Source organism: Gavia stellata, chromosome 20, assembly GCF_030936135.1.
Source record: "Gavia stellata isolate bGavSte3 chromosome 20, bGavSte3.hap2, whole genome shotgun sequence".
Lineage (NCBI taxonomy): Eukaryota > Metazoa > Chordata > Aves > Gaviiformes > Gaviidae > Gavia > Gavia stellata.
Window position 1 is genome coordinate 3,855,647 of NC_082613.1, and position 70,767 is coordinate 3,926,413.

Genomic DNA, 70,767 nt, shown 5'->3' on the forward strand with positions numbered 1-70,767 from the left:
AAACTGCCCAGCCTCCGCACAGCGAATTGTGTCTCCCTGCCACAGTACCGGACCATGAACCGTGGCTCCCAAAAAATCTAAATCCCAGGGCATTAACGCCAAAAATCCCCAAAGCCCCGAGGCTGTCCGGGCAGAGATCTTTCAAGAGCACTCTCCTGAGGGTTCACAGCGGACTCCATGGGCAGCCGGGGGAGAATTCCTGGGCCAAGGGCCAGGTTGCACAGGGAGGGAATGGGGAAAAGTCAGAGATTAATTGATCTACGCCTGCGAGGGGCCCAGGGGGAGGCAGGGTGCCTGGGCACGGGGCAGCTGCCCGGCGGGTGCCGCTCGGTTGGCGGTGGGTGAGAGTGGCTCCGTGTTATCGCTTGCCATCGGAAGGGGAATCGGCGTTGCTGGTACCGTGACGCACCCTGCACCTTTGTTTCCAGCTGAGGGGAGATAAAGGGCTCGGCGCAGGCAGCGGGTGGGGGTTATGGACAGGGAAAGATGAGCCCTGCTTAAATCAAAACTGGGAAGCAGGTCTGCTGGAGATGGCCAGGAGAAGGATGCTTGCTCCGGCAGTCATTCCCGGTCCTCCTGCGTCAGGATCTCAGCTGCGGGCAGGACAAGCAGGCAGGAGGGCAGCCTCCCAGGCTCAGCTCACCATCGGTTCTTCACTGGGGAGCATGAAGAATTGATCTGAACTGCCAAATAATTCTTATGCCTGTGCCTGAATACGAACCTGAGAAGCCTTGGCACCTAGAACCCATCTCATTTTTGGTTACCAGCACTTTCCTGACCACTGGGAAGGGCTCAGGAGAATTTGGGTCCCAGCCCAGGACTGGCTGTGGCTGCTGTCCATCAGCGGCTCTCACCTCCGTGCTGCAGTACGAGCACGGGCTCGTGTTTGGGGAGCGGGGTGCATCACCGTTCCTCCCCTCTGCAGCCCGTGCAGAAACATCCCTGGAGTTTAACCAGACATTTCTGATGCATTATATGAAAAAAGGCATTTTTACGACAAGAGTAATGGACGATGATGGGGTTTAACATCGTTTCAAGCCTATACACACGGACACGTGAAAAGAGAACGTGAAGTATACCAGAGGGCTTCCCAAAGAGGATAAGATATGAAAGGAGAGGATAAACTGCGATGCCAAATATCCATATGGCAGCACAGTGTTTGTGTTGGAAGCAGAACCGAGCCACAAAGTTCAAAGCTCCAAGCAGAGCTCCTCCAGAGTTCAAGGTCTCTCCAACTTGATGGGATGATTTTGTCCGATATAGCTGCAAACCGTGACATGGCACTGGCACGCGTTCAGCAGGGCTGGCAATCGCTTTCCAGTTTGACCCACAACCAAGCTATAAAGTTCATATTTGAGTTGCTTCAGCGTTTTAGCGCGTCAGACTTTCTAAGCCATTTCTACGTGAGACGCGGCCGGAGTTAAAGGCATTATGATGTGGATTGGGGCTGCCAGCCTGCGCGGGGCTGAATTCCTGGTTTTCCCTAAATCATGTCATCTGCCTGAGCATCCTTCACCAGTTTCCTAACATTTCCCATCCATCTTGGCCATTGGAAACCCTTTGGATCTCCCTTTTGTTTACAATGAGTAATGGGCAGGAGTTAACAGAGGTTCCAGAGGAAAAGGTCAGTGTAGTTCAAGCAGCATTAGGAAGACACTCTCAGACCCGCTTTGATCTGCGGACGATTTAAGCGGTCAATAAGGCAGCGCGGGGAGCAGCAGCGTCGCCCAGATGCCCCCTCGGCGGAGCCGCTCCAAGGGCCCCGGTCCCGGTCCCGTCCTCACCAGGCTGCAATTCCTACCAGTCCCTTGGGGTTTATGGCCGGGGAGGGCGTGAGTCACCCGGCCCCGTGTCTGGCGGTGCCATGCACGGCTTCCCGGGCGGCCGCCTGCCGCCGCAGCCTCCCCGCGTGTTTGTAATTGCTGAGGCTGACTGTTTGCTTCTGCCACGTCCATGGCAATCCAGTAAAAGTTTACAAAGGGCTAGAGCTCAATCGTGAGCTTGTGAAAACACCGGTCCGGGCGGCCCAGCTTTGCGGTTCAAAGTCTGAAGTATGCCCCATCGATTTACACATTTATTTATTTTACGGCTGCGCCGTGGACGAGAGCCATTTCACAGAGATCACCATTCCAAGAAAATGGGGTGAAAGCCCCTGAACCAGAGGGAGTGGGTAGGACTTTTGCTTTTTAACCTTCAAACGCTTTGGGTTTATGGAGCCTGCCCGAGAACAGCCAATTAATATGACAGAGGCAGGATGATCTGCCTGGGGCAGGGCTGGATATAAGGCAGCTCCATGTCCCAGGCTGCGGGGCTCAGCGGCTGCTGGCGGGTGTAACGCTTGTTCCCAGCGAGGCTCTTTTCTCTCACATTGTTCCAGCATAAACTCTGGGGTGAATTTAAAGATGCATTTGTCATCTGAACTAACCCCACGTACGGATGCTTATTTCATATTCATTATGGTCTTTTTTCTGGTTTATCCTTTCAAAATAAAATCAGCTAAATTTGAAAAAGGTGCTGTAATTGTAGCATAGCTAGTTTCTGTACAACTTTTCAGAAATATTGCATGCGTTCACCCAGCAATAGCAGTCATGTTCGCTGTGAACAGGAGACCTGGCCCCATCCGTTGAAACACTAATGCTTTAAGTAACATTTCACCTCGCAGTGTGTGCACCAGGATTGCAATGGAAAAATTATTATCACTCAACAATTTCCTCTCCACCCCTTTACCTGCGTGTCCCTCCCTCACACTCACCTTTCTTCTGCTCCCTGCCCATGCTCAGCCCCTGTCCTCAGCCGCTGGTCCCTTTGCTGTCCTGACTTTTTTCTCTACATCTCTCCCTCTTCTCAACCCACCATCTCCGATGAACATCTCCTCCCTGCCCAGCCTCCTTCCCGTCTCTCTCCCTCCCTCCTCGGCTGTTGCATCTAGCAGCAGGATGCATTTGGAAGACAGCTTTTACTGAATAAGCCGTATAAATGAAGTCGCTCAGTATCGTACATGTCTCCTGTTGGTTCCCCAGCAGGTTTCCAGATTGGGGGGGAAGAAAAGAAATCAAAAGGAACCAGATGCTCAGGGGATTGATTATTCCTGCATGATCCTAGGGATAAATAAAGTGTTTGGAAGGTTCTTAAAACACTTTGAGATGCTGGGATCTAATTTATAAAAAGCAGAGGGCAGGAATAGATACAGGTTCAGGTTTCCCAGCTGCCAGGAAATGATTATTAGGTTGGGTTTCCTTGGTGCCATAGCAGTGGAGAAGGTCTGATGGGTGCCCACCACCCTCAGGCTGTGAGGTCTCCATGGGTGCCTCCAGGTGAACCATTTTTGGGACTGGTCCAGGGCAGGAACAGGCGGCAGCTCTTGCATTTTCTATAGGGTCCCGTACAAAGGACAGCCGCATTCTCCCCAGAGCCCGACGGGGCTTGGCAAGAAGCAGCCTCTTTACATCCTCTCTTAATCCACTCACACCCTCTCGATCTGGTTTAAATAAGTAGGTGAGTTTCTCCCAAGCCCCAAGCAGGGATGCACATGCTCCTGGGTGCGGGGGAAGCTTTGGAAATGGGGTCATGAAAGGATATGGCTGGGAGAAGCCTCTCTGCAGCCGAAACCCAGGGCTGCACGCCCGCCTGTGGCTCATATGGGATGGCTCAGCCGGAGCAGAGTGGCCGCGTTGCCGGCAGCTGCCCAGCACGTCTTCACCTCCCTCCAGGGGTCTGAAGGGGAGCGAGGGGGTCCCATGCACCCTGCAGCCCCGGGGCCAGCGGGCAAACCCCCCTGGCACCCCGCGGGGTGAGCCAGGCTGGGAGCGATGCTCTGAGCCAGGAGCGGGGACGGGACTGTGCGCATCCCAACCGGGGCTGACCCCCGCCATCCCACCGCCCAGGGCTGAGGGTCCCCAGGCAGGACCCGGCTGGGGGTGGCCGTGAATGCGAACCCAGGAGAGGCAGGAGGGTCTCCCTGCACACCCGCAGCGACACTGCGCACCCTTCCCCTGCACGGGCGCGTGTACAGCAGGGGCGAAGGCGGCGGATATAAAAGAGGCGGATCAGAGATCCAAGGGCATGGGGTTGCTGGAGGCGATAAGCACTGGAAAAGGTCATTAGCCAGAGAGGTTAGTATTTATCTGGACTTAAGACAAAACCATAAGGAAAAGACAGTAAAGCAACAAGGTAAATATTTCAAGTGGTGTTTCCATTAACTGCAAATTCCCTTTTCAGATTTTCCTTGATTTTGCTCTTGGACTCGAAGTCGTTGTTGCCTTCGGTGACTTTTCGGTTCTTATCTCAATTCTAAATGTTAAACTCCTTGAGTCAACTGATTCTAATATTTTAGAGTGTTGTTTCAGTGATTTAGCAGAGCAATACGAGCCAAAATGAGGTGTTATTTGTAGAAGTTTTTTTGAGGCACTTAAAGGAAAAAAAACATTTCCGAAAACATGAATGAGGTTATTTTTTCAAAAAAAATACCTGTATGGTATAGGAGCTGCAATGAAAGAGTGACATTTTTCTGAAGGAGTTTGACAATCAAAAGCTCTGAAATGAATAAGCTTACAGCCTTGAAACAGTATTCCTGCAAATCTTTCTATGCTATTAATAAGTAAGTGTTAGTGTTTCTATTATATACTGTTGTGCAAAATGCATTTCTGCCATCAGCACCTTCATTTATATGAACCTTTTCATTGTGCTTTCACTTTTTGATATATTTTCAAGTTATTTATTACTTGTTTATTTAAAATCACTTCTCTATGTTGCCTTTATATTTCTTGACTGCATTAAAATACATATTTAAATAGTCTGTGTCTCTAAGAGGAACGATCTTAATGATAAAACATTCTGTATTCATTCGTCTCTCTCCTAGTGACTTCTTCTGCAGGTTTTATAACCTCTTTATGCTTCCTCGCCCTCTTCTGCAAAGGCTTATTTTCCCTGTTGTATTTATGCAAGGTATAAATACCACAAAGAAGATACTGATATTATTTGTTTACAGGGCACCTAACACATTTACAGCTAGGGTCCAGAGGTTCTCCCATAGTACAACTAAGAGAAACGCAGGTTATTTTTAGTGCAAAATTCCCATATGGCTTTATAACAGAGATATTTCTGGTGTGCAATATTTGCTTTTAATGATAACGATTCCAGCTCTGATGATAAAACCCCGAATCTTGCAACAAGCATTGTTTCTTTTTTTCTTCTCCACTACTCCTGTAGTTGTGTTATTGTGCAGTTACATCAGCTTTCATTTATTGTAGTTTTTTTATACCTTATGGCTGCCAAGAAAACCTTGAAATGGCAAACCCTGATGTTCAGACATTCAAAGGTATTGAGAAGCGGGAGGTCCCGAGGCAGGGCTCACGCAGCCGAGCCACAGCACAGGGCCCCTCTCCATGATCCCAGGGAGGCGTCGGGGGTCTGCTAAGACACGGGGGGCTCCTGTCTCCAAACCGGGGAGGAATTGGCCATCGGGGTCCAGCCTCGTGCCCTGCAGGCCAGCTCTCATCCAGCTGTACCCTCCGAGTGCAGTGAGATGTCCGCTCTTACATCCAAAATTAGGGGGTTCTATCAGGACGTTGTAAGACAGAGATTTTTTTTTCTTACAATACTCCTTAGCAAGGGTTTGAGTGCCTGGGGGAGGATGCAAGATGCCCGTAACTCATGCACATGGATGGGGAAGGTGCACATATTAGGAGCAGGCAGCTACTGCTTCCCAAAGCATCCCTGCATGTTGTACGGCAAATCCATTTAAACCCCCCCAGGAGGTGTCCCCTGAGCCCCGGACGGCCCCAACGTGCTCCTGTCCCACTGTCCCCCCCAGTGCCAGCATGGGGACCCACCGTGTCCCGTCGTCTTTGCAGCGTGACCTGTCAAGAGCAGGGTCAGCCGCAGGTCAGCCCCAAAGAGAGAAAACAGCAATCGCCTGCCCGCTTATCAGTCCTTTCGGCGGGTGGAGGGACACCCGTGGGGTGGGCACGGGGAAGGGGGTTGCAAGGACGGCCCGGGAGGGTCACCCCTGGGTTACCGCCTAATAGCTGCTCTGATGGGGGAACAAGATTTCAAGGCAGATTAATCCCATTTGGTACCCACCTCCCGCATCGTTCCCTCTTTTATATAAAGCCGATATAAACTGTGCAATGGCAGGTACCTGCCCTGCTCAAAAAAGGTGGTTTTCCAGCCAGAATCATGCACGTTTCCATGCCTGACCCAGGAGAGAGTGAAGCTTTGCTGATGCACAGGATGACCCCAAACAAGGCTCTGAATATTGCCGATATTTATTCTCACATACCTTGCAGCCTGCGTCTATTTATACATTTAAGGCTTAAAAGAACGAAGCATTAATCATGTGCTTAACATCAAGGCCACCAGTAGTTCCCCTGACATTGATGAAATTATTCCCGTGCGGAGCACCGAGCACGTCACAGCCTGCTGGGGTGGGACCCAGGCAGAGCCCTTCCCAGGCCCTGCTCAGAGACATTTTGGGGTGAATGAGCACAATTTCAGGAGAAACAACCCCATCACACAATGCCCTCTGAGCAGCAAAGTCTATCACAGCCAGGGAAGTACAGAAAACTTGGTACCACCCAGAGCCGGGGTGAAGCAGCTGCCTCAAAACAATAGCCAACGCCCGGCGTTTGGGGGGGATTTCTCATTTTTCCTGGTTTCTGGTGTAATTCTCACATCTCAGACATGCTTCTGTTAATTCCCCAAGCCGGTCGGTGAGCTGTCTCCACACCACTTGCCTCTGCAAGAGGCTATGTCTTTCTAAACCTCCCCGGGTACGCGTGCCCCTCGTGCAGCGAGGCTGCGGCGCTGGCGCTCTGGCTGTCTCTATTTTTCTTTAGCCCGGCTGATCCAATCTGGGAATAAAAACAGAGGGAAACAGATGGTCCATTGTACACACTGCTCCTGCCCGCACCGGCTCCCGAGAACCCGGCGCTGGGGCCAGCTCCTGCCTCTGATTTTCCATGTTTCAGGTTAAATGCGTGTGCTAAGAGGAATTTGGGCAGGACAGCTTGTGTTCCTGAGGTGGGGGGCACCGCGGTCACCCCCATTGGGATGGTTTTCCCACTAGTCCTGAAGGAATTGGGTGGAGAAGAAGATCCCTGGGCCAAGAACCGATGTCCTGGAGCCACGAACCCCAGGCGTGCCCGCAGGTGTCCTTTTTGTCATCCCTGTTAATCGCTGGCTGACATCTCGGATGCTGCATCAGTAGGAAATCTCTTAAACATGGTATGTTGTTTGATATCAGTGGGTTATGTCTATCACAGAAAAGGGAGAGTTTTTACACCTGTGAAGAAAGGCACTTCAGGAAGTTGCTTCCAAACTCTTGCAATTTTTAATGTACTGTATAATACTTTACTGACACAACAGCAGTTTCGCTATCAAACTGTCTTCACTTAAACCAGCTCCAAGGAAGTTTCTGTTTCACTTCTGCATAGCTGTATCCAGCACAGCAAACAACAGACACATGCAGTTGGTAGGTCCTAACCCTGCTCCCATTTTCCAGGCTTTCTGCCTACCTTAGGAGACAAGCAAAAGCACAAGGCTGACCCCAAGTATGATGAATCCCTGCTGAGCTTTTTCCCATTAACTTCAGTAAAGGGTTTAATCCAGTGGTTTTCAGAAGCTGGGTGGCTGGTGGGGATTTTTGATGGAGGCAGGGGAGAGAAGACAGGGTGTTAACATGTATTTCTGATTAATTATAGTGTTCTCACGAGTAAGTGAATAATAGTACTGGTCAGAGCCAGGCATCACACGGGTCTCAGCCCTGCAGGGTAAATGGTGTCTGAATTGTGAGTAATGTTGACCTGGCAGAGGCCAGATAAGATACGGATTTTTCACGTCCAGGACTGGACAGAATTCCACATATTGATAACTAAATGCACCAAAATATAGCCAGTGCTTAGCACGCAACTCTTCCTCGCTCTCTGAAATTGTATTCAGCCGGGCTAGATAGCAGAAGTGCCGAGTAGGGCAGGTAATTGTGTATGCAAGCAATTAGCTGGGAGGTTAAACGGTTTCAATAACTTCCAGCTTTGCTCCCTATCCAGAACAAAGAGCATTTTTTCCTGCTAATCTGGGTGAGAGCTGGAGGCCAAATCCTGCAGCCTCCGGGAGGGATTTCTGCAGGGAGCCTGACAGCTACCGACCTGAATCGTGCTCCAGCGCCACCAGATATAATAGAAACTAAACAAGTGTTGGTGCTAAAGTAACCTAATGACAGAGATCTGGAGAGGATGGTGTTGTTCCTGCACCCTGGGAGCATTTGGTAGCTGAACGCTTACCATGCGTGCTAAGCCAGCACCTTTTATAAATAGCTCCTAAATTTACCGATAGCTCTCAAAGCCATCTCACTGTCCTACGTTAGAGCTGCCCTGAACAACTAAAAGTTCCCACAATCATTTTCCAAAGCATAATAATCTGCGTAAAATCACCTGTGCTTGTTCTTCAGCATCTTGAAAACATGGAGGTACCCCATCGCTCTGAAAATATGCAGGAGGAATGCAACAAAATGAATAGATTGACTCCTTCCAGTATATATTTCATATACATATCTCATATATGTGTATTTCATATATTCTTCTATCATTGACCTGTTCAGATACTTCTCAATGGAAAATGTTCATAATTTCTAGTTTATGAGCTGTTTTTGGAGGGGAGGTGACTTTTTGACATTGATTTGGAATGAAAAATGGTTTGGATACTTCAAGTTTCCTACAGAATATAAACTCCACCTTCCAGACAGGTCTGGGAATGAGGGATAATTTTCCTCCTACTCCAGGTTTTCTTACCTATTCAAAGGAAACTGATAAACGTCATGATACAGACTTGAGTCTTCTGCATTTTTGCCAGGCTAAATGGTGGATAAATTGGTTCATCCCTTCTGATGGCAGTAGTGGAGATGCTGAGAAATGAGCCTTGTTTAACTACGTCCTTATATTAGGAATCCACTAAAATCAGGGCCAAATGCAAGCAGGCATTTCTCCGGGAACAACTCTCAAACTCTTAGCACCCACAATGTGGTAGGAAACATGTCCTACGGTGTCTCCAGCAATTCTCCCTGGTGATGTGGTTGCTATTTACAGAAAGACGCATTCATGGGTGGGCAGAGTCATACCAACCTTAAATATTTTAGAAAAGCACATTCACTTCCCTTCTTTCAAGATACCAGAGTGAGACATTTCTTATAAAATGGTGATAAAAATACAAAACCAAACAGAAACTTGGGACCACCCCTCCTATTCAGCAGTGCCCTGCACCGAGCTTTGCAGATCCCCCAGCACTGCTCTGGCTTTCGAGACACATCGACAAAGCGTCCATCTGCCCGAAGCCTGGGTGTTGTAGAAGCTTTCCTGTTACCTTAACAGCTTTTGCTGCTTGGTGTTGGATGAATGGGGCAGGTCACATCTCTCCATTTCTTTTTAGACTTTGCAAAGTCAGGAAGGTTGCGTCTATTTGGTATTAAGTATTATCTCTTACAAACATGACTTAGAAGCCTGTTCAAAAAACACATGGGCTTTCCAGCCCAGTACAGCAGCGATACGCGGACCCACATCAAATGCTTCTTTTATGAATCACAAAATAGATGCCGTCTTGCTTATGAGTATGTGTAAACTGGGAGTTATGAGTAAAACCAGCATTTGAGCTCCTCGCATTCCCCATTGGATTCATCCTGGCATGCCTCATTGAAGATGCCCGTGTTCTGCGCTTTGCCTTGTCACTGGGAGATATGGCATACAGATGGAATGATCATACTGGCCTCTAAAGGAAAATATTTAACCCAGAGATGTCAATGGAATATAGAAATGATGGTTAAAATCCCAGAAGCCTGCCTTGTTTTCGTCTTTTTCCTTTCATCTAGCACTTTGGGTCATGCCATCACTTATACGCTTCAGCCCAAACAGGCAATTGCTGAGTTAAGAACCTGGAGTTCAAAGTGAACCATAAACCTTAGTCTATAAGATAAATCATACAAATTACTTTACAGAAATAAATAGAACATTTGGGAGAGAGGTTATCTTCTTGCCTTCAGTTTACATCTCTAATGACTGTAAGTTCACAAATGCATTCTGTCAAGAATATAAACATTGCTTTTATTATACCAAAGACAGATATTTATTACCAACTTTTACAGTACGGCCAGCCAGCTTAGAAGAAAACCCTGGAATCTGGGCAAGAATGTAGAAACTTTGTAATGATTATTATTAAATTTGTGGGCACCTTTTTAAGCACAATGAACGGTACTCGGAAAAACCTCACCACTTGGGTTAAACTGCAGAAATTAGGATTTTAAACTAGTGGACGGGGCTGAGCTTTGCTAAATTCTTCTTGTGTGAGTGGTGCTGCCATGCAGAAATAGGTGTTTCCACACAAACACACCCAGGTGGGATTTTTCTAAAACTTTGAACTCATCTTCCCCGCAGTTCTCAATGATTATATTATTGTAACCTTGCACAGGGCTGTGTTTCAGGGCACAATCCTTACTCTCCTGCCCTCGCTGCCAGAGGAGTTTCGTTCGGATTAATCTGTCACTCAATCCTTTTTTCTATGGCACAATAAAATAAGGGGGAAAAAGTTATTAAATTAATAAAAAGGTTTTTGCTGAAACTGGGTGTTAGAGGGGTCAGGGAGACACGGAGCCAACACCAAAGGGTGCTTGGCCCAGGATCCCAGCATGGAAACTGGCCCTAATTCCTTCCATAAAGAGCCGCCTTATCCCGCTCTGCCCAAGCCAGCACCCAGACCAGATTACAGTCCCCAACAAAAGAAAACCTTTTTCATTGCTCTTTGAAATGCTCCTCCTGCAGAGCAGGGGAACGGCTTGTGTAGGATGCAGCTCGGGTGTCTTGGCTGAGGCTCCCGGCATGCAGGAGATGGGGATAAATAACATTTTCCTCGCACGATTCCAGGAGCACCAAGGTGCCGTGATGCTCTCTGAGAATCTGGCCTCTCGTCCTTGCTCTGGTTTTAGGTAAGGCTGGGGGGAGGTTGGGACGTCGGGGACAGGAGGTCCTGCTGTGCCTGAGGAAGTCATGACATCAAATGTTTTCACTGCGTGATGGACTCGGGTGCTTCTGGGGAAATGAGAGACGAGATCCGGGTCCAAAAGGATAAGAGGAAAACCTCCCTGGGCCCCAGAGGCAGCTACGCAGAGCGGGAGAGAGCCGTTTGGGCTCTGGTCCATCTCGCCTCACTCACCCCTCCAAAACAAGTCCCCCTGAGCCCAAGCTAAGGTTAATTAGCAAAGCAAATGTGGGCACATTTCCATTCTCGATGCCTGGGCTGTTTCACATAAGCCCACCGGTATTTCTCAGCTCAGCCAAATCAGCACCTCTCAGCCCTCTTCTCTCCCAGCAAAAGCGCCTGTTTTGGAGCAAGAGAAGAGGAAAGACTCACACTAAAAGCATTACGCACTGCGTATCGCTGGGCTACATGTGTTCTGCAATTGCAACAGTCATGAATAAGGTATGAGAAATTGGACATGATATTGCATTTCCTGCTCATGCATCTGTCGGATAAGCTGTTTGGAGCCTGCTGCTCCAGCCAGAGATTGTTTCTTTCCTACATCATGGTAGTCACGGTGTCTCTGGTCGGTTGGGCTATGTTATGTCTGGTAAGGGAAGGAAGGGAAAGAAAAGAAAAAAAGGGGCACGTTGAAGACAAAAGCGTTTAAGCCTGGACACGTCTGTGAGCATGTGTGTGACACATTCATGGGCTGGTTTGTCAGAAGCAGGGATGTAAAATCTGTGCCCCCAGTCGCGCTCAGCAAATCAAAGGGTGGAAGAAAGAAGGAATTCCTCAGCTCTGGCTACGCCTGCAGATCTTGCCCAAATGTTGCTGGCGTGCCGCTTCCCCTCCCGGTGGTGGGGCTCAGAGGAACTGCGGGGAAATCTGGGGTGCAGACCAGCTCCTGCTGCGGATTGCACGTCTCCAGTGCCCCCCAAATCCGCACTGCAGGAACCCGGGGTCGGCACTGAGCGGTGGGAGGATGGGAGGGCTGCAAGTAGGTCCTCAATGGTGATGAGAGCGAATTCATGACTGGTCAGGAGAGCTCCAGGCTTCTCCCCCAGTACAGCCTGGGGCCAGGAAGCAGATGGCAGTGGAGGGGAGAGGAAGGACCGTCAGGGTTTGGGCACGGGTGAGTTTTGGGGCGAGGAGCGGGCGGGGAAGTGAGGGGGCAGTGGGGGGCAGCAGGGCTCCGTCTCCAGGACAGTGTCAGCGGGTGGTGGCAGCTCCATTGTCCCCCATGTCCCCAGTGCCACCACACCCAGATCTCCTCTCCTGGATCCATCGGGGCATGTCAGCCCCGCTATTATCTCCCCTTGTCCCTTTTTGCTTTGCATGCAGGGGCTGCAATACAGACGAGAATCTCACCTCTGCCATATAAATCCAGGGGACCGTTTAAAAACCTTTTCCCGACTCTGCTCTCTCGCAGCGATGCACCAGAGGGTGTTTTGATAAACTGATCGTATCCACAGCTCAAGTGGATGGGGGTTTCTGGAGAAAGTCCAGGGATTTTCTGCTCCATTTGACATCTCCCACACAGACTCCTCCCTTTCTTTGCAAACAGAAGTGTTATTTTACTTCTCTTTCCTTACCTTTTTTTCCAGAGGGAATCAAGATATGGGATAGGAAGGAACACAAATGAGCAAACAAACAAAAAGCCAAGAGAAATTATTTTTGCATTGAATCATGCAGAAAAAGGCCCACTCCTTTCAAATGGAACTGAACAGCCAGGAAAATTCTGAGAAAAATGGGATTTAATGGGAAAAGTGCATGGAACAAAATGGATTTTGCTTCATTGGAGAAGTTTTGCAGGAACGCCTGTGACTTCTCCAGCAGCCCCGCTCCTGTGCCGCCTGCCCCAAGCACAGGGACCACGGGCATGGCCAGAGCCCAGTCCTCATCTCCATCCTCAAGATTACCCTTCGTGGAGAACTAACCATGCCCTCACCGTAAACAGTGCATTAACCTTATATTTATATAGGGTTTGATTAATATTTCGATTTAAATGGTGTCTCTGGGCTCTTCATTACTTGACTGCTCAGTTGGAAACACCAAGAAATATTTTGTGTTTTAGCAAAGAACTGAGAGCAGGAGCATGTTAACTGCATCCCTGATACAGTGTCCGTGGTTCAGTAATCCCTGTTGCTTGGGAGACCCAGAGATATCCAGCTATTTTCCCCACAGCCCTCTCTGTTGCACTGGAGCCATCCTCTCATGGGCTCTTCTCTCACTATGGACTTCCCAGAATGATAAACTAATTACAACTTGCATTAAAACCAGTGCATCTTAATATGAGAACTGTCATAATCGTAGATGAATGAGGTATCTGGATGAACACAGTGAAAACTTCTCTTCACTGAAGCCATTTATAACACACAAGCATGCCAGGATTAGACCAGTCGTAATAAACAGGCCAGGACAACAGTGATTAGGCATCAAATTGAATGATGATAAATGTTTTAATACAATGGTTTATACAAGAAGTAGTATAAAAAAATATCTCACAAGCATGTTACCTGAATGATAAATGAAAACGGAGCCTCAAATAATAATAACAATGTAAAACAATTTGTGAAGCCTTTTCTAAGCAGCACCCTGGTTAGATTCCAAAGAAAATACATGCAAAAAATATTCAAAATCCCATGCGTTACATTGACTTTGGCCAGCTACCAGCTCTTGGGTATAAAGCTTTCTCCCAAAGTTTTGCAAGTAAAACAAGTTCTTTGAATGAGGCCCTAATCCTGCCAGCTGCTGAGCGTCCTCTGTTCTTACTGAGGTCATTGACATCTATGGTTTGTAGGATAGATCTAATGCATAGGTCAAGAAATACCATCCAATAACAAAACCCATCATAGCAAACACACAAAAAAATGAAACTTTCAGCGTCCACCCCTTAGTTGTGTACTGCTCTTTTTTTTAATGAAAAATACCAGACATTTGGCTACCTAAGTCACTGCTGGAAGCTGTTCCTGCATCTGAAAGACTGGCCATGAGGTCCGCGTAACCGGACGGCTGCTCTCAAGGTTAGGGCCAAACCCTCCTTGCTCCACTCGTGGGAGCAGCCTGATGCTTGGAAGCTGCTTCTGAAAATGCTCCTGCACATGAGCAGCCCTTTCGCCTCTGAGCACGGTGCAGGATTGGGCTCTGAGCCCTTAATCCCTGCGGTAAGAAGTGGAACACTGCACACAAGATGTAGCAACAAAACAGATTTAGTTCAAGGTTAGTCTCAAGAACCCTTATCTGATCACTGACAGTAATTTATCACGCAGAACCCATCATTAGTGTCAAGCTGTTTTATTACCCACTAACTTAACACTGTTTTACCAAGAGTCAAGTGTGATGTCACTCATGTTAAAGTAATTTACAGCTAATAGATATGAGGTAGGAGTCAATGTTGGCTTGCTGAGTTCCTTTCATACTCGGTACTAGCTCCTTTCATTTTGCCCAGTAAGCAAATGAGAGAGCAAGGAGAGGCGGTAATAAAGGGGAAACCAGCCTCACGCGTGTGTGCCCATGCACGCACGGAGGAGCTTTAAAATTTCCCAGCATCTTTTCACTTCAAATACATGAATTCATCCAAATACAAGAACTCTGATATTGCAGAGTTGAAATGGCCAGTAAGATTTAAGAGACAATAACAAAGAATCGGGTTTGTAGGACAAGGAATGTCTAACACTTTGGTCATGTGGAAGCTCCAGCACGTCAGCAGAGGGGGAATCCCTCCTGGAGTGGCATCATGTACCCCCAAAACCCACTAAATCTGTCTCACCAGGAAGAGGTAAGCTTGGGCTGATTTGTCGTTCCCTTTTCAGCAGTCTTGGTTTTCAGGGTGAGAGTTCTCTTCATGTGGAGCATGAAGAGAAGTTACAGAAACCTCGATAACGTGTTTTGTTACAAAAAATGGAGACGGTTGCATATGCACATTGTTTTCGTTCCCTGCCTTCCCCGTCTCTCCAGCCAATTCTGTTCAGTCTTAAGGTCAACCCCAGTGCAGGCTGTGTTTATAAGAGAATACATTTCCCATTTCCAAGCACTTGCCGTCTCCTCTAATGAATCCTCCTGCTGACGTCTCCAGGATCCATATTCTTAGCCCGCTAGACATTCAGAGATAATCCTGACTAATGTGTATATATTCAAAGAGGTTTATTGTGGAGAATTGTACATTTGGGACAAGGGAAAGGACATCCTATATCAGTTCACCTCTCCAATTTTATACCCATTAAAATCATTTTAAGTCACTGTATCTGCTCTTATTTCCCCTGGAAGTTCCTAAACTCTGGGCTATTTGCATGGTGATTTCAAATGGTCCAGGAGGTGTGACCCTTCGAGACACTGCAGAAAAGCCAGAGAAGGTCTCTAGGGATTAAATTTTAACAGTTCTTAGGATCTCCGGTAAATATCTTGCTCTGACAACACACCTGGACTGTAAATCATTGCAGCATCACTTTTGTCAGCCCTGTCAATAACTGTCCTGGCCTGTAAATTCTGTTTATCAAACAGCTCTTGGAAACACACAATTTCAATGGTGACCTCAGCTTCAACCCGCAGAGCCAATTGTATGCAGATTGGCCAACGTCCCCTGAAAGGAAGACCCTGACATTTGGCTGCGGGAAGGGGCCGGCTGACCAGATGTGGGGCTGAAGATTTGGAAAAGTTGGACAATGGCTGAACTCTACCTAGAGATTGGCCTGGGTACAGTCAGATGGGATATACACGCTCATGATTTTCTTCCCTTCCATGGGGAACGGAATAAAGGCTTGCCAGGACTTCTGCTTCTGCATATCTTTGCTTGCTTAAAATCATCCCAGTGGTTCCTTGTAACACATGGCTTTGCTCAGCTTGTTTCTGTGAAATCTCAGGAGCGAGCAGGAGATTGCAAGTGGCCCATTGCCGCGTCCTCCCCCGGGTGCTGCTTTGACCGCAGGACTGGTGGGTTTCCACTGTGTTGTGAGAAAGCAGCTGGGTGGTACCAGCTATGGTCCATGCCTAAAACTCACACAGCTGAGCTTCTGGCTTAACTTTGTATTTGCAAGTCTGGAGAAGTAGGTAAAAGCTCTCTCCTCCTTCTCCCCAACTCCAGAGCATTCAACCATGAAAGCCACCACATCTCTTGGGCAGTTGGGATGCCCAGAGAGAGAAAGTGCTTTGCTTCCAACTCTGGCCGAACCAGCTGCCTCTCCACCTCTCTCCCTCCATACCGCCTTTCCAACTAATTGGAGCCATGTTTTCATGCCAAAGCAGATGAAAAATGCAGCCAGTGAGGGCTGAGAGGTTGCTGAGAAGGTGAAAAATGAGGCTAGGAGAGGTCAGAGATGCAGCCAAAATGACGGAAAGAAGAGGGAAGGGGAGTTCCGTGAGGCAGAGGAGAAGATGTGCTGACCCAAACCAGGGCAGTTCGGATGTGGCAGAGAAGCTGTGAAAGGAAAGCACAGCCTGCAAATGCAGTGGGCGATGGCAGGAAAAATATTGGGCATAAGGGTATTGGAATTAAGCATAGCAAAGTAACGCAGGGAACATTAAATTTAGTTCTAGTAGGTAGGAAAGGCTGCACGATTCATCTGACACATCCTTTCAGTGCCTTGCTTACAAGAAGTCATAGTGCCGTTTCTCCCTCATGGAAGATTATTTTCAGACACATAAAATATATGAGGAGAGAGGTGCAAAATGACAATTAGCCCATAATGCAGGTAGTGTCCCACATTCATCCCTATGGCATCTGTGTTAACTTCAGTGGAAGGCTTCCACCAGAGATTAGTTCAGACCTGTATTTATAAGTGCACATCTGTGTAATGCTGGAGTTTTGAGTCAATAACTTCACACCAAGCCTGCAATGGGGAAGAGAAGTGCTTCTAGTTATAGATACCAAAGTTAAGCAGACAACGAGCATTAATATCACAGCTGACTTTGGGCAGAAATTTTATAGGATGAGAAAATCTGTCCCTGTTATTGCAGAGTTAAATGAAACTCCAGTAAGTAAAATGAGGGGGAGTCATGTTTTGGGACTGTGCCGCCTTCTGGGCCTTCAGAATCAAATCTGTGCAGTCTTCTGATTAAAAAAACAGACTTTTGCAACACTTCAGACCTTGGAAGAAGAAACCATCTTCCATGCAGCCAGATTCTCAAGTGGTTGGATTTAATAAGTGCTTAACATATTACTATTTATTTTTTAAATCCAAACTTTCTCGCCTCCATTTACTCTGTACATACATATAATGGTAAAAAAAATAGGGATCTGGATTCAGAGCAGCTATAAAAAACCCAATTGGTTTACCCCACTGCAATGCAGGTTCCTCCTGTTCTGAAGCTACATGCAGAAGAGGGCAGGCGGACCCGCTCACAGCTAACAATCCTCCAAACCCTTCCCACGCTTCCCTCCAAGCGAGGAAGCACAAAGAACCAGGAATGTCTCCAGGTGGTGAAGGGACTACAGGAACCGTGAGGACATTAACACAGGTACAGCCTTGCTGCAAAGAAGCTTGTGTAGGGGGTAAATGCTCCCAGAAGGTGTATCTCTATTCTTTGGGCAATTTTGGAAGACATACCTCCAAAAGACACCCATGTTCAGGAGCCATAAACCATCCAAAAGCTATAAACCAAACACTAGGGTGAGTGAATGCTCTCTCATTTTCCAGATACGGGTTTTAATGTTGTATTAAAAAAAAAAAGTCTTTCCACCAAGAAGGCTGGTTGGAAGAGTGTCCAGTTGGGAAAGAGGGGCAGGGCACCAGTCGGACAACAACTTCTTGGTCTCCCACTTTTCTCCCAGGTAGATGAAGTCAGTAATGCCTCCTGAAAGTCATGGTACTCCTAAAGAACAACGAATCTGAGGGTCTACATATTTTCCAACTGGATTTTTCTTTTTCGATCCTTGAGATCTCCCCATTTCGAGTTTCTCCTCGGCAGCCCACATAGCAAGGCGCTTTGTTTATGAGAACGCTGCTGTTGATATTAGATCTCATGACTCCAGAGTCTGAAGCTTTAAGGAAAAACACCCAGTATCACGGGACTTGAAACGAAAAATGAGCTCATACCCCAGAGATGTCCAGCTGGGAGATTCCACTTCATGGGAACACTCTATGAAGGTCTCTAAGCGACTTGGGCACCAGCATCCCATTCCCAACATTTAGCAGTAACGTAATGGTCCCAATTTCCTTCCCTGGCACGGGAAGAGCAAGATCCTTTGCACGTTTCTCCCAACCAAGCAACAACCAGGTTACATCATGACTTTGGTGGCCGAAGCTCCTCGCTTTCCTCCCTCCCCCACCCCAGGAACAATGGCTAACTGTTCTTTTTCCATCTATAAATTTGTCTGAGTTAACAGTTCCCAAGATCTGGCAGCAAGCTGGAGCTGGGAGTGAGCTGAGAGATAGGAGAGTGACAGTCTGAAATGAAACACAGAGCTGCTGGGCCTGCAGCCGTCAGACAGGAGCCTGGCTCCCTCCCTTAAAGATTAGCGAGACTCCTTCGCTGGAGCCCTCCGCATTCCCCAAAATCCTAGCAACAAAGTGCTGTCTCTCAGCCGCCAATGAATCATGTGAATTTAACCTTTCACCTGGCCACAAGGAGGTTAATATACCAAAATAGCCTTTTTTTTTTCTTTCTTTCCCCACTTATTGCCCATAATGGCAGTGGGGAGCATGGTGGAAACCCCGCGTAGCTGGAAAGGCTCTGGAAGTGGTTTCATACCGGAGCTCTTTGCTCCCTGGCCTCTGCCAGGACCGGGCTGGCACTGTCAGCATCAGCCCACCAGCTCAGCGCACACGGGCTCGAGTTTACTCAGGGAAATAGTTTCCATTTCACAGTACAGAAGGTTTTTGCCTTTCATTGCCTGGCCGGTGGCTCGCTGTGCCCTCCGGCTTCAACCCCACAGCATTTACACACACAAGAAATTGTATACACAAGGCGTCCCCCTGCGTGCCCACATGGCCGGAGCCTGAGTCACTCGCTGCTCCCGCCTGCTCCTGCCCATGGCGAAACCCCTGGAGAACTTCCCAGGTGCGGTCAGATTCTCACCCTCGGCGAGATGCTGAGCCCCTCCTGGGGCTGGATGTCCTGCCTGGGGTGTATGTCCTTGTCCTTTGGGCTTGGGGCAAAGTTGGAGCCCTCAGAATCCCCTGCATCAAATAAATCTGGAGACCGCAGTTTGCCCATCTGCAAAAAAAGAGGTGGTTTATCCCTCGTGGGGTACTCCCAGCAGCGGGTGCTGCCACCCCGGCCCGTGCCCACTGGCCCTGCCATCGTCAGCCTGAGGATTTCATGACTGCTCTGAAACTTGGAGCTTTCTGTTAAATCAGCCTGGAAGGAAAATGCATTTTAAACAATTGGGGACAAAATCGCACAAGCAAAGGTCACTTTTAGGAGGCGCGTGCCAAGTTACTCATCTTGGGGGGCACACATCGCAGTCTGCATTTTGTACCCTCTAAGTATTGAAGGAAGCGGAGTGATTTCTGTATCTGTTGTTGGCTCGTGCGCAGCTGGAGGAATGGCTGAGACTGAAGCATCCCCATAAAACGAGTCCGTAGGGGGACAGCAGGCAACATCAGCTCTACGGGACCTCTTTTATTTTCCATGCCAGTGAAATCCTTATGGGCTAAGGAAGAAAACAGGATCTTGGAGTAAAAGGGAGAAAGATTTTAAATACTTCCCCCCCCTCTCTCTCATAGCCCCCCTTCCTGAGAGCCACTGCCACATGCATATAACAGGAGATAAATATTTTTTGGCGGAGCCTGCTGTTTATTTAACCCTTTTGAGACACAGCCCTCTGGCATCCCCTCACTCCTCCAGGCACAAAACCCCGCTGTCCCTGCCTGCCTGGGCTGGGGCAGCCCAGTCCTTGCCCGCAGCCCCTCGCTGCCTGGGGCCTCCCCCAGCCCTGGCCGTGTCCATCACTTCTCTCTTCTCTCCCCCGCTGCCCTACGAATCACCCGCCCTCGGCCGCAGGAGGTACCTGAGCTCGGTCCCCGGGCGGGGGCCAACCCACCCCTCGGAGACGGGGTAGGAAGGGGCTGGGGGGTACGGAGGGAGGGAGGGATGCGGACCGGGGGATGGGGCCCAGGGATGCGGAGCGGGGGGCGCAGACCAGGGGATGCAGACCCCGCCGGTCCCCTCCCGTCGGTCCCCGCCGTTCAGAGCCCACCGGGCAGCGGGGGGGGAAGCAGCCCCCGGGGAGCTTGTTCTCCCCGCGGGCAGCTCGTCCTTCCCCCCCGGGGGGTTCGTTTGGGAGCCGAGGGCAGAGCCGGCCAGCGGCCCGGTGCCGCCCGCCGCGGCTGCAGCGGAGACGTACTCGATGGGTTTCCCTTCGCAGCGCGGTGCTCGCGGCGGGGCGGCTCGGAGCGGGCCCGGGGCCGGCTGCTGGGCGGGGGGGGGGCCCGGGCAGAGCCCCGCCGCGGGGCAGCGGGGCGGGCTCGGCTCTAACGTCGGAGCTCGCCCTCCCCGGCTCCCCCCGGGGCAGCGGGCTGCGAGCCGCCGCTGAGCCCCGGGGGAGGATGCTGCAGCCCGTGGGAGGCAGAGGGAGGAAAGGGGACGTGTTTAATTAATTGCCGCCCCCCGATGCACCGAGGGGGAACGCGAACCCGCGGTTCCCCGCCCAGGGAGCGCCTCGCCTCTCCCCTGCCCGGTGCAGCAGGACCGGGCACGTTTCTGCCCTCCTCCCTCCACTTTCCTTTTCTTTTTTTCTCTTGGTTTTCGCTGCGGTTGGAGGGGGGGAGCTAAAAGCCCCCCTCGGGGACCGCGCAGGACGCTCCCACGCGTCCGCCCCCGCGCAGGACTCACAAATCAGCCGGGGCGGGATTAGGGCCGAGGGGCCGGGGCGCCGGGCAGTCTGTCCCGGCCCGGGGGAGCCTCACCTGGAGGGGTCAGGGCTCCCTCGGGAGCCGTGCCGAGCCGCACCGGCCCCGCTCGGACCCAGCCGGAGCCAGGCTCCGCCTGGACGGGGGGGACGGGAAGCGGGAACCTCTTCCTAACGCCCTCCCTCCTGCAAAACGTGGCCGTATCCCTCAGGAGGAGCAGGGCCAGGTCCGACCCAGCCCGTCTAACGGACCGTGAGCCCGGTAAGGGATGTGCACCGGTGGCAAAGCTCCCGGCGGGTGCCGTCGGGGTGACACCGGGCTCTCCCGGGAGGCCTTCCCGCCTGCCCCCGCTCCGGACGGGGCTGGAAGAGAGGGTCTGTGCTCTCCTCCGGGGGGTCCGGGGATCGCCTGCCCCGGTCCTTGTGTTCGGGTTTTTGTGCCCGTCTAAGCCTCGCCGTGAGCTGGGTCCCGGGCAGAGATGACAGGCGCCCTGTGCCCGGCTGCCACGTCGGGGGTGCCCTCGGTGGGGCAGGAAGCGGCAGGGAGTCCCTGCCTGTCCCCGCGGGAGGGTGCCCGCACCGCCCATGCTCCCCCGGTCCCGCACCCCAGCGTGACTTCCCCGGGCGCAGTGCGAGGGCATCGCCGCTGGCACCGGTGCCACGCTGGCACCTTCCCTCCCCGCTTCACCTAAAGCATTGCCCACGCCGGGCCTTCCTCAAAGGAGGACCCCCGCACCCCCCCGCCTGGCCCCCGGTTACCGAGCGCACCCCAGACTTCTACAAACACCCAAACCGCAGCGATAGGGAGGCACGTTCTGAGCGCCGGGTGCGGCCCCGCCACCCGCGGGCAGCCCCACGCAGGCCTCGCGGGTGGGTGGCACCAGCGCGGGCCGGTGCCCTGACTGGGACCGCAATATGGGCCCAGTCCAACGGCGACAGCGGCGGGTGGTGCTGGAAACCCCCCGGTGTCTGAGCACCTGCCCGCAGCGCTGCTCCGCGCCCGCGGGCGCTGCCGTGCGCGGCGGCGGGAGGAGCCGTCCGTTGAACCCGCCGCCCATCGCCGCGGCCTCGGGCCGCTGCTGCCCGGTGGGGCGAGAGCCAGGCAGCCCCGGCACCGCCGGGAGCTGAGCTAACGCTGCCGCGGGGAGAAAGCGGGTTGAAAAACTGGTAGAAACCCCCCCAAACAACTGGATAGGTCTGAACAGGGACGCGCACCACGTCCACGGGCGGGTTTTCGCGCACGGCGGTTTCCTCCGGCGTGAATGTGCTCACGGGGTAAATAAATCCCTCCGGATTTCAGCAGCGCCTCGTTTCTTTCAACATTTTCACATTTATTTGAACGCCAGAAGCGATCGGAGCGGGCACTTCGCACGCATTTAAAAAAAAAAAATAAAATAGAATAAATCACAGTTAAATAACACCTTGGAATTGGAAAGCCTGGAAAGCCACGCGTCCCCACGGCTTCACCCCGCTTTTAACAACCGAACCGAAACGAAGGAAGCTCCGGCGGTGGCTCAGCCGCAGCACGGAGGGGTTGGGGCTGGTTTTCCGCGGGGACGTTTCTGCCCGTGCCGCCGCGGGGCTCGCTGAGCAGGAGCCTCCCCCGGCTGTTATTTTCTTTTTCTATCACTTTTTTCCCTTTTTTTCGCCTTTTTTTCTTTTTTCTTTTTTCCTTTTTTTTTCTTTCGCTCTGCGGGCACAGGGATACCCTACGAGCCGTAAACGGCCGCTTTCGCGAGCAAATAAATACATCTCCAGCCGGTTGCGTTGCATTATTCCGAGGGAAATAGCTGGCATTCCTGCACCAGTTTATTTTGGAGCCGAAATTTCCCACCCTTCCCGCAGCGCTGGTCCCTGCGGAGCCGGGGCTGGACGGGGTCCCCCGGGCGCCGGGACCCCACCGGCGGGCAGCGCTCAGCTGGGTTACGGGAGGGCTCCCGGGGCCGAGCAAGGGCCTGATCCTGACGGCGGAGGCCTGCAGGCGGCAAAGCTCCCTCCGCCCGTGGATGGAGCAAGCGGCGGGGGAGGCTCGCCGAGGCTTTTTTTGCCTCCGTGCTTCCGAGGAGAGAGCCGGCGCCTCGGGGCAAAGGCGCAGTAATTCCCCCGCACGCCCCGGAGGCAAAACCCGATAACGATGAAATTATTTCCTCGCTCCGGCGGCGGGCGGGGACCGGCCCCGCTGCCCGGCACCGGAGGAGAGCTACACCGGCCAAATTACCGGGGCTAAGCGGGCAGCGGGCACTAAGCGCTCCTTCCCCTCCTGCCGCGCCTTCCCGGGGTCGCGCCGACGGGGAAAAGGCTTTCGTCCCCGCCGCAAGGCCAGAGCCGCTCGGGCGGGGGGCTGCAGGGAGGAGGACCCTCTCCGCTGCTCCCCCCGGGGAACAGCAGAGCCCCCGCCAGCGGGGCAGCCCGGGGCCCGGCGGCCTCGACGGGACGGTGAGGGGCCGCAGCGCTCCTCTCCGAAGCGGCCCGGCCGGGCGGAGCCCTGAGCCCCGGGCACGGCCCGGGCAGGCTGCAAGCGTCGTCCCAGCCTCGGAGGGGCCGTGGGCCGCTTGCGAAAGGCAGGGCAGGCTGGGGGGGGCAGGCTGGTGAGACCCCCCCCCCCCCTCCCCGATAGTGTGTGTTTTATTGCAAAGCAGAGTGGGAGCAGAAAACCGCCCGGCCACGTCCTCCGCTACCCGAAACCCCCGCCGGAAAGTTCTCGCTGTGTTCCCCAGCATCTACCCGCGGCCCGGGGGGGCATCGCCGCCCGCCGGGGTGTCGGAGCGACCCTCAGAAACGCGGCGAGGCCCGCAAGGGAAGGAACCACCCCTCCCCCCTCCCGGGGGGCGGGCGGGCACCTCCATCCTTGCGGGGCGGGGCGGGGGGGGGCAGCCAGCGGGTCCGGGGCGGTGCGGGGCTCCCTCGGGGGCCGCATCCTGCCCCCGCTCCGCTCGGCGCCCGCGGCCCCGCGCCAGGGGGGAGCCGGGGGGCGCGTCCCCCCCCCGCCGGGAGCGGAGCCGGCGGGACTTATCCCGTCCCGTCCCGTCCCCCCCCCCCCCCGCCGGGAGGCGCCCAATCCTCGCCGGGACCGGGGCTACCCCGCCGGCCGTCACGTGGGCCGGGCCGCACCGGGGCCCGCCGTAAAGAGCCGCCGCCGCCTCCGCCGCCGCCACTTCCCCGCCGGGCGCAGGCAGGGACGCACCCACGGGAGACGGCGGCGGCGGGAGGGGAGGGACCGGGGGAGGGCAGCCCCTCTGCCAGGGGGTCCTGGTTGTTTTGGTTTTTTCTCCTCCCTCCCCCGCAAGCTTCATTCTATTTTTTTTAATTATTATTTTTATTTTCCTGGGATTTCCCTGGACGGTCCGAGCGCAGCTTCATGCCCACCCGGCCATGCCCGGCTCCGCTCCCGGCCCGCTGCCATGTGAGTACCTGTGCGGGGGGAGCGGCCCGGGAGGGGGGCCGGGGCGGGATGCTCTGGCGGTGCTCCGGGGCTTGAGCCCTCCGTCCGCCCGGAGAGGCCTGCCTGAGGGTTATTTTCCTTTTTATCAAGAAAGTGGCAGCGCTGGTGGATGGGGGACACCGGGGATGCTGCCCGGGGCCGCTGGGACCCCGCTCCCCCCCGGCCCGGGCGCCCGAGGGGCCGCCTCCCCGCCGGCAAGGCCCCGAGGCGCGCTCCAGGCCCGGGGCTCGGAAAAGAGACGGGAAGGGAAATACTTTCGGGGGGAAAAAAAAGAAAAAATTAAAAAAAGAAACAGCTGATTTTGTCCCGGCCCGTCGGAAGTGCCCAGGCGGGCGGTGGGGAGAAAAAGAAAAAATTAAAAAAAGAAACAGCTGATTTTGTCCCGGCCCGTCGGAAGTGCCCAGGCGGGCGGTGGGGAGAAAAAGAAAAAATTAAAAAAAGAAACAGCTGATGTTTTCCCGGCCCGTCGGAAGTGCCCAGGCGAGCGGTGCGGAGGTGCCGGCGGGGCCGCTGCGCACTGCGCGGAGGGTGTTTCTCGCCGTGGCTCGGCCGCGGCTCTCGGCCCGGCGCCGCGGGTTCCCCCCGCGGGACGAGCTGACCAGAAAAAAGTTTAAAGGAAAAAAGAATAATAATTACAAACTACAGCCCCTGCTTGAAGCAGGGAAGAGGCGCCTTCGCTGCGGGAAACGCCGGCGGGTGCGCAGGGCCCCGGGCCGGGGTCTGCCGGGGTCTCAGCCGCCGCTCTCGGCTCTCCCCCCCAGGTTCCTCTGAGTGAGCCCCTCGGCAACGTCGGGGCGCAGCCGGCCGGGCCCTGAGCAGCCGCCGCCGCCGAGGACGGAACATGTATCAGGGTCTGGCGCTCGCCCCCAACCATGGCCAGTCGGCTTATTCCCACGACTCCAGCAACTTCCTCCACTCGTCGGCCGGCTCGCCCGTCTACGTGCCCACCACCCGGGTACCCTCCGTCCTCCAGACGCTGCCCTACCTGCAAGGCTGCGAGCCGCACCAGAGCCACCTCGCCAACCCCCCGGGCTGGGGGCAGAGCGGCGGCGAGGCCGCCGCTTTCAACGCCGGCAGCCCCCACCCGCCGTCGGGCTTCTCCTACTCCCACAGCCCGCCGGGCAGCAGCCCCCCGGGCCGCGACGGCGCCTACCAGGGGCCCCTGCTGCTGGGCGGCGGGGGCCGGGAGCAGTACGGCAACGCCTTGGTGCGCTCCGTTAACGGGTCCTACTCCAGCCCCTACCCCGCCTACGTGACCCCCGAGATACCGCCTTCCTGGACGGCCGGACACTTTGAGAGCAGCGTGCTGCACAGCCTGCAGACGAGGCAGGCGGCTTTACCCGGCCGCAGGTCCACCTTCGGTAGGTCGCCGTCGCCCCTCACCGTCGCCTCGGGGCGCCGAGGGGTTTCCCGGCCCTCGGAGCCATCGCCATCCCCTCGGCGTGTCGGTGGCCCGGCCCCGGGGTGAGCTGCCCCGCTGCCATCCCCGGCGGGGACGGAGGGGGTGATTTTATCCAGGGATGGAGAGATGGTCCGGGCACGGGGGGTGTGTGGCTGACCCTGGACGGAGGTGGGGGGGTGGGTGCGTGGGGGGGGGGTGTGACACGGAGGGCAAAGAACACGTTCCAAAGGAGAGCAATTCCCCCGCAGGACAGAGGAGCAGAGGCCGTTCAGCCCCTTCCCCCCCCGCCCCGTCCCCACGATATCTCCTTCCCACAATATCGACTTTGTGCCTGTGCTTCAATACTTACCCTGTGTTTAAATTAGCGGGGCAGATTTATAGCTCCCTCCCTTTTAAGTAATTTATTGTGGTAAATTAGTTTATATTCGAACAGACTCTCGGTCTCCTAATTCGCCTTCGCCCAAACAGGTCCGCAGCTGCATCGCTCTGCGGCCTTTGGAGAGGCACTGAAACGCACTCAGGCGTTGAACCATAAACCCCACTTCCATTCGTTTGCATCCACACCGGAGGGTCCTTTCAAACCGAGCCCCGAGCAAATAAAAGTTGGGGGCTGGATTTAAAAGGGCTCTCCGTGCGCAGGGTTTATAACCCCGGGGGTATTTCACCATCCTCCTCCGGCGGTGGTTTGCAAAGTCCTTTAAAAGCCACTTCAAGATCTCAGCCGCGTTATCATCTTTACTGCGGTGAACCGAATTATCTTATCTTTACCCCAAGAACAAAGTCAACCCAGGCAGGCACCCCCTCCCCGCCGAGCGCCTCCCCGGCTCGGCTTTGCCTCCCACGCCGGAGGTGCTCGGGAGCGGTTTCTTTCCAGGATTTTCTCTTTGTCTGGGAAAATCCGTTGCGGTTGTGCGGGAAGGGATCGCCTTCCCGCAGAAGTCTCTTCTGCGCTTTGACTTCGGTGCTTTGGGATCCGGAATAGTGGCCGCCGCCCTCCCTGCCGTTTATTTTTGCTCTCGAATAGTGTAAACCGCTCTTAAGTAGCGTAAACTATTCTTTTTTCATTTAATGACTTACGGCAACCTTTTTTCTTTTTTTACTTTTTGCATTTTATTTTTATTTTCCGTTTTCCCCTTTTTAATTTTTGTTCTTTTCCCTTTTTCTTTCCCTTGGATCATTATTCATACGATCGAACATGGGGGGAAAAAAAAAAAAAAGAGCGTATTTTTTCTTCGAAAGAAAATAACATTCCAAGCGGAGGAATTTATTTCAAACAGAGAGAGAAGAGCGGCGGGAGGAAAAAGACCGACTCTCAGCCCCGGGGTCCCTGGGTTTTGCTCCGGGCTGCCCGTTTGCCGCGGAGCCGCGCTCGGGGCAGAGGCGGAGCGGGGACGGTGCTCGGGGCGGGCGGCTCCGCGGCTTCTTCCCGGGGCTTTCGTAGGGGGAGAAGAGTGAGGAGGAGCCTCGTTAGCGGGCGTGGGGGGCCGCGGGCGGGCGGTGGTGCTCTCCCGGGGAGCCCCGGGTGCCCCGCGGCCCCCAGCCCGGCCGGCGCGGGGGGAGCGGAGCCGCAGCCCGGCGGTGCTCCGCGGGCCGCCCCGAGCCCTTCCCCGGCCGGGCCGTCCCCTCCGGCCAGAGACCGACGCGCCTTGATGGAAATCAGGCAAATCGCCCCATTTTGCCCCCCTCAATTTATTTTTGCAGCCCGGGCTGCGCCCGGTGCAGGGATAACGCCGCGCTCGCCCGCTGATGGGCTCCGTGCCCGTTCCCATCCCAGGGAGACCCCAGCCGCGCTCAGCGCTTTGGGGTCTTTCGGGGAAGGGATGGGGGAATAGGCTGTCTTTGATCAAAATATTAAAAAATTAAGGTGTGGAGGGAATGAAGGGTTTTGCTCCACACCTCGTAGGGTGGAAGTAAACTCCCCCCCGGGCAGGGCTTGTCCCTCGCAGAGGAGTAGTGGGACACAGAGGATTAGGGACCCTCTCCCGCAGGGTCCCCGTGGGCAGCCTGGCCCCGGGTGGCCCTGTGCGGTGGGGATGGCTCCTGACCCCCACGCCTTGGCTGTCTCTTCCAGAGTACCTGGAGGAGTTCCCCGGGGACGGCCGGGAGTGCGTGAACTGCGGGGCCATGTCCACGCCGCTCTGGAGGAAGGACGGCACCGGGCACTACCTGTGCAACGCCTGCGGGCTCTACCACAAAATGAACGGCATCAACCGGCCGCTCAAGCCGCAGAAGAGGCTGGTAAGAGGGGGAAACCCCGCAGGGACCCCCTGCTCCACCCGGGGGGTGGCTGGAGGGCAGGAGCCGGGGGGCTGTTGCGGTGTCTGCGCTGTCGGGGTCTCTGTACTTGTGTTAGGGCCTGTTTGACCCTCGGTTGTCTCAGGAATAAAATGCCGTCAGCACCGGCAGGAGCCCCTTGTTGCGGTGCGGAGCTCGGGGCAGGAGGAGCGGAGTGAGGCCGGAGGGATTGCTGCCCCGGCACGGCTGGTGGGCAGCAGGGAGACAGGGCAGCGGGGACCGGAGGGGTCTCAGGGCTGCACGGAGGGGCTGCGCCGCAGCCGAGCGAAGGCCGATGAGCCCTGCCTGCGGTCCAGGGCTCTGTGGGCTTCCCCCGGCTCTGTTCCCGCAGTGGGCACGTTGCTTTTTATTCTATAATAATTATTGTTGTTTCCTACTTCTTCATGCAGACACACACGGTCTAGGCAGGGTAGTGGAACAGGAGACAGGGTTGATCCTAAGCTGGCCCAGGCAGGTTTGCGGCCGCTTCCGATGGGAGCAGGATGAGGCCCGGTTCTCCCGCTGCCTAAGGGGGGGATTTGGGGTTTGGTAGTTCCCGGTTTCTCTGCAGGTTAAAGCATCACTTCCCCCCCGCCAACGTGATATTGGGCTTCCTCCAATTGGGATGCCATCGTGAGAGAGGAAAGGCGCCTCCTTTTTTTTTTCTAGAGTCGCTTCGGGATGTTTAAATTCGGTGGTAACAGTTTTGGTTTCAGAGCCTGTCATCAGAAGCCGTCATTACAAACAGGATGTTTGTCGGAGCCGTGCTGGGGAACAGCTGGGAGCTCCTTTTGCTTTCACTCAGGGTGTATTCCCGCAGTTATTTTTTTGCCTTGCAAAACAAATTATTAGCAATCACCCAACAGTGACAAGTTTCTGTGTAAGAAAATCATAAATAAAATAAAAAAAGTTGGGATTGAGCAAGATGTTTCATTCTGATTCCCATCCCGGAACTGTAGCTCTGGATTTGCAAAATGAAATGAGCAGTGGCTCCATGGAAAATCACCCTGTTTTGTTCAGAGCATCAAAATCGAGGCATTTCTGTGAAACATTTTGCATTATCCGCCAGGATTTGCCTGTCTCACCAAAACCCTCCTGGTCTCCTTTAATGTAATGACATTTAATCTGCACCCCGGCAGCGGGCTCTGATCTCTGCTGTGCTGCAAATCTCAGAGTTACGCTGCTGATTTCCTCAGAGCAAATACGATCCATGCATTGAGCGATCGGTGCAAACCAGTTTAAATGCAACTCTGCATTTCGGACTGGAATTAAAATGTGGCGCTGGGTGAATTTCCAGGGTTTTTTTGAACAGCTTTTCCCCAAAGAAATTGGAGAGGTCTCGCTGCTAATCAGTATTTTATCTCGATGTGTGAGAAGGGAGCCAGCCTTGCGTTGCCTGCACCCTACCCCCATGGTGTGGGCAGCGCTCGGGGACCCCGAGCTCCCTGCCTGCTCCTCTGTCATTGCTGGCAAAGCCCCATATGTAGCACCAGGGTGGCATTTTTCGGCAAACATTTCAGCAAAGTTTTCTGGTGGAGAACGCTGGTTCACAGAATTAAGACTGTTTCCCAGGGATGAGCAAATCTTGCCGGGAATTGTCAAAGCACTTCCAAACTTTTTTATTATTATTTTAGCAATCAATACAGTAATGCTAGAGCCCAAACGAAAGAGCTGATCCTTATCCAGGGGAAACGTTTCAGTAAGGTTGAAATACTTGAGGGGATTTTGTTTTATGGATTAGAAAAGGGGCTGCAATTTTGACTTTCCATCCTGACTTTGGAATGAAACATTTCAAAATCTTGGGTTTTCCCAAGGGTTTGAAATGTCGTGATGCAACAAGTTCTGCCCCGTCGGAGGAAGGGGGATCCACTGATGACGGACGAGAGGGTGCCAGGCTTGCTCTGCAAACCCACCACCGAGGGAGCGACCTGCACCCCTGTGGCTTGGGATGTTTCTTCCCCTGCACGATTTCCATGGCGAGGGATGTCTTCCCTGCTCATAACCTCACCCGCGCGGGCTGGGTGGGAGCAGAGCAGCGAACGCGGTGACACACCGTTGCTCTAGGAACGATGAAATCGGCTGTTTCACAATGCGGTGAAATACAGACACGGGGGGGAAAAATGGTTGCTTTTGTCCTTTACGTTACGACCTTTGTTCTGTAAGTAGACGCCACGCTGGGAGTTATTCTGACTTCTGTTTTCACAAAGCAAAGTCCCGCTGAAAGCCCTGGAGAACGCAACGTGGCCCAGATAACACTGCGGGAATGACGTCCTGCAGCTCGGTAGCGCTCAGCCTGCTTGTGCGTGGGAGAGGGCGAGCAATAGTAGTGTAGTTTCCAGTTCATTTTTTGTTTCTTTTTTTGAGATAAGGGCAACATCCTCGACGCAGCAGGGGCAGCCGTTTTGCTACAGCCTGTGTCTGGATTCCAAGGGCTGTGACTTTCGGCAGAAAGGACTTATCTTTGAGGAGGATGGGAGCAGCACTTTATTTTAGGCAGTATCTTTTCTAGCCAAAGTTTCTTGGCGCGTTTCACAAGAAGATACCTTAGACCCAGTCCTAAAAGCCAAATCACTTTCACCATCCAGGAGCAGCCGGTGGAGGTGGATGGCTCCATCCTTGTGCGTGCAGTTCCCCCGTGTAGAGGCAGAGCTGCAGGGCACGGAGCAGCACAGGGGCAGACGCAGCAGCTGTCCTGTGCTCAGCAACTCCCACACCATCCGGAGTTGAAGGATTAACTCGGAGTTGAGTTGTGCTGGCTTGGCTCAGGGGGGTATTTTTCAGCCTGTCCTTTTTTACAGTTTGCAATGCGTAGTGGGTTTGGTGACATTTTTGGGGAAGGTGGGGATGGGACTGATGACGGTGGTGGAGCAACCTGGTGTGACCCTTGAGCGACGCAGCGTTCATGGTGCGTGCCTTGGCTTTCTCCTGGCTGCCAGTTCCTGCTGCTCCCTTGTCCTCCGAGGTGCGGGTGTGCCCAGAGCCACGATAGCAAAGGCAAATCTCAGACGATGCTGCTGCCTTCAGCTCTGAGCCTCGGATCTGCCCGCTTTCAGGAGCTGAGCTCGGGTATCTCAGCAGGCTTTGCTGCAACTTCTTTCCTATCGACACCATCTCCCCCCTGTCCTGCTGGCAAGGGGGACAGAGAAGCGTTGATTAAATCTCAGGGTTCAGAGGCTTCCTTTTCCTGTGAAACCCTGTGGTTTCATTTCCACTTCTGAAAAGGAGGTGAAGCAAAGTCTCTGACGGCTTTGGGCTCCCTCGGAGGGACCTGCCCTGCTGGCTCTGAATTTTTTGGGCTCTCCAGGCAGCACTCGCACACGCTTGATTTGATAGGCACCAACTCACCATTCCTTGAGCTTATCAGCAGCACTTGGCTGTCAAGCCTGGTCCGTGAAGAGTTTTTGTTTGAGTGTATGCTGCATTTGTATAAATAAACACTGGAGCACAATGTTGAAGTCAACAACTTCCTAGACAAGGTCAGAACGGTACAAAGGCAGCAGGGTGGAGGCAGGCAGAAATGCATTTTCTTTTAAGGGAACTGCTGGGAAACCAGCAATAATGTATTGTACCCTCGTCCTTCAGTGAGCAACAGTAGCCTTGACTGTCTCTTTCTTGCTAAGCTGGCAGGTTGTGGTGCAGGGTCAGGTTCTCGCGGGGTTTCTGGGGTTTCAATTGTAATATTTGGCCGTGGAGGATGGTTTCTGCTCTCCCTGGCTGTGCGAGGAGGCGGCAGCCCACAGAGTGATGTGCAGGAGATGCAGAAGGCACGCATCACTGCCCTAATGGAAAGCCCGCGAGCAGGTCGCAATGCAGGGACAGCAGGGCGGGAAGAGCTCTGGCAGGGCTGGCGTTGCCCTTGGTCCACCAGAGCCATGGGTCTTGTTGTCACTTTGTCTGCAACCTGTGGACAAAGTGTCATATGAAATAGGGAGAGCATGTCCTTCCCTCCCAGGGACCTGCAGTGGCCCAGAAATCTTGGGGCTTTCCAAAGGGCTTTGCGTTGGCCTTCGTCCATCCTCGAGTGATGACAGATCTCACCAGCCCACGCCGGGCACAGTTACCCCAGGGCTGAGTGCCTCCAAGTTCCCCTCTGCACCCCCGGCAGGAGCTGGACCTCGGAGCTCCCTGCACCCGTTGGGTCCTCAGCACCTCCCTCTGCTCCCGTCGGGGCTGAGGTCCCTCCTGCTTGCGGGGATGAACGGCACAGCCCCAGCAGCTGAAAGGCTTTAAGGAAGCTCTGTAGCTGCTCCAGAACCTTGCTGTGACACCATGTCCCATATTAGGGACAAGGATTGCTGTCCCCTCCTCTGTGCCAGGCTTGTCAGCTCACACCTCGGTGTATTATTATTTTTGCCTGGTTATTTCTTGAAAGCTAAATAATTTCCAAAGTGGTACCGTTATCTGCAAATAGTTGCTGAGACCTCTTTGAGCAACGAGTGAATCAAAGCTTGGGCATGTCACTTGTGTCTCTTGAAACTCAAAGCTGATCTTTATTTGACTGCTAACCTTGTAAAAACATTTTATTTTTATTCCTGCTCTTCCCACCTCATTCGTCATATTGCTCAGTTATGATATCAAGCAATAATGGAAGAATAAACAAACAGGGAGTTCTTTATTGCCTGCATCACCTATCGTCTGCCTTTGAGAGGAATCAAAGTGATTTTTCTCAAGGCTGAAGAACATATTCAAATACCTGAATGTGGAGAGCCTGTGATACTACTTATGCCACTAGTATCTTATACTTAGTGAAGTCTTTTATTAAAATAGTTTCAATACCTAGTGTTAAGAGCCTTTCAAATGAAATGCCTATTGAGCTAACAAGTCTGTATATAGAGACTTGTGAATTTTCCAGTGGCTTGGAGTGAAGTTGTCAGAAATTACTTTGCTGCTTCTGCCAGAATATTTTCCTTCTCCATTTGGAAGTCTTAACATTTCAGAGCCAGCAATCACTGCACTCACAAAATATGTCATTAATTAATGTTTGCACGGTGTTTCTGCAGCCTGTAAGAGAACAGATTATCTGCAAGACGTGCAAAGAATAACCTCCCTGGTGCCATCATGGGCCAGTTCAGTTTGATTCTGCTCCGACCAGCCAATTGATTCCAGTTGTCTTAAACCAGAGATTAATTGGGATGTTGCTAACTTTAGTGGTAGTTCTGAGTGCAGAAAAACAGAAGAAGAGTTCACTTGAAGCATGAGGAGTTTTATTTGTGTGCTTAAAGCCTGGCTGGCATTTTTCATCTCTTTCTCCATCTGAGTGGATCTCCTGGAGGAAAGTTCTCTCAGCTTTGTTCTCTGATCACTTCCAGCAGATTTGTTGGAAGTTTGTGAAATGAGTTGCACTGATATTTGCCAGGTTTATCAAGCTCAATTGAAAAAACACTTGCAAATTAGAGTGATCTCATTTGAATGTAATTTCTTTGATTGGCATTTGGCTATGATGTGTGTTTTACATTTTCTGGGAAATTGGTGTAATTGGAGATTTTATATGAAAGGAAACTTCCCAATTAATCATTCCTATGTGTGCATTCATGTGTGTGTTTGCTTGTTTTCAAGTCTTCATCTAGACGTGCTGGCCTATGTTGCACTAACTGCCACACAACCAATACCACCCTCTGGAGAAGGAACGCCGAAGGGGAACCCGTCTGCAATGCCTGCGGGTTGTACATGAAGCTCCACGGGGTGAGGAGCGTGTCTGCGCCGGGAGGGACCCGTTGGGTGCTGGGATCACCACCCAGCAGGTCCAGGATATCAGGTCTGGAGGGACCAGCCTCTAGACTGGACCCAGGAGAGCCATAACCCAGTCGTGTCTCCTGGAACAGTTAAAAGCCCAGTCTACTGAGGTTCTCCAGAATAAGGCTAAGGGGGTACTGGAACACTCTCAGGAGGTACCTGCGTAGAGGAGAGATTTCTGGCACTGGGTGGCTCTTAATTAGGTTGTTTGCCAAGTTACTCCCCAAAAAGAAAGCTTACCAGGCTCCGGTAGCTGGAGACCGAAGCTCCCCAAACCCAGACTGGAGATAAGGAGCATATTTCTTCTAGATGTGGTAATTAAGAATGTGTGAAGGATGCTAAGGAGTCCACATGGAGGCTGGCTGATAACATATATCCACAGAGGATGGGAACTGTTGGTAGCATGTCCATCGGCCAAAGAGAAGACTTCATCCCTCCATACAGGCCTCTTCAAACTTCTGCCGTAAAGGTTAAAGTCTCTTTATCCCATGACCATTCCCTCCGAGCCATGTAGGCTCTCCGTCTGTCAGTGTAATTTAATAGGGCCCTGTCATAAAGGTCACTAATAAATCAGGAAAAGGAAAATAGGAAATAAAGGAAAAAACAGTTTGTGGGAAAACCTTAGCTGTTAGCCTTATTCATCTTCCAGCCAAGGCCTGTTCCAGAGAAAAATAGCACTTAGTGAAGGACAAGGACTTTAGGTGCTTTGCATGAGTTACAGCACATAAATAGGAGAGCAACACGTGTGTGGGAAGGAGCTAAGTAAAATACAATATTAATGCTTCCAATCTTTATGAATGTCAAGGTACCACGACCGCTGGCCATGAAAAAGGAAAGCATCCAGACGAGGAAAAGGAAGCCTAAAAACATTACTAAAGGCAAAACCTCAACAGGTACAGTGCTGCTATCACCCATCGCAGGGGCTTGGAGCACAATTCACCTCAACATGTCTTCTGCAAGAAATCATGATAATTAGAGAAGAATATTGTGATTTTTTCTCCCTGATGATTGCTTTAGATGTAGGGCCTGTATTAATGCAGTAGACTTCATGTGAAAGGAGGATGCTGGGTGGGAAATCTCAGTGCTGTCGTATTCCCGTGAGTTTCCTCTGCGCTGCGGGCACCCGGCTCCAGCCCCGCAGCGCTCGTGTTCAAGCAGATCTGGGCTAAGTTGAGTGATGGGAAAAAAACGGGCTGGGAATAGTGTATTAAAGAGTTGAGGGGAAGGTATCATGGTGCATTCAACGTTAGCCCATCTGGCCCGTACCAGGACCAGCACTGCCAGGCTGTGAAAGGGTGCTCCTCCTCCATCAGCATCTTGGCAGCCAAATGCAAAGCCTTACCCTGACAGAGATGCAGTGGAGGAAGAAAACAGTAGAGTTGTGCCATGAAATGTGATGGTAGCCATTAAAATATAAATTTACATAAAAGCAAATTTGTGCTATGTTGCTTCATCATCCTGTACCCATTGTCTCCTAGGGTCTACAACTTCGGCCACTAACTCCCCTTCTTCCATTACGAACTCAGACAGCACGGTCACTTTAAAGTCAGAGCCCAGCGCAACCTCGCAGTATCCCGGACAAACCATCGTGTCGGTGTCCCAGGTAAGGCACGGGGGCCCGCAGCCATCACTTGCTGGGGTGGATGCTCCACACTCCTTGGTAGTCGCTGACCTGGGCGGCCTTGATGAGGCTAAGCAATTAGTTCATTGCATTGGGGGCCACCAGCCTGATGGACTGCCTCAGACTGAGGAAAACAGGGAGCGTGAGCTAAGACGTTGTGGATCAGGAAGGGCTTCAGCTTGTTGGCTCCCCATCGGCTCTTCCATCTTGCAGTGGGAAACTGGGCGGTCCAAGCTCTGCTGCCGCAGAGATGAATGGTGGTGAACAGGCTTTGGCGCAGTACTGGGTTTAATTCCCATCTCCTGCCATGAAGTCCTGGGAGTTAAAACCCTGTTGAGTTGGTGGGATCAGCCCAGGGTGGAAACCTCTGTAGCTCCCAAGAAAAGGCTCCCTGGGCATACTTATCTGCGCTTTATAGCCCTGAGGTGCTCAGCGCTCACAGAGATGTAATGCTGTCAGAGACCCCAGATTGCAAGGCTGTGCTTCTGCCCCAAGGATTTCTTTGGGGCGGGTTGCTGTTTTGTCTTGGCGGAGGAAAAAATGGCTCTAAATCAACCCAAACATCAAAATTTTGTGACCCAGCACTATATGCTAGGTCTAAGCTCTCCCCGAGCTGGACATGTGTGTGTGGAGGGGAAGCTCAGCTCCAGCACCCAAGCACTTGACGCAGTGCCAGCTGCGCCGTATGGGAGAGGGGTTTTGTTGCTTGAAACCAATAAATCTGATTTGTGCTGTGCTCTTAAAAAATATATACACATCTAGAGATCTCCAAACTGGACATGTTTAGTCAATAAATAAATGCAAATAGGCCGTGGGATGCCTCTTCCCTGCTTGGTCCTTGTGCTTGCTGGGGATGGAGCACCCTTCCCGCCCGGCTCCAGGCTGCTCCAAAGGGCAGCTGTAGCATCAGGGATAACCCACTCCATTCATAATCCATCCTAGTCCTACCAAAGCGTTACGACAAGGGAGAGAGTGATGCATTGGCTAATAACAGGCTTTCTAATGACTTTCTGCTTCCCCCCCGGGGCAGGCACAGAGCCAGTCGGACGAGGCACTGGCCGGCGGCCACGGCGAGTTCAAATTCGAGCCCGAGGACTACACCTTCTCCCCCACCACCATGGCCCCGCAGCCCGGGCTGAGCGTGCCGCTCCGGCAGGACTCCTGGTGCGCCCTGGCGCTCGCCTAGAAACCCCCAACCTCCGGCAAAAAGCCTCGGGACCAACGTTTTTGGCTGGCCCTGCAAACGGCTGACGGGCAGGAGGACGGGCTGCCCTAGTGCTTCGGGACTGCGGGGGGTCGAGCCACGGCCGCAGGACAGGTTTCTCTCGGAGGACGCGCATGGAAAACGCTAGCTGGATGGGGCCGGGATGGCCCCGCCGTGGCACCAGCTCCCCAAAAAGCTCGTCCTTGGCTGGAGCAACCCAGGGTTGCCTCCCTGAGGCCGGAGCTGCGGGGCCGCCTCCGTTTTCCCGGGGAAAGCCTTCCTCCTTTGAGATGAAACCAGCAAATAAATGCATCCCAGAATCTATGTTTATTCGCAGTGATTTGTCCCTCCCATGACTCCTCTGTGTGCAATTTATTCCACTTTCCAATAAAGACTGTAATAACATGGCACCAAATAACTTAATTTTATTAAAATGTAAACTGTGTGGCCTCCCTTATGTTTTATTGGCCACAACAGGAAGAAAAGAGAAAAAAAAAGCAACGGTTGTTTTAAACATTTACTGTTTTATATTAAAAACGATCATCTCTATAGAGTGTTAGCTTCTGAAGCGTTTAGCATATCAACACTGAGCTGATGAGTCATACATGAAATAAACACGCTGCTCTTCCCTTTCCAGCTCCAAACAAAGATTTTTTTATTATTATTTTAGGCAAACCACATGACAAAAATGGTCAAAACCTCCCAATAATAAAAGAATACTGAAATGCTGTTTTTCTTTTGTATTTCCTGATTGCTTCTGATATTGCCAACTCTGAGCATTAGAAAATCAGAAGTTAGTCCTCCAAAAGTTAAGAGAAATGTTTGAGGGACTGAAAAGTAAAGGATGCGTTGGAGGTATATTTGTTTGCATCTAGTTTTGGGGGTGTTTTGAATGGAGGGTTTCCAGCTTTCAGCCATGCAGGGCAGAGATTCCTTTTTAATTATTTTAATGAAAGCCAAGTAGAAAATAATTTCTTGGAGCTGAGCTGTAGCAAAAGATCATCAGTGATGTAAAACCAACATCACACTTCCAAAAGCTGGCAACAGCATGTTCTACAGCTTCCCGGAGCTGTCCCAGGGAGGTGGGCGATGGGGAGATATGCTCTGCTGGGGGCATGCAAGGGGGGCCTGAAGCTCCCGAGAAGGCTGGGGGTGAGGAGAAGACCATACCGAGGAGGGGAGATGGGTGGAAAATGAAGGAGCAAGGTCATGAAGTTACTTCTATGGCCTGCGTTATTTGTTAATTCTAAATAAAATCCCCAGCCTGGCTGGACGGCTATTTGTGGCCAGGAAGCTGTCAAGTAATAGTTCCTTAATATAGAATTTGACCTGTCCAGGGCTTCCTGGAGCAACTCTTCCTCTTGTCAGAAGAGATGGATCGCTTGATTTTTATTATAAACAACAGGCTGAAAATGATCAGGGAGAGTGAATCTGACATCAAATCGCGACTCAGCTGAGATGGAGGATGATGCTTTCCATCACGCAACCCTTGCTGGAGGAAAGGAGATGCTGCAGGCCCTGGGGAGCATCGGTCCCCTCCAGTGCTGCCATAATTCAGCAGCTGGTCCCTCAACGTTGCCCTGTGTGGGCATGGGGGGGTTCAAGCCACCTTTTTATCAAAGCCCATGGATGAAAATTGTCTTTGGAGGAGTATTTCCTGTGCCTCCAGAGCTTCATTAGCAGCTTGCATCATACCAAGCTCCAGTGCCGGGGCAGGGGCTGTCACGGAGGGGCATCCCTCCAGCGCTGGGCTCGGCAGTGGCACACCATGTTTGCATGGCCGGGTTCTCACTGCGGATCCACATCTCCACCATTTGTTTTTCCACTCTCTGGCCTGCCAACATCCGCAGCAGAGCCAGGCACGGCCATGCAGCAGATAAGCCAGCAGCACGGGGCTGGCAGGGTGACACCATCCCCAAATCCAGCCCAAACTGTGCCTCTGGGAGTCAGGAAAATGGGTGATGTGGCCCGGGCTCAGGCGACCTGCAGGCGCCCGAGGTGACGTGTCGGGACACGGGTGGGTAGGAGGGAGCAGGAGCCCTGGGCGTAGCGTGAGTAACGCTCCCGGGCAGCTACCCAAACACCAAGCTTTGCAGGCAAAAAAAAGGCAGTGCAATACAAGTTGTGGCAAGATGATTTCTATGGACGATGGCAGGGGGTCCTCGCTTTTTCGTCTGCGTGACCCCGAGGGGGAGAGTTATTTTAAAGGCAAACAAGAAGACCCAAACAATGCCAAGATGTTGACACCAGTGGCTCCAGCAGCTTTATTTATTGCCTGTTGGTAACTGTCGACCGGGCGTCGGGATGCTCCGGGGGCTGGTGGCTGACGAAAGGAGGCAGAGGGACAAAAAGTGAAACAACCGGGATGTGTGTAATTTTTCTTTCCTGCTCGCTCCCTGCACTCACTGGATGGCATCATCCATAAAGCTGTTTTTTCACTCCTCGGGGGTATCTTCCAAACTTTTGCTCCTGTCCCCAAGGCAGGAGCTGTCCCCGCAGACCTCTATGTCCTGGTCAGCCCTAACAGGAGAGGCAGCACCATCCGTACAGCCCTGTGAGAAAGGGGAGGCTTCCTTTCCTCCTGGTCCTTGCACCCCAGAGGAGCCAGCACCCTGGGACGCTCACCCTGTGCAGGTCCCAGCCTTGCAGCAGCCACATCCAGGGGGACCCATGCACCTTCCAGCCATTGCCTTCCCAACCTGCCATTTTGAAGACCTTCCCTAGGGGGTCCACGTCCTTTTGTACACCTCATTACATGGCAAAGAGGAGCATTTGCCCCAACAGGTGTGAACAAAAACCATGGGAATGTTTGGGTCTTCCCAGCTCATGCTACATCCTCAATCCTGCTCCTACAGCCTCCGGGTGCCTGGTTGCACAGCCCAGCTCAGCCCGCATGCTTGCAGGAGTTTGAATGGTTGGGGTGGCAGCGATGGAGGAGATCGGACCCAAAACGGAGGTCCGGGAGAACCAGACCCCCCCAGCTGATCTGGAGGTTATGGGCTTCCCACGCGGCACCCGCTGTCCTGCCCCACCTGACTCCAGCCAGCCACTGCTGCCTTCTGTGGCCAGGCTCACCCCCCCGCCCCATCCCCAAATGAGGCTGATTCGCAGACGCACTTCAGAGATCAACTTCTACTTCTCTTTCCCAAACATTTCTCAGTCCCCTTGGTGCTCTCTTCCCTTCCCAGGCATGGTGTGTATTTGCTCTCCTACAGGTCTGGTGGCTTGTGGACAACTATTATCTTTACTGTTGTTGTACAGCTGCCTCAGAGCCTTTGTTCAAAGGTCACCTGCCCAGATGATTTTACAACATGACTACAATGATCTGTTCCGTTTTGCACTTTATACTGATGCCACGGTGATTTTTACCAAGTCAGCGAGTGAGTAATGAAGCACTTGAGCCTATAAACACATGTTGTTCTTGTTTATGATCATATTAATAGCACAATAAAATCATTGCTCACCCAAGCAGTTGCTTTCAAAAAAAAAAAAAAGTTTGTTTCTTTTTGATTTCTGCATGGAAAATGGAAAGTTGTGGTTTAATTTCTGCTGGGAGCCCTGAAGCCCCAGACTCTCTAATGGGGTGTCACTTTTATGCCAGAGCACAGAGAGCCATCATTTTTTCTGCAGTGCACACAGAAGTCTTCAACACAACTTGTGTGGCAGCTCAGCTGCCGGCCGGGCTCTGCCTGAACTGCAAACACCACCCAGCTGGCAGATAGGTTTGACTCTTCCTCTGCACAAGCTTTGGGGGCACACAACCGCTCAGGTGTAGCTGTGCACCAAAGTCACTGGTTAGGCTGATTCATGCCACCTGAGGAACATGCCCATCATGGTTATAAGAGGATCGAGCTTCCCTTACTTGGTATTTAGCAAGCCTGGGAAGTATGATGGGAATCTAAGAGGTTTCTCCTAGCAAGAAGGTAGAAGCAAGGCTGAGAGCCAGGTACGCAGTGCTATAGGGGGTGTAGGGGCTCTGTTGCTGTTTTTTGATGGCTCTGGAAGTGCTTGGTGGTGCAGAGAGACAAATTCATTGTTACTCCCCAGTCCTTGTCTGCGGCTTCCCTGCTCCTCTCCAGTGCTTTTTATTGTTAAGTTGGTTGTGCACCAGCCAGGAAAATAGCTCGTGTTGCTCTCCAGGTCAATGTGTTGCAGTAATTAAGTGTCCAGGCTAGTTACTTGTGCAGCAGCTAAACCAGAGCTGAATATTCAATCTTGCCATTGTATGCATAGGAGAAGAAAACAAACAGCACTGCTCCTTTCATCACATCAGGTGGTCCTTCTCGGAGAAAGCTTTGTGGCCAGCGGTTGGTAGGAGGTGGTGTCTCTAAGAATCTCTCCTGTTCAGCATCAAATTTACATTGAATAACCTAAAAGATGCTTAATGAGGAGCAGTAACACCTCTTGCAAAGTGTTTTTATTTCAAGGAAGCTCCTCCTCAAGGGGAAGCTTGGTGAGAAGCAGCACATACCAAAAAGGGTCTTGTTAAAGGGAGTTTATGCCCATATCCTCTGAAACCCCCAGATCCCATGTTTCAGTAAAATGTCTACGCAAGAGTACCATTACAGCTAACGTATCATGGATACAGTAGGTATTGAAAGGAAAGAAGAGGAGCAGTCTTTGTGGTAAAACTTAGCAAAAAAGAAGCTTTATGTAGAGCGCTGTAATGCCACTGGGACCTTTGGCATTTACCAGCCTTTTTCCTGTGCTTGCAAGCTGTCTTTAATGTCATTAGGAAATACATTAGTATTGGAATTTAAAGAAAGATTTCTATAACAGGCGTTTCCCCAGCAATGTTAAAGGTGGCCAAGAGCAGACCTTGACTACTGTGGTGTTTGAAAATGTTGGAGTCTGAGCTGCTTCCAGAGCCAATTCCTCAGCTGGCACAAGGTAACAATGCTGAATTGGTCTCCCATATAAGCATTTAACCTCATTAATAGGATGCTATTTCCATTTCCTGATGATCCAGAAGAAAATGGGAGAAAGTGGGGAAATCTTACCATTCAAGTAGAAGAGTCTGTCTTGCCTTGGGTGCAAAACTAGCTGCTTCATGCCTGTGAAAGCTTCAGGAGCCCTCATCTCAGGGATGAGTGCCAAATAAGAGCACACATGGGGGAAAGGATGGATAGAAAAAAGTAAGAGTGCTTCTTACTATTTTTTCCCCAAACCAAGCAAATGGCTTAAAGCTAATGCTGGTGGAAACTTCTAGCCCTTGTCCCAGTCTCACCTGTGCTCACGTTCCCCCTGCTCCAGGGTAAGGCGTGGGACTGACCCTCCTGCGGGACCACCCGAAAGATTGAATGGGAGGAAAGGAGAGGTGGGCACAGACGGGATGCGGGCTGGGGCCCTAATGTTGCTGTTATTTCAGGTGTCGGTATCATTCTTCCCATCTGTTCGCTCTTTGCTTGTAATAAAGAAGAATAGCTCCAGCTTGTGAAATGAATGGAAATGACGGGCGTTTAGCAGCAGGAGCCCGCTATAACATCCGACTGGAGCGGTGCTTAAGCTGCTTTTAGTGATATGGCCTTAGCGAGCGGGGCAGGAAAATAGTGCTGGAGACACCACCCCTCCGCGTGCAAGCAGGAGGACTAAGGTGAGTGGCAAGGTGGAATCGGCAGCGTTAATCATTTACCCCGAGTGCGATGGAGGCTATAATAGACACGCTGTGTGTGTACAGGGATCTGCAAGCATAAACGTTAAATGGGGAGGCCGCTGCTCAAAGGGCACCATAAAGTGGTCTTTTGGGGAGGCAGTTTATTCAGATCCACCTTTGTTTGCTTTGTTGGGAGCACATTCTTGTGCCGTGGTGTTCTGCCACTGGCAGGGCCGTCACTGCAGGACAGAGCAGATCGGGACTGCAGGGTGATTGTCGCTCCTGAGCCTGACCTTGACATCTTTCCTCCCTGATTAATAATGCCTCAAGACCAAACAGGAGCAGAGGACTCCCATGGCACGTGGTGGCTAATGGTGAGCATTCAGAAGTAATGATGTTTGAGCCTCATTCCATGAGAATTCCCTTGGAAGGGTGTAAGCTTGCTTTTCTGCTGTCCTACAGCATTTAAAACCTATTATGTCATCATGAGTATAATATATTATTTCTATATTTAATAATAAAGATGTAATAACAAGGCAGGATTCCATTTGGTACTTACTTGGCACTTGGATGTAGCTGAACACATTGCCATCACCTTCCTTTGACTGGAACAAGTGATAAATACAGACTGTTATGCCTCCATAACCAAGTTCATCCCAGTCAACAGCAACCCAGACCTCACTGTCTTTAGCGTGGGTTGCCGGCTGCAGCAGTGCCCCAGGTCATGCCCCAAAACAGGCTTTCCCCAGGAGCAAGTCCTTCCTGTGCGTTGAAGTGCCAGAAAGATCTTGCAGTCCCACCAGAGTCTGGAGAAGTCCCTTTACTCCCATAAGAGTAAGGGGACACTGTTCCTGGACCTGTTTCTCTCTTGGCACATCCAGAGCTTGCTCCTAAATCCAGCCTTGTATCCACATAAGAGGGTCTATGAGCATGAGCCTTGTGTGCCAGCTTGACCCTGTGTTCTGCATTCAAGGTAAATGTACCTGCAGTGTCTGTGGCTCCCAGGAAAGTCCCAAAGCATGAAAGGCCACGCAGCTTCTCTTGGAGGGGGCTGAGGACCCAGCAAAGCTGCTCCAGAAGAATCTCTCCCTGCAGGAAAGCTGGTCTCATCAGTATTCCTGCAGCAGGCTTTGCTACATGCCCACGAGTGATTGGCAGTGGCTTGAGCTTTGCTTTTAAATCATGCAGCTTTGCCTCATATTAAAACATGATTAGAAAAGATTTAGCAATTTAAAATATTAATAATGGATAACTCATTTCTGAGCAGAAAGTTTTAATAACAGTGCTCCTTCTCGGACGGGCTCTGCTCTGAGGTTATTGGCTTTGACATTGCTGCTTGCCCTTACCTTTAGATAAAGATGCAGAATTTGCTCCCACGTTGCTTCATTTCCCCTACTGTGTGGGGTGCCCTGGGCACCCCCATTTCAGAACCGGCATTGCCTTTACAGTGTTAATGGCGGTAAAACTGGGGAGGGAAGACCCACATCTGCCCCATCACCTTGAAGTCGCATGATTGGGAGAGCACGAGCAGCACCCTGGGGTGCTCATGGGGAGGGAGCGCTTGGCCTGCCCTTGTCTCCTACCCCTGGAAATTTGTACCTGTGTCTAAAACAAAGTTGCAGGCAGGAAAAGCACTGGCTTGTACAATTTTGGGGGGTGACAGGGAGGGCAGATTGGAGACACCACTAGCTGGTTTGAGATGTTGGCACTTTTCCTCCTTGGAGCTCCAGGTTCCAGAAGGTCTCTGTGCTTGCACAAGGCGGTTTTTCTTAAACTTTTTGAAGCCTATGGTTGTTCTGAAATGAAGATACCTCTTGACTTTTCCTTTTCTGGCTTGCTTTTCCTTTCTGGCTTGGTTTGTGCATCACCAATCATTTTAGTTACAGCGGTGTCAATGGGGCTTGTAACATAACCGCAAAATCAGTTACATCTGGAGTGTGCTGAGCAAGGTCACCGGGGACAGAGTTTCTTTCCTTTTTTTTAAAGGCAGCCTGCATAAATGGCAACCCAGCCCTCTTGCATTTGCAAAAGGCAAAAGCCAAAAATAAAACCATAATAGCATCCATGTTTTCCAGTTAAAATAGTTGTCTTCTACTCTTGTAATTAAATTCAGTTTTGATTTTTCAAAGAAAAACAGGCTAGGGATCAGTCCGTAATTAGTAGGAAATTGGTTTGGATAGAATAAGAATCTACTTATCTCTTCATCAGAAGCCAAATCTAAACAAAACCAGAATCTGATTTGAGGTTTATAAGCTTTTTTTAACTTGGTATTTTAGTGCTTCTGAATTTCCCATTGAGATCCAAAACTAGGAGTAAGAAAAAAAAAAAAGTTGGAGAAATCCCTGCAATTCTTCAGTCCTACTCAAAACCAGGAAATTTTGGGACTTCCTAGGGAGGTTTCTTGGGAGACCAACATGGTTTGTTTTATCATTGATGCCTTTTTTGAGGTGCACAATTGGGCTGCAGAAAACACCGCAAATGTTTAGGTTATTTTCCACACTGAGTCAGGCTGCCCAATTCATTAAGTGCGCTGCATTCCTGCTAATTGCCAGCTTGGGTCTAGGCTTCAGCCAGCTCGGAGTGTATCCTCGGAGTGGAGGCTTATCTCGTGAGCTTCCTGAGTCTGCAGAATTGAATGAAAGTCTCACCAGGAAAAGTGGTTTGTTTTGCTTTTAGTTTGTTTTGTAAGAAAGCCGAGAATTTCCCTTCCCAGCCAAGTCTGAATTGACCACAGAGAAGCTCACAAGCTTCAGTGCTTCAGATCCTCAGGCTCTCCAGACTCCAGAAGTGCTAAATTCTTTTTTTTTTTTTTTTTTTAAATCTAGCTATGCATTTTTAGTCCTCCACTGAAATTGAGTATTAATTCAGTTCTAATTTGGAAAGAGGCTGTGAATGTGCTGTCCTGTTCTTAGTTGATTTCCTTCCCTTCCCCAGAGCGATTTTTGGTAAAACATTGGTAAAACATTTAATGTCTATCAGACTTTCAAGCTTGGCTCCCCGCCTTTAACCCTGCAGTAATGAGGGCACTTTCTGGTGTCATCATCATGTAAGAGGTCATCTCTCGCATCCGCACTTCGTCAGTGATGGAGCTGAGATGCAATGAGGCGAAGTGACTTGCTGAAGGCCCAACAGGAGGTCAGTGGCAGGAATGGCTCTGGTTTCTTGACTCCGGATTTTGTTATGGAATTGGAGTAAAAACAATCTATATGGTAAAGTTTGGATTGTTTGAGAAACGCAACCACTGCTGGGGTCAGCCAGTGGGCATGGGATAGTCCTGCTGATGGACCCGAATCTGCAAACCCACCCTGGAGCGGAGCTGAGCCGCTGTTGAGCGGCTCCGGCCATCCCTGCCAGCACCCCGCTGTCCTCCCCAGGGCTGGAGCGTGGCTCCCGCTGGGCTTCTGCGCTCCCCAAGCAACAGGGACCTCGTCCACCACGTAAAGGTCAGTAGGATATTTATGCCGCTGAGGTGATGCCCAAACCAAAACCTCATCTATCTATATAAAAATCCTATAAAGGTGGATGTGTAGTAAAAGAAACTATTCTCTAGTAGGTAGACTTCCAATCCTCTGTACAGTAGTCTTCCTAAAAAAGATCATTTTGAGCTGAAAGGCAACAAAGCTCCTCCATTTCAGAACAAAAAGGGATATTTTGTTGGGGGGGAAAATAGACTAAATTTGGAAAACACTTAATAACAAAGTTGCCTTAATTTAACAACAGCTTTTATTAGATTGCACTTGTCCAACGAGATTAATGGATGTTTTCCTTTGAAACTCTGGGAGTCTTTCCTAGACACTGGGAATAAGTAGGCTCCTTCAAATGTTCTGCTTCCTACAGGATTTACTGGTGAAAGATTTAATACAATTCAGCACAAACATTTTAACCTTTCCATCTAAAATGCTGAATTCAACCATTTCCTGAATGTGTATAATTTAAAGGCTTGTGTTTTCCTGTGTCATGCTCTCTGAAGCATTTTATGTCGCCTTGCTCCTATTGACTCTTTTAAGAAAACACTGTGTAAGTATACAGTCACTTTCAGATAACTCAGATGTTTACTTTATGAATGAAGGAGGAAATTGAATACTCAAATAAAGTTATGCATCTAAGTGCCAGAAGCTAACTGCCCTCTTAAATTTGCTTGTCTTCTTGAAAGAGCCTTTAAATACAATTTATGACGTAAAGAGCATTTCCGTAGTGCTGAGTAGGATCTCCACGGTCTCGGTTATAAATGGATGCTCTCAGCAGCTGTGTGTGGCTCTTGCTGAAGTCCAGGCTGGGGATGCTTGTAGGGCAGGGACAAATGTCATGCCTCCAGGAGCTCATGTGCATCCCAGCGATCTGGTGTGGGGTGCAAATAAACAGGCTGCTGCCTGTTTTCATGTAGTTATCTAGTACAGGCAGAGCTACAAGTGGGTGTAAAGCAAAAGGAGGGTTTCTAGCATCATCTAACCACTGTCATGCTAAACTTTAATATTAGGTTTAGATCTCACAACTGGGGGAAGTGGTTCGTGGCTGCCTGGGTGAGCAGTGCTGTTGGCCGTCCTGCTTCTCCCGCCCCTGGTTTGGAAAAACTTAAATCTGGTTTGGGTTTAGGGGTGTAATGCGGGTCAGTCCCTAGTTATGCTTGTCTCTGCAGTGTGTTAGCACCTGGGGTAATTGGTTTTTTCCTTAAAATAGTTGGCATGCATGATTAAATTTGCCTTGAATTAAAAAATAAAGCAATTCCCCAGTGAACTAACCTTGCAGACTCCCCAGCCTGTTTCTCCTCCCCTTTCCTTCCAGAGGGTTTCTCCCAGGTTCTCATTCCACCGCACTAATGAATCGCTGCAGTAATAGGAACATGATTGACGTGTTAAATGGCCTTCCTTGAGCCAGAGAGATTATAGGATGATAAATATGAAAAGGCACATGTGTCTGGTTTGGCTCTGCCAGGCATGGGCAGGGCTCTGCGGGAGGCTCGGCGTGTGCCGGGGTGCCAGAAGGACTCTGCTGTAGCCCTCCCCGCAGAGCAGATGGCTTTAATGCTCCTAAGCTCATCACTTGGCACAGGGCTTCTCAGGTCCAAGTACAATGCTTTGACTTATATCACTTTATTTATGAAAAGAAAGGTTTCAGAGTCCCTTTGGGTCCTGTTGGCTGGGATTTGACTGCAGGATGAGGGAACAAGGTTTACTCTCATGGGTCCCAGTTGATGTGAAAGCTTGCTGGCTTTCAGCTCCACTCTCCTGCTCAGCTCAGAGACGAAAGCCATGCTATGCTCAGAGGAGAGAGCGACCGTGAAAAGCTGCCTGCTTCTGTCCAGCATCCCTGTCCAGAAGCAGGGCCTTGGGCCAAACCCTGCTTTACGCAGTAACCTTTGGGCCAAGGACTGCTGTCACCTGCACCCTGAAGCCTGGACAGTGGTAGGGGGTGCGGGTATTACCCCTGAATGGATTATTTGGGGTGGGGAAAAAGCTTCTGCCAGAGGAAATCCACTCTGGTTGTTCCAGTTCAGTGGGTTTTTATGATTTCTTGGAATATTTGATTTTTTTTTTTTCCTTAAAGGTTCAGCTTCTGGTTTCATGCTATTACATGTGCTTTAAAAACCAGTCTGTTATCTCCAGGGGTGAGGAGGGCAGCTGGATCACCTGGGTCCAGTGACTCGAGATGGAGCCTCAGATGACTGCACTGCTGATTTAGGATGTTAGGTTTGGAGGGATGAATCTAGCTGTGGCTCAGAACTGTCCTGGAGCAGGGTGAGCTTGGGTACCTGCCTGCTGGGGACAAAGTTGCCTGGCTCCCCACGCCGCCTCCTGCCCCCAAAAAGGGGAGCAGTGGGGCTGACCTGTCTCTGCAGAGCCACTGTCCTGTGTTGTGGGGGAAGTGAGTATTAGCAGAATAAAGTGTAGGTAATAGCACTCCCACAGCTCCTGTGATTGCTGCATTGAAAAGGTGAGGTCCTTGTAAACTGGAGTAATTGAGCAAGTGTAAGATAAACAGCAGGAACCAAAATGAGTTTGTGGCCTCCAGGGCAGAGGAGAGGGTAAGATCTGGAGGACAGACCGATGGGAAGAGGCACTGATTTGCATCCAACCTCCCTTCAGCCCTGGTGTGTCTCCCCAGCATAGACACCTCCCTGTTTCCCATGGTCCTTCCTGCAGTAAACTTGGGAAGCTTTTGGGGTGTGATGGAAGCCCAGAGAGACCCAGCTATTCCTGATGGCTGGTCCCTCTTACAGAGCACTTTACAGAAGAGCAATGGCTGAAGAGGAAAGGTCCCAAACCTTCCTCTCCCCTCCCGAAGTCAAAAATACTCATGTCTGAGTGGGGACGTGCTGGGCGTTATGCAGCAGGTAAAGGCAGACCTGTGAGCCAGGCAGAGGTCACTCGCAAGGTCCAATTTCTCCCCGGCACAGGCTGTACCACCAGCAGGATCCCTATCGCACTCTAATATTGGATTATGATCGTGAGACTCCACAATGTCACACTGATAAGGGCGAGGTTTTCCCCTGTACGAGCCTGTTTCATTTTAACACGTAGGTATGTCAAGTGAAGGGAATATTTTCCTTTCTGCATCAGGCTCCAACTTCACTGAGGTCAGTCACAGGAGCGTGTGTGCAAATGTTAGGGCTGGCAAGGAGCGCAGTTATGGGGTACAGGCTTTTTCAGAGGCTGTGGGGAAGGGAAGGTGCTGGGTGGGCAGCCCCTGATGAGCGTGGGATGCTGTGGGCCAAGAGGTGGTGAAGGAAAGGCTGGTGTTCACGAGCTGTGCTGGCAGAGCTGCCTGGCTCTGCATTTCAGAGGTTACTGCAATGTTGCAAGGACAGTTAAATCATGAGGAGTTCCCAGTTTTCCCAAGCTTATCCAACTAGTGTTTCTAGTGTAGGCCAGAAGAACACCTTTCCTCTCACTTGCTCAGATCCTTCTGACATGAGCAAGAGCTTGGCATAGCCTGGGAGGGTATCTCGCATCTCCATTTACCCTGTCCATCGATGGCCGATGTGAGGTGCTTCAAAGGCAGAGTTGGTCCATGGTGGAAACAGCTTACTTTGCTAAACGAATGAGAAAGCCCTTTTGCAATCCTAGACAATTTCCACCAGAAACTGATGTTGCTGAGACAGAAATAGTCTGGGGACTGAAAAACTTCCATTTGAACATGGCTTGCTTGCAAAGTGCACCCCCAAACCAAGTCATCTTTGAGGAAGGAGAGGTGGGAGTCATTTGAAGGAAGAAAAACACGGTGGCCAAAAGCAACTTTGCATTGGGAAACTCCATTGTCCAGGACTGGTTCCCACGCAGGTGGTGCAATTGCTTTCTTACGCCCTCCAAACCCAAGGGTCCCTGGGGGAGAAGATAAATTGGTACTTGAGGAAGTGCACTGGCTTCCCTTGGGCTGAGCTCTAATTAATGAATTAAAGGCAGAAATGCATCACAGCTTGTGTTCTCTGGTCACGTCCTACTGAAAAACCCCTTCAAAACCTCTGCCAGATCCATGAGCATCCAAGTCAATACTGCACACCAAAATGTCGAAGTGGACAATAGCAACTAAAAATAGGCAAAGACAGGAATTTGCCTATAATATTTTTAAACTTAGAGGATGGCAAAGCTATATATAGCCAATACAGAAAAATGGGTTTTGTTGCTTAAATGAGGAAAACAAAAAGTGTAGCTGTTTAGCTGGATAACTGGTTTGATGTAGGTTTAATTTCAAAACCAATAAACTTCTTTGGCCACTGCACCTTCCTGCACTTACCTTGGGGATGTGCACAGTGTGGGGGCTTCCCGGGGGAGCTGGGGGGCAGGTATGGTTCATATCGTAACGGCACTGGGGGGATTTCACCCCCTTCTCCTGTTGGCTGTTTAGCCGAGTAGGGGAGAGGGATGGAGGACAGGGCTCTAATTGCAGAGGCAGTTTGGAAGCAGCCGCTGCCTGGCTCTCCGGGCCATGGAGCAACATGTAAGGTGGCTCCTGACTTCCACCTTTTGCTCTCCAGTGTGGGCTGGAAACCTGCTAGCCACATTTCTCGTTAGAGGGACAAGGAGACGTGAGCAAGTCAAGGCTGCTGCTCCCTCTGCCGACTCCGGCCGAGAGCGAGAGGCTCAGCCCGCAGCCGAGCGCGCAGCCCGGGGTGAGCTCCGGGACCCAGGTCCCGCGGGTGCCTGTGCCCGACCCCACCGCGAGCACCTCCGAGGGTGCAAACCCCCTTTCCAGAAGAGCTGCTTCGGTGCATATTCAAAAGGGCAGTTTTGCCTTACATCAGAAGTCAATGAATACACAGGAAATAGGGGATCGAGCAACTGTTTCTTCTTTTTAATGTACCGCTGTGACAAAGTATATGATTTTTACCAGAGAATATCCTGATGATAAAACATTCACTTTGGGATCCAATCTTGAATCAAAGAAAACTTTGCCATTGAATTTAATGGGAACACGTTCAAGTCTGTAATCTGCAACTAGAGCTCTCTGCTTTTTTTCCTGCAGATCCCTTTAATCCTTCAGCAACCATGTGCATTTTCTAAAGAGGTTTTCTGTATGTCCCAGGGGTATAAAATCACAATGGGAAAGAAGTGCTGCTTATAAACTGTGAGCAACTGCAATCTGCCTCCAGCTCTGTTGGTAACACCCTGTGGATATTTGCTTCTCAGAGATTAGGGGAACAAAGCAAGAAGAGAACAGCGTTCCATTATGGTAGAGCATATAATATTGTGATTATTACTCATGCCCCTCCATCTAATTAATCATTTTATGTGTTATTTGAAGACAAACAGGGCCTTTGGTTCATTATCGCTTATACATACACAGAACTGGAGTCACTTCAGTGCTGTCAGACTTGGTTAATCCCTGCCTGGGTTTTGTACATGTCTGGGTATCTGAATCATGTACATGGCAAATGATCTACTAATATGTTTGCTCCACCAGTTTGTTCATATGGAGCCAAATATATGAAAGCATTCAAACTCCGGAAAGTGCAGATATGGTCCTAATGGACTTGACAAAGGCACCTAATGTTAAAGGTTGTGAAAAAAGGGGTTGCTGATGAAATGCCTTTTTTTTCTTTTAAAGTATTTTGTTTGGATTTCTTTTATTATTTATATTTTATCCTGCTCAGTGTTTTGAACTGGGAAGCAGGAAAAGAGATCAGGAAAACTCTGAACTCTATGAAAACAGAATTAGGGGGGAAAAAATGTCAGTTTAACCTAAAGCAGAGGAAAAGAGTGATTGCTGTAGATGGGTGTTTTGTGGTATCCAAGAATGGGAGCCAGATTATGAGCTGCAGCTCGGCCAGTTACCAGAGTTACTGTGATGCTGCAGCGGTGGAATAAATCACAGCGGCCACCTGGTTATCCGGGTAGCTCCAATGCGCAGTTAGCCCGCCTGCCCCATTGGGGCAGCTGCCCTCATCCTGCCTCGCTGCATGGCAGCCTTTCTTACGCTGCCACTCTGAAAATCCGGGCCATGAATTTTAAAATTTAAAGATGCTCGGCACCCTTTTCTTCTCTGCTTATCTGTACAAGAACAGAGTCTGTTCTCAGGCTTGGAAAGCTTCACATTGACTGGAACATTTTGATTACAAGTGATATAAAATGCAGTTTGCTTTATTTCCTAATTAATGACAGTACATAAGGCAACAATAAACTCAATTGCTTCCAACCGCTTTTTATATTCACTTGGAGGCATTTTCAGAAATATGACTCGTGTACCCAGCAAAATCTTTCCTTGACCAGATGTAGAAGGAAAGCACTTTTATTGGCTCCATGATAATATCACTAAAGAGGAAACAAGCTATAAAAATGAAAAAAAAACCCAAACCCAACCACACTCAATTTGAGAGTTGCTAAACTGAAAGATATAGAAACAAATACAGAGTAGATAATAAGGCCTTTTACTGATAGTGGTGTCCTGTGTAAATAATGCAGACACACTGAATAAGTCCCTCTGCAACGAGACTCATTAGAAACACGTACGTCGGCCCAGAGCAATTACTTTGATTGTTCCCCGGCTCCTTTTAACAATAAATGTCCACAGACCCACCAAGGTTGCAGCCATTTTGCTCATCGCACATCCTTGCAGATATATGGCCATGCTGAAAACAGATAAGTGCAATGTATTTCCCACTCAGGATCTTAGGCTCGTTGCTTTATAGACCACCTTTCAGGAGAAGCGCTAGCCCAGGACAGTAGATTAAACAAGCCTGTTCAGACAGGCAGAGAATGAAGCAGCCACTTCCATAAGGAATGGGGACGGCCAAGGAATATATTGACCCATGGTTGCCTGGCACATAGATCATGTCTTGGGTTTGCATTTGCAAAGGGATGAGATGCTCCTGAATTGCAGTGAAGTCCATGTGTAGACCTTTCCTCCCTAAACATCCAATCTGTTCACAAATGAGTCTGTTTAATTCATGTTTTTTTTTTCTTAAAATTGAAGATAATGGACTTCTCTACACATTGGCACTCTAAGAGCTCAATGGTAGTTTTCAGATATGGGAGATGTCTGTGTCTCCCTTGAGCTTGGGGGCAAACGGGGGATTGCCATAAGCTGTCCTGGAGCTTCGGGTTGGAGAGTTGCATGCGTCCATGGGGTAACATGGGCATTGGGAGCTCAGCTCCAAGGCAGGAAGAACCCAACAAGTGCAAAATTACACCTCATGCCACCCAGACACAACAGGAGGGGAAAAAAACGGAGCCAGGGGAAATCTAAGAGTTTAGATGAAAGATATACCGGTGGGTGGCTCAGATCCACCGGCTGTTTTTTATAGCTTAGCATCAAGTCATAGCCTGGGTGGTAGAGAGCAATTAAACAACTGGTATAGTTTTGAGAGGTTGCAGCAGTGACAGTTGTTAGCTGTGGGATCACCTCTGACAGCCTCTTCAGCTGGCATAGTGCCCTAAAGAGAAAAGTTGCCATCAACTAATCAGAAACACCAACAATCTCCTCCTCAAGTGATCTTACTGGAAAATAAGAGCTACATGTTGTTGTTATGTGCAGAAGAACAGGACAGGCTGTGTGCCTCATTTAAATAAGAGAAGTATAAAATTCAGGTGTTGGTTATGCAAACAGCTTTAATAAAGGGAAATTGAAATATTTTGAATTGTCATCCTTCTTAGACAAAAAACCATTGCCTCGCCTTGCAGAGGTATAGCACGAGTACCCACACTGCAAACAACATTTCTCCTGTGGGAGCTGCAAGAGGTGTAGAGAAGTGTTTGGCTGAAAGGCAGGAATGAAAGTTAAATTTCCAAAGGTAAATTTTCTTCTCCCCCCACCCCGGTTTTAAGTATTTTGACTGGGGAAGCTCCAATGAAAGGGAAAAATAAATGAGCATGGGAGAGTATGGCCTTTGGCAGCATGATAGAAGTGTAAGATAATAAAAGTAAGCTGAAAGCCAGTCAGAGTGAAAATACATACATTGAGGACACTTTTGCCTTTGTATATGTACTGTACATCAGTAGTCTGAAGGTAAGGATGTGGGTAAATGATACCCAACAAGCAGAAAGACTAAAGCTTACTCAAAGCCATACAATTTCATGGTAGCACGGGGAAAGATGGGCAGTGAGAGTCAAGACTGAGCAAGACAGTCAGATAGATTTGTATCTCACTGTTCCTAAGTGACAATAACCCCCATTTCCCTCTTCTCGGTGCCTCCAGTTTCCTCTTCTCTATGCAAGTTTTACACAGGGGTTGGACAAAGCCAGCCCAAAGCCTTTCTCTAGCAGAAGCAGGGCAGTTGTTAAATGTCCAGCTTCTGAAGGCAACTCTTACTTTGTCGTGACCATCCTGCTGTGGCAATGGAAAGAAGGACATCTCCTTTGGCAAGGCTGGAAAATGGGACCCAGGAACAGGAAACCATAAAAATACACATGGAGAAAATTGAAGGGAAAGCAAAGAGACATCTAGCATTTGCTGAAATCCCCTTCCTTTGCAATCCTTGTGAATTAATCAAACGGGTATGTGCTCAAAAGAGTTAATCTTTATTAACAGCCCCAGAATGCCCTTCAGCTGGTGTACAACCTGGTTCAAAGGTTTTCAAGAAAAACAACATACCATAAACCAAAGGGCAACACTAATTGGAAGCAATGTAATTTCTCTGAAAACAGCAATACCTTTCTGTGGGTTAATAACCGGAAATTAAATTTCATGTATGTTAGCATAACCCGTCATAAAGCACCAGGTGAATAAGGGGGCACAGGCAATAAGGGCAAGGGTTCGGCGCACACACAGTCACTGTCCTACAGCAACCCCTATTCCTTGGTCAGAGTCAGTATTCCCAAAGGATTAGTCTTCTGCCTTGATCCTCCTGGACGAAGGAAAAGGTTTGCGCAACACGGCTGCTGTTGCTGCTTTGATGGTGGAATAAGGAGGGACACGGATTCAGCTGTCCCCAGAAGCAGCATTACTCCGCTTGTGTCCTGGCACGTGGAGCTGGGGCAGCAGCAAAGGGTTGCTGTGACTTGTCCCTCCAGTTTGATGTTCCCCCAATGCAGTGCTCACAGGTCACTGGTGCTTCGGATGACCTTGCCTTCTGCGCTGGATACACAAATGAAAGGCTAGTCTTAAAAAATGAATAGAGTTTCAATGTTAAAATGTCATGAAATGGAGAGTGGGCACAAACGCATGCTGGGATTGAGTTTGCTGATGATGGCATTGCCTGAAATGGAAACTCAGCTAATATTTGGACTGCAGGGCGTGTGTCTCTTATAAGGAAACGGCTTAATCTGGAAAAGGAGGCAGAAACACAAGGTCAGATCCTCTCTCCTCTGCCCTCATTTCCTCTTCTGGCTGCGCTGGCTGCCCAGACACTGCAGAGGAGTCAAGAGGCTGATGTCTCTGAGACTGGTCCCTGGGATGTCTCTCACCAGGGATTCCTGCGGTGCAAACGCCCAGCCCGGGGTGTACTGGCAGCTGCGAGGGGTGGGCGCTGGGCAGGGATGCCAGAGCACCTCTTGTTCAGTGACATCTTGCAGATAGTACGGTCCTGAGGAGATGGGTCCTGCCCAGAAGTTGTCCTGACCCTGTACAATATAATGAAGTCATCTGCTGGTCAAGCCAGACTGATCACAACATTTAGTTGGAGATACCATCACGGACCATCTGCTTTCCTGGGAAGTCGGGCATGAATAGACAAGATGTGGCCTCAGACATTTATTGTGCCTGTGATGGCACTCCCTCCACCTGGAAAGCCCACACCTCTGCTTCTTAACACACTAGAGAAATGTTTGCTGTTATTTGCTTTATTTCCAGCTGTTGATGGTTAAGCCGAAGGGTGGGAAAGCCTGAAAGCCAGCATACGCCTGGGCAAGAGAAAAAGCTCTCCATTTACAGCAGGGGCTGCAGAAAGGACGGCGACAACCAAGCGGCCCTGGGGAGGGATGGCTTTTTGTGGCTGCCAACCATAAGCTCTGCTCGTATCAAGCTGCTGCTGCTCGGGGTCTATTTTATTTTTGCCTGTCGCTGTGTTCACGAGACTTTTTGTCTGTAGGCCTCTCTCCCACTGAACCCATCCATCACCGGCGCTGACAGAGGTTCCTGCTGCCCGAAACGGCCAGGAAGACTCGGTGGAGCCAGAACCTCAGGGGTCAAGTCCAGGTTGTCGTGTCTGAGTGAATGCTGCTCAGGATACGCGCGGCCCGACGTCGTGTTTGGAAGTCAGCGGAGGACCAAGAGGGAGGAGAAGGAAGGATAGGATGTAATCTTTCATCCTGCGAGCAAGCATGCGGGATGGGAATATTTCTTCTTGCTGCTGCCGGGGGTCTGGCCCCGAGCGGATGGAGGAAGGGAGTCCCCAGCCCGGGCAGAGAGCAGCTGCTGTCTCCGCAGCCCTGGCACCGCTCTCCTGCGAATCTGCTCGCTATTTTTGGCTGCAGGAAAAATATAAAGATAGAAACTGTCGGGGACGCTGTGCTGAACCCAGGGGTGCTTCTTGTGTGGATGAAGAAATAGAAGGTCTAAAGGCACAGATGCACCACGGTCACGGTCCAGTGTGGATGTGCGAGCTGAGGAGGAAGGCTGTATACATGGCATCGAACTGATGGACACAGGCATGAGCTCAGGGTACCCCAGGGCAGCTGCCTGCCAGCTCACCCCATAAAGCAGGCGATGGATGGACTGAGCTTCCTTCCTATCCAGGGTACCACCACCATCTTCCTCTTACTCCAGCAGCACCAGTACTGTAACTAAATATGTGCAGCTGGTTTTACCCCGAGCTATTGCCCAAAGCTCCCTGCACCACATCTCACATTAATCCCAGTGCCAATGCTCAGCTGGTCCGGGCTGGCAGCCCTTATTCACCTGCCAGTCTCACCCACAAAATGCCATGTCTCCCTCGTGGGTTGGGAGTATAGCCCATGTGCTACCCCAGCTAATGGGGACTGTGGCGTGCCACAGCCACCTCAGCACCCCCACTTTATATCAGGCAAACCCCATCAAGTCACCCTTACTCTCTCAACGCACTGGGATGATGCCCCCAGAGGTGGGCACCCACCGAGCTTCCCTCAAGCAGGCACTGGAAATCCCCACTGAGCAGTGACAATGGACACCCTGGTCATAACCCACTTCCAAATTGCACTTTATTTGGTTCCGTCTCCCTGAAAGGATACTTTACCCCCCCGCCGTACCCTCCTCCGCAGCCGCAGGGCTGCCTCCTGCCCCGGCAGCAGCCCCAGCCAGCGCGCGCGGAGGAGCGAGCGCCCAGTCACACTCACATTGTTTCAACACATTTACTTAATTAGTTTATCATGAAATGTGTTTGGCCTCGTCTGATACTCGGGAAATGCTGTCTGTCATTTGCAGGCATCCTGCGGGGCCCCGGGGAGCTGACAGACCCTGGCTCCTTCCTATCTCTCCTTAACTCCATTTGCCGGGCCTATTTCCCTTTTTTTTTTTTTTCCATGTAGCACTCCCTCACCATTTTAGGATTAAAGTAATAGATAACAAAATTATGCCTAAAACAAGATCATGACGGGTAGAGGAACAACGTGAGTAAGGACTGGGAAGAGTATCTGGAAAAATGTTAAATCAGTGAAAGCGTAAGTACTTGAAATATTTTTTTATACCCCTCCAGCTAAATTCTCTGCAGATTGGAGCCACTTCATAGAGTGACAATGAATGAAAAATGGCTAATTATGCATAAAATATATAATTCTGCGCTTCCCTACACGGAGCAGAGGATGCTCCATCAATGCTGTGTGGCCCAAATGAGAGGTGGGCACTACCCACACCCACCCCCGGCTGTAGCACATCCATCAGCCACTGCCCAAAGCCTTCCTTTGCAATCACCTCCCTCTAACAAAGCCTGCTTCAATGAGGATGGGCCGGATCCGGATAGCGCCTCTTTAAGAGCAAGAAGGATGTCCCCCAGCCTGGCTGGAGGGGCTGGGCTATATAAGGGAGGTTATTTGGCTGCTCTGGGTTTGGTGGAGAGGGGAGGTGAAGGCACAGCTGGTCCCCAGTGGGCTCAGGTAAGCAGCTGCCACCCTCGACGATGCAGCATTTACTCCAGTGTGAATACTTGCTGCTCTCCTGGCGTGCAGCAAATAAGGTTCAAAGTCCAAGCAAGCCCAGGACAAGTGAGAGCCATGGACCCTCTCCTGCCTGGGGCCCTTGCAGACACCATCTGTGTTAAATTGTATGTTGTTTCAGGGATGTGGCTTCAGGGTCTGAAGTAGTCTTGGCTTCTGCCAGAGGTGCTTCATTCATCAGTGGGGAGGCTTGAAGTCTTCTCCCTCTCCCTGTGGGGCTTGGGTCTGAGACCTCTCCGTGTTCCTGTTCCCAAACTGCTGCTGAGGACATGCCACTTACAGGGTTTCTATGCTCAAGTTTGGCAAGATGTGGCCCAGGGGAGCTCACCTATTCAGCTTCACCTGTGGCTATTTATCTGTATATGGGATTACTGGGGTAATGCAGGCAGTCCTGGCTGCTTTGTTAGCTAAAAACCCAGCTTTTCTGTCATAACAGCTGAGCATTTTTAAGGGATTATGTCTCTTCTAACCCTTCCCATGGCTTCTGATGATAGTCTTGGGTGTATCTCATGTTGTTTCCTGTTGCTTCATAACCATCTTCCACCAAATTAAGTTCATAATGTGAGTCTTTTGGTGGGTAAAACATAATCATAGGTCTCTCCTCAGTGCTCCTCTCATAGCTGTGTTAGTAGCAAGCTAGCCGACAGTGAGGAAGCCAGCACTTGTGGGTAGTAACCTCCTGCATCTGGTCTATAACAGCCAGTTAATTACTGGTTGGCGAAGTCCCATGGTGTCTTAACTGATATTTCATGGGCTTAATGACTCTTTTCCAACCCCATTCATGTCTCAGACCCAGTGAGCTGCAGTCAGCCTTGTGACCCTTACACAGCAGTCAACTTATTACCTGACATTGCTACCACCAGAGCAACTTACTGCTCTGGGCAAGGCTGGGGCAAAAGGACTTTGAAGAGGGTGACTCAAAAACCAGTTCTCAACTTGGTGGGCTTGGTGCAGGTATGTCTGTTCTGAAATGAAAGCCTGAAGATGCAGAAGAAGCAATACCATGGCTTTTTCCTCCTGATAGTCATCCTTCTCTGTTAAACTAAACAAAAATAGCCCAGGGTGGGGGGGGAAAAACCTTACTCTGTTCAATGCCTGGAAGAGGAACACAGGACCCATTTTCAGAGTAGTCCTCTCCTCCTAAAGAATATTGCTCCTAAAGGAGTCAAGGTTTACCTGTGGAGGCACCCCATGCCATAGCATCAGAGACCTGTCAGCCATTGCATGCCAGTAATGTTTTGGTCTCTGTGCAGGCAGGTTGCTGCTCCTGCAAAGCCAGCTCCAGGGAAAGGCAGGAGAGCTCGGCATAGACCTGCAGATTTGATATGCATGCTCCAAAAATCCCGTGAGTACTTCCAATGATCCCCATGGGGTTTCCTTATCTTTAACGCTATTACTTGGGGCTCGGGTGCATGGCTGAGTCGTATCACCTAAACAGTAGGTGATATCACCTGAACAGCAGCAATGGTCTGGGTGCATCGACAGCCCAATGCCAATGCTAAATGTCTGCCCATCAATGGTGGGGTGGAGAAAAACATCTTTAACTGCTGCTGTTAAATTCTCAGTTGCACTGATGGGACCACTCTGTGATAACTCAAAGTGTAATGGCAGCTCCATTGCCTTCAGTGTGTCTAATCCCCCCTGCTCATGTTGAAACTTGTGCATCGTTGTTGTGCCCCCCTGCTTGCGTCGGTGCGCTAGAACTGTGATCTATCTGTCCTAAATCAGACAGGAGATACTGTAACTCATCCATCTGGAAAGTGGTGTCTTTCTCTTCCCTTAAGGTTGATGTAATTCCGCTTTTCCTTGTTGGGATTAGGAGAAGCATGCTTGCAGGCTCCCATTATCGTAGTGGAGGCAACATGGGATAGAGCGAGGGCAGGCGGTGTTGAGTGATCTTTGCCAGGTACCTAGCTGGCGTTGCCAAAGCACGCGGGGCTTTCCTCCAAATGCTTCCACCGCAGGAGAAACATGTCTTCTGCTGCCAAGGGTACGGGAATGTCACTTAACTTGGGGAAAGCATGCCATTGCAGTATGACAGCCACTTCACCAGTCAGTCCAGCAACGCTCTGTGAAAACAAAAGGTTGCGTGCTCCATGCCAGAAGGACTATCTTCACTTGCAGTGGAATACATCAGATGTCTGGCAATTTCAGGGAGCCTTTCTCAATAAAAACATGAGGAAACAGGAGTCATGACTTACTTACACAGCAGTGTCCTCTATAGTTCAAGGCATGTTGGCTAAATATGTGTCACATTTCTATAGCTCCTATTAGGATAAATGTTATACAAGCTACATGCAAAGTCTGCTTTTCTTCCCTATTAAAAGCCCCTTCCAAATCCAAAGCTATCTGAGCCACTTACATCTTGGATTTCTCTAGGTATGGTGGGGTTTTGGGGGTTTTTTGTTGGTTTGTTTTGGTGGGGTTTTTTTTGTTTAAGCAAATGAATCAAGGTGGGTGCTTGTTTCTCAGATGTCTCTTAAAATACAATGCCATTCCTTTGATCTGCTTCTATGTGCTTCTCTCCCTATCACAATATCCTTTAAAAACCATGACATAAGATGAGGGAATCTTGTCTCTGTTTTATCAGTAGACAACTTGTATGTTCCTTGTCCAAAATCACAGAACAAGCATATGAGGGAGAAAAAATGGAGGTGCCTTGAAGAAAGACTAGCTCTTGGTCACAGGTCTCCAGAAAAATAAGTTAACAGTTGGAGCAAGTTGGCACTTCCACTGTCCAAAAAAAAGATGGAAAGTAACATGAAAGCATCACTAAACTCTCCTATAGATCTAAGACCAAAACGTTAGCTCTCTGAGTAGCTGCATAGCTCTGGAAAGAGCTCTTCTTTATGTAGAGGGACTTAGTTCTCACTAGAAAAAGTTCAATGCATTTTGTCTGGTCTAATTCCTACTGCAGTCTTTTCACTGAGTTCAGTGAAATTTAGACTGTTCTAAGCTCTATTTAAGCACTTGCTTAAATTCAGGATGCAGTCTAACTCCATCCAGGGCTCTGCTGTGCTGTAAGCAATGTTTGACGAGTAAATGCTGGTACTCTTGAGAAGGCGACCAGAGCTCTCTGCTTGTACACTCACAAGTCCTGAAGACCTCTGCACACTCTGCCCATGTTGCTGATTTCTTACTGACTGGTCATGGTCCTCTGCCCTGGAGGGATGGCCTTTAGATATCTAAGCTCAGTTCTGCTCTGGAGTGGCTGGTAATGTCACTCGTGTTCCCATGAGCTGGAAGAATGCAAATTTCACAGATGCATCCTAAGCTATATTTGAAGGAGTCCCTTCCTTTACTGAAGGTCCATGCCTGCATCTCAGTAACAATAGTGTGGTGTCCACAAGGCCACGCCAGCCTGCCAAACATCCCACAAATACAGCACGAGTCACTTGCCAGCACTAACACTCAATATAAATACTCATTGCTGAAGAATAAATAACCCCTCTCCTTAGAAAGGGTCCTAAGCTTTGTTAGGCGGCACGTGAGTTAAGAACACAAGAACCAGTCCCCAAGGCTGTGATATTGCTTAATTAAGTATGTAACTAAGTGACAGTATGGATATAACATATACATGACCCGAGAACATGAAGTTCTGACTTATCCCTTCCTATATTCCCTCCAAATGGCTTAGGGAAACCGCCTGGATAGCCTTACTTGCTGAAGTACTAGGAAGCACATAAGTGTATATCAACCTCATTCCCCACTCCGCTAAGCAAGTACATGAAGGACAGTTAATTAAAACACTTCAGAGAATCTAGCAATCCAGACTGGGACTAAGAAAGGAGCATCGGTCTGCCACCACTGCTGTGCTAGAAGGGCTGTTTGTCGCTAATGATATTCCAGATTTCCCAAGGCTGTCATACCGTCAAACACTGCCACGATCTGTGAGTCTTTATCCCTAGATAAAGATGTGAACTCCCGGCTCTTGTCACAGATAACAGCACAAAGCATTACAACGACAATACAAAGACTTAAAACTCGGCTTCAAATACGCAGCCATTTGTTACTGTCCTCAGTGCAGCTGCCGAGCCAGGCTGCTGCAGGTTGTTCACAACTGGGAGAACTGAGCTGTGAGAGCTCATCTCTATGTCCTCTGGTTCCTTACGGGTTTTTATCCTTCTGTGTTGCTGGGCCAGTGCCTCTGTACCTGCCATCAGCTCCTGTGGGGCTGCTAAAGGCTTGTTACGAAGTGAGGATGTGTTGCCCTGAGGTTCCTCATGCCAAAAATGCCAAAATTTCTCAGCTGTGGCCCCATGGGCATCCTTCTTGGCAGCTGGTACCTCATTGCTGCCATTCGACTTTTTAAGTGCTGGCAGAGCAGGAGTGGGTGCACATGAGAGGCTTTGTGCTGCTGGGACCAGGGTCTGGCCCGTGGGTTCTTCTCCTGTTGCATTGACGATCAAGAGCTGAGATCTCATTTTCATGTTGCAAGTGTCTGACCCATCTCACCAGGAACCTGTAACTCTGGTTCACTCGCTACATCATAGGAAAGTTCTCCAAAAAAGCCAGCTCTTATAAGAAAACCCATTCTGAAATGGTAAATTGTTCAATGAAGACACGTCCAGAGTCTTCCACACAATGGCAATGAGTATAGATTAATTCAAAATTATCTTTAGAGCAGTACACAGCAAGAGCTACATCTTCTGAAGTGGTGTCATTCCTTCAAGAAGAGTTGCACCAACTCTGGGCTGATTTGGGGGGACTATGTGAATTACTGATGATGTATTTCATTGCCTCTTTAGAGCTAGAAAAGCTCCTTGTACCTCTGACCCTGGTAGAAAACACTTAAAAAAATAATTCTCTGCTCTACCGTCTTGCAAGTGACCTTTTCCATGGAGGTGGAGGCTGGTACTATGGTGCTCTCCAGCATCCTCCTTTCGCTCAGCTCACTGCCGGTGCCTGTGACCAGGCAGGGACTGGCAGCGCCTGCCCGAGGCAGGGCTGGAATTGGGATCCCCGGTGTGGGGCCGCGGCCGGGCTCCCATTGTTCCCGGCCTGCCAGACAAAGGGTTAAGTAAATGTTTGGAGAAGATAAGGTGCCCTGTTGACAAGCAGCAGGCTCCAGCGGTCTCAGCAGGATCTCTCCCAGCGGTGATAAATGGGGAGGTTTTCAAAGTGGGATCAGCAGACGCCATGGAGAGGGCGGTTGCTGATGCCGTGATTGGCAACGGGGAAGGAATCTGAAGGTGTTTAATGATCCCACACTCTGCCGCAGCTTTTTTAAAGACTTTGTGTCTAGCCAGAGGAAAATCCTCTATCAGTCGCAGAGGCTCGCACTCCCAGGTCTTTTTTGTTGTTGTTGCTTTTTTTTTTTCCACTAAAACATGGGAACATCCACCGAAAGGGATCCTGATAAGGACCCTCTGGGATTCTTCATCCTCTCACATCAGTTTTGTCCCTTTTAATTTTCCCTTTGAAGTGTCCTGCATATAGTAGGTGGACTGTTTTATTTGGCTAACTTTAGTCAGGAGCTGTGTTTTGGGGCAAATAGCGTGTATTAAACTAATATGGTGTTGTTATTTTTTTTTTCTCTGCATAGCTGTATTATTTCAATTACTGACTTGCCGTTCCTTTGCTATAGTAAACATATAATCAAAAGACATCAAGGATAAAACACTTGGAAGGATTTCAACCCCTGATGTGACATTATTGGGTATGCAGACCATTAAAGGGTTTTCCTCCTGTAAATAGAGCCCAAAAGCTGTCTGAAGGGCTGAACACCAAATACTTCTTTTCTAGATAGGTGAAATATTTTCTGTCTCCATCTCTGGCCAAAAGCTGCCCTGGGTGCTAGGAAAAGCTGCAGTGGTGGTATGGGAGATAGGGTAGAGTAGTTGGGTCTGGGAGGATGAGGCTTTGCCATATGCATTCATGGGCTGCCTCTCAAATCAGGATTTTAGACAGTTGTATTCCATGCAGAGTGAGAAATGGGTATAAAATATTGCCCGGTCCAATCTACACCTGATTTATACCAAGCAGAGTGAGCTGGCTGGGAAAGCTGATGGATAACAGGGATCCAGGCACAGGGAATGAGTTCATCCTTTGGGCCAACCTCATCCTGGGATGACTGCGATGGGTGGACGAGTCTTCTTCTGGGGAGAAAGCAGCCTGGCCGGTGCTGCCGCTGCTGGGCTGGGCGGCTGGAGGGAGCGAGGGATGGGAGGCTGCTCCACCGGGAGAAGATGAAAGGAACGGGGTATAACCCAGCAAAGGGCCAAATGAGTCGGGACATGAAAAGCAGTGGAAAGTATCTGAAGAATGTAAACACCAAGGTGGAAGAGGAATTATTTAGCACGTTATGGGCTTGGAACTAGGTGCGAGGGGATGAAACAACAAGGAAAACTCACCCTTGCTAACGGGGAAGCCTTGCTAGCGGCTAAGTCTGAAGGTGAAAAGGAAAGAAATGGTTTCTGCAGAGCAACTCTAGAAGTCTCCTTGTCTGGAGGTGGGAGGTTGCTGGGGCAGGGGGACAATTGGAGCCACTCGCTTGCAGCGCGCGTCCACGCTCTCTGCCGCGCCGCCTCCTCCTCCAGCCACGCCGGGGCCGAGGCTGGGCCACAAGCCAAGGGGGGTCACACGGAGAACAAATAGGATTTAGTGATCGTAAGAGGGGAATGCGAAATGCCCGAAGGAATTTTGATTGAAATTTTATAACTTAAAGAAAAATCTTTTGCAGATAAATCAGGAGGTGGTTTAATAAACAGTTTGAGAGATTAGTATTGAAACAAATCCCAGTTAAGTCTCAGCAGAGGAGCGAGTAAAGGAAGACCACTGCAGCTAAAGGACGTCAGGGGTATTACAGGCACTAAACAGAAGGCTTTCCAAAAATATAAACAATCTGGGGAGGGGGCAGATTGGGAAACCTGTAAAAATAAGCAGAACCACATTAAAAGGCTAAACAGTGGAGCAAAATCAAATATTGAACATGGGGTTGCAAGGGAGCTTTCAGCTCACGGTGTTGGCCAGACCTGTCCTACCCAGGCAGGAGGCAAGGCCAGGTCCCCAGAGGTGCGTGGGGCTTGGGGGGCACAGCTCGTGCCATGGTGGGGCCCTGGAGAGACGTGGCAGCCTGTGGCCACAGTGACCAGCATCCTCCTCCTGAGATCAGGCATGAGATAACAGGGGGAAATATCCCGTTAATAAGTATCCTAAATGCATTAGACACTAAGCAGATGTCTTCCACCCACGTTTTCCTAATATCTGAAGTAATAAAAGGGACCTCTAGCTAAAGGACTGTGTAGCAAAGCCCTGAAGATCTGCAGGACACGGGGATCCAAGAATAGACGAAGGATCTGGCAGAGAGTGCATGCAGGTGATTTACACAGAGCGAAAGCTGGACCAGCAAAGTCTCGCTGTAAGCAACAAGCTACAAGACCAGCAACGGGTCTGCAGCAATCTTACCCATCGGGACAAAAATCACACCCATTTCCACTGCAGAAATTTGTACATTAGTTAATAATGTCGCTAAGAAAAGGAGAGGGGGTGGAGGCAGGGATCTTTCATTTGGGAAACAATTTGAAGCCAGAGTCTAAAATGAGCATGTAATACATCTTCAGCCCCGCATCCCACTTTCTCCAGGGCACCTATGGAAGAGCAGGCACGCTGCTCCCTGCCCAGGCTCCGGGTCTCTCGCCTCCCTGCAACAAAGCCACAGTGATTCCCAGGTCCTCTCCCAGGTGGACACACCAGGAGCTTCAGTTCAGAGCCGTCCATCAGACACAATTGACATTACCAGCGTCTCCGTACCACATCACCTGCATCAGTGTGGACAGCCCCTGTAATGAAAGTTGCCGTGCAATAGGGTCCATAAGGAGCAGGAGCCGCTCAGCCAGGGTGGTGGAGGGAGTGGGCACTGATGCTGAAGGCACAGATAGGTTTCCAGGGGTGATGTCTGGCAGAGGAGCAGGGTGTCCAGCTGGAGCTGGTGGCATCCTCAGGTATCACTGTTACATCTGCCAGGACCCATCCAGATGAAGCTGTGGTGGTCCATCCCACTCACCTTTTGACAATCAACTTTGCAACCGTGCCACCTGGACTCGAGTAACCAGCCCTAGTCCAAAATGCTCAGCCCTGAAGGAAGGTCTGGGTGATCCACGGTCCTTTCAAAGGAAGCCACCAGCAGAAGTAAAGGGAGATGTCCTGCCCTTGGGCAATGTGACCCCTGCTGAGGGGAAACTGAGGCATGGGCAGCAGGGGACTGCAGAGAGTGATGGAGCTGAAACCAGGAGGAGGTGGTGCCTCCATCCTGGTCCTCTGGCCAACGGTGCCCATCAGCGGCGTAGTGACAGACCCCGTAGGTGTTCATTGAGGGACTATTTTTAATCACCTTTCTACTGGCTTTTTGCAATGCCCCGTTCACACTTGCTCTGTGAAAAAGGATGTCAGAGCAGATTAACAGCTGGTTCCTGCCTGCTCCGACAGCTCTGACAATGCGTCCCTTCTTCTCAAGGTGACAGGAACATGCAGCTGCCTAATGGGTACAGAAGTGTCTATTCTTTCCCAGTGACATTTATTGTGAAATATCTGAGTGGGACTGAGAGACATGCAAGGCTTTCCCTCCCTTATCAGGCGACCCTGGTCAGTGTCCTGCTGTCAAGGACTAAAGTAATTTATGTCAGAGCTGCAAGTGTTTACTTATCTGCCCCAGCGCCCAACTCGGCCGAAAGCAGCCAGACTGGCTCCGGTGGGGCTCACCAGCCTTTTCCTGCCGGTGGGAAAAACTGGGTGCCGGCCCTGTCCCAGCCAGCTGGGGCAGGAGGGGCAAAGCAGCGTAGCCAAAAACCTTCCCGCAGCTCCGGCGTGGGGAAAGGCAGGGCTGTGCCGGCAAGAAGCGACATCCCAGGGCAAACGGGGCTAAAGCAAAGCCGGAGCAGCAGCACGGGGCATCTGCATGGGCGGCACGGGCTGAGGCGTGAATTTAGAGAGGGTTTTGCCGGGCAGAGGAGAGCAGCATCCAGCTGGTGGAGGCTGCAGCAGGTCCCTGCTGTGGTTTCCCTGGGCATCGCACCTGGGAGCCCACAGAAAGCATTGGGAAGGGTGGGAGATCTGCTCAACAGCTTTGTGCCCTCCTGGTTTCTCATCTTATGGACCACTGGGGTTTTATGGAGTGGGGGTTTGTAAGGGCAGAGGGGCTTCAGTAAGGCAGAGCTGTTCAGGGCACAGGAGCAGCCCAATACTGGGGACCCACGGCTCCATAGCAGCTTGGCAAGAGCATCCCAAACCCTCGTGAGCCTCGCGGGTGGCTTTAAAGGACTTCTCCAGTGCTTCTGTCTTGTATCATGACAAAAACTGGAGCTTTTAGTGCATCTGGCCCTGAGACTCTACAACTTTCCCTTAGATTCAGTTCCAAAACGCTCTAGTTTTATAAAGCAGCGTGATTATCCCAGCGGTCCTCCCCCCACACTGACCACCATCCGTCATCCCAAACAGGGGGACAACTTTCATCTCATCTGGAATCGCACATCCTTCGCGGCACGGGAGGGACGAGCACGGGCCTGATAGCTCCGCTCCCGCGGGTGACTCCTTCCTGATGTATGTGCCCAGAGATAAATATTAAGCAGTGGTAGTTTCCTCTCTGAAGCTCACAAGCTCTTGTTGTCGGGCCGGGAAACCTTTAACTAGTTGGGATGTCGTGAACAATAGATTAAAGGAGACAGACTATCTCTTGCTAAATGAGCTGTTATTCTAAATTAGCTTCTTTTTTTTTTTTTTTTTCCAATCCAGGGCAGTCCTCAGAAAAAAATATTCCACTGACATTGTATTTCTCTTCACAAATATTTTTCTGAGCTGTCTCCTCTCCCCACCCAGCAGGGCATGATCAAAGGGCCAGTCCTGCGCTGGGGAGGAACTGTGAGTGCTTGGGGCAGCTGTGGGGCCGCGGTGTTGTGCCCCCATCCCTGCCTGGTGGCACTGGCCCAAGCACTAAGGGACCCCGCGTGTGACCCCATGCTCTGATATTGCAGCAATGCAAAATCCTCTGGAGATGCTCTTTGGGGAGGGAGTTGTGTGGCCATTGCGGTGCCATTGGTCCCCTACCCTGCTCCCGCTTGCAGATGCGTAGCGGCTTTGGAGACATGGGTGCAGGAAGGAGGTTGCATTCTTTGGGCCACCACCACTTGCCTGTAAGTCAGGGCAGACTCATTGCATGGCTCCCCAAGTGACCTGTGTCCTAAAGGCAGCTCCTCAGCCCCAGGCTGCCTGATCGGGGGACCAGGCAGGGCTGTGGGACACGCTCACCCCAGGAGCGATGCCGGAGGGACGGCGGAGCGAGGGAGGCTGCAAACAGCTCCGCAAGGTGCCTTTCACCTGGGAGAAAAAAGCACATCTCCAGCGGGCAGAGGGGGAGCCTGACATCTGCTTGGCTTTTTTTTCCAAATACCGGGAGATTTCTTAAGTGCAGTCTGATCCTATGAAGTGTAACGCCTCATATTTCTCGGTCGAAACCCGAAGCACGGCAGACAATAACACACAGTCCCAGCGCTTGTCCCTCCACTCTCTGACAGAGGCTCGCATGCAAAAGTACAAAAAGCCTCGCTTAAAAAAAAAAAAAAAATCAGATATTTATTATGCCTTTGATGTTCCATAAGAACAGTTGTGGCTTCTGCTTAGTCTCCGACGTCCGATTGACAATTGTTTATTAGTTTTAAAATAGCTGAAATTCATGTCAAACATTCCGCATGTTAGAAAAATGTTTATGAAGTGTTATCATAGTTTATTTAACTGTGAATGTTTAGGAAACCGGCATAAAATATAATGGACCACACAAGGCTCCAAGCAGCCTAACGACGGTAGGGACGTTTTATGGACCGTGGGGAAGAGTGATGCCACCTTCAGCCTCGTGGAAGAGTCCAGTTGCGTAAGATGGACTCTGAGTACGCTGTTACAGCATCGGGAGACCAAGAGAACAGGGGTTCGGTTTATTTTAAGGACATTCCTCCTAAAAAGTTTACAATTGCAATTTTTGCACAACTGGATTGAGCACAGGTTTTAAATCCAGGGAGGGAGGGATCTCTTCTGGTGAGCCATGAAGGTTTGCTGTTGGGCACTGAGTGCCCTGAGAGAGATTTCAGATGCAGGCCGTTAATATTCATGCATCATGAACAGTTACACTCCACAGGCATAATATACTCTGCATTAATACTTACGGTGTCCAAGATACTGCAAATTTGGCTTTGTAGTTGGGAAAAAGTTGTCTTTCTAACAGGTTTGGATGAAATTTTAGTCCTCCTTTCTCCAGAGCTGTAATTTCCAGCCTGGGGGTGTGCTGGCAGCTGACCATGCAGCCGAGCTCTCCTTACGTGGTCCTTTGTGTTCGGCTGGGGCTGGGTGGGCAGCATCCTCCAAACGTGAGATACCGAATGCAATCTATGCAAGCAATGCCCATACTTTTCGGACCCTACAGCTCTGCAGCAAAACCTCTTCACCTATAAAAGACCAGAAGAGGTGCAGGTAAATATGTAGAAGACAAGTATTAAATCAGCAAACGATTGCAAGCTGGCTCAGCAGCATCCCAGCACCCTGACTCCCTTCGGGACCCCTGGATGTTAATGTCAGTGCAATATATAGTAGAACTATCCCTACAAGTAGTGATCGTCAACAGCTCCTTGCCATCGATGGTTACATAGGGGAGATCAAATTTTAGAAATTCCCCATTTTTGTGAGTTTTTCCTTGAAACCTGCGGTTTAGCAGCAGCACAGGGGAAGGAAATGCTGAGTTATTCTTCCCAGTGGCTGACAGAGAAGTGGAACAATAGGAAGGGATATTTTAGTCATTGGGTTAAAATGCTTTTTTTCCCCTGATAAAAATGAACTCGTGGGTCTCTTGATTATTCCTGAGCCCAGATGAACCCAGGAGCCACAGGCTCAGAGGTCTTTATTCTGTGGCTTTAAGCCATCAGTTCTGCAAAGATGCTCTGAAGCTGTGAGCTCTTCCTAGGACATTTCTCCAAGCCCAGAATCAAAAAGGAATGATCCCCACCCAAATTAATTTCTTTTGTCTCTAACATTTGAATTTGACAACAAAGCATTGTTTCAGATTTTATTTTTGTCCGTTGGCACACAAGTGGATCTGGTTTAAGTAGCTTTGCTTGCCTGTTGTTTCACAACATAAAATCACTTTGTGCCTGTATCTCTGGCCTCTGGGGCTTGATTCTGTTCCCATTTAATAACAAAGCCCACTGGTGTCTGTGGGTGCAGAGTGGGTAGAGGGAAGGGTTGACGTGCCGGGTTGGTAGCAACCCCAGCTCAGCACGGCAGGGTCGTTACCCTCGGTCACTGCCGGCACCACCAAAAGTACCAGAGATTTACTTCTGCATTCTTGCCATTCCCGTCACCTTCATCTGAACATTTTTTCCCCTCCAATCATAAAATTTCCACTTTTAATATTTTAAACTCTTATTTCTCATAAAGCCCCCAAGTATGAAAATTTCTTTTAAAGAAATACACCATTAATGTATCTTTATGATGTGCAGCTGATGCTCACAGCATGGACTGTGACTTTTTTATGTTCCCTACTTGTCCTTGAGACATTTTATTTTGACACCATATCCTTACATTCTAAATTAAACCATATTTTTATTATCTGTTATATGCCAGTAGACAGCAGTGCCTTAAAGCTGTTGTACAGCTCCTCATGTCCATCGCAGGGCACCTTTCCCTCTTCCTCCCCACTCCCCCCGTCCCTCCACCTCTCCAAAAAAACATGGATCGAGTTATCCCCGCTGACAGCAATTTACAGTCCCCATTAACGGTCATATAAATTCCAGTGGATCAAGGAAGCTTGGAGTATATGATATTCAGGCACAGCTAATAGCTCTGGGCTAATTGCCATCTCGTGTTTCTGCTCTCCGAGCCCCACTGTTTATATCTTCAGTACAAGCAAGCGGCAAAACAAATTTCCAGGTTCCCCCAAGTCACCCAAGGAGGGCCGGGAGCTGCTGGCTCCAGTAGCAGGCGGAGGGCTGGAGGTGGCAGTCATTTCCCATATTTAATGCGAGCTGCTTCTGCGGGGCTCTCCCGCTCCCGGGAAACGGGGTCAGTCCGATGGTCCTTCTGCGAAAGTTGTATGGGAAAAAATAGGGTCAGCTTGGTGTTATTACAGTTATCTTCACGGCTTGAGGGAACGGCGAGGGGCTGGTGGCTCCACTTCACGCTGGGGAAGTGCTGCATCGGTCTATTAAATAACCTGTAGATAATCTAGAATTTTCTT

General features: G+C 50.5%; 1 protein-coding gene across 1 annotated transcript; it reads left to right on the forward strand.

The window, feature by feature from the left end:
• The first annotated feature begins 24,015 nt into the window (after positions 1-24,015).
• On the forward strand, positions 24,016-37,193 carry GATA5 (GATA binding protein 5). The gene is made up of 7 exons (XM_059827435.1): positions 24,016-24,191; positions 24,992-25,591; positions 27,704-27,870; positions 33,463-33,588; positions 34,445-34,532; positions 35,118-35,242; positions 36,291-37,193. Exons 2-7 carry the CDS (start codon positions 25,072-25,074, stop codon positions 36,444-36,446), a joined length of 1,182 nt encoding a protein of 393 aa, XP_059683418.1. The 5' UTR covers positions 24,016-24,191; positions 24,992-25,071; the 3' UTR covers positions 36,447-37,193.
• Positions 37,194-70,767: the final 33,574 nt, after the last annotated feature.

Coding starts and splice junctions, on each gene's coding strand:
- GATA5 (XM_059827435.1), top strand. CDS start 25,072: ATGTATCAGGGTCTGGCGCTCGCCCCCAACCATGGCCAGTCGGCTTAT. Junction 33,589..34,444: donor TGTACATGAAGCTCCACGGG/GTGAGGAGCGTG, acceptor ATGAATGTCAAG/GTACCACGACCGCTGGCCAT. Junction 34,533..35,117: donor TAAAGGCAAAACCTCAACAG/GTACAGTGCTGC, acceptor ATTGTCTCCTAG/GGTCTACAACTTCGGCCACT.